The 72,089-nt window shown below is 41.2% G+C and overlaps 1 protein-coding gene, 4 long non-coding RNA genes and 1 pseudogene across 7 annotated transcripts; 5 read left to right on the top strand and 1 right to left on the bottom strand.

The window, feature by feature from the left end:
- Positions 1 to 1,065: 1,065 nt before the first annotated feature.
- On the top strand, positions 1,066 to 3,167 carry LOC113017175 (uncharacterized). Its single transcript, XR_003271405.1, has 3 exons — positions 1,066 to 1,126; positions 2,190 to 2,281; positions 3,007 to 3,167. It is a non-coding gene; the product is annotated as an uncharacterized LOC113017175 (long non-coding RNA).
- A 5,058-nt stretch (positions 3,168 to 8,225) lies between these two features.
- LOC113017173 (uncharacterized) lies at positions 8,226 to 10,140 on the bottom strand. Of its 2 annotated transcripts, XR_003271402.1 has the most exons (4): positions 10,075 to 10,140; positions 9,714 to 9,822; positions 9,487 to 9,608; positions 8,226 to 8,427 (listed from the first exon to the last, which is right to left on the bottom strand). It is a non-coding gene; the product is annotated as an uncharacterized LOC113017173 (long non-coding RNA). The 2 variants fall into 2 exon arrangements; XR_003271401.1 differs by lacking the exon at positions 10,075 to 10,140 and having other exon boundaries at positions 9,714 to 9,992.
- A 4,792-nt stretch (positions 10,141 to 14,932) lies between these two features.
- On the top strand, positions 14,933 to 16,797 carry LOC113017164 (reticulon-4 receptor-like 2; annotated as a pseudogene).
- Positions 16,798 to 24,228: 7,431 nt separating this feature from the next.
- Positions 24,229 to 25,095, top strand: LOC113017174 (uncharacterized). 2 transcript variants are annotated; one of them, XR_003271404.1, is made up of 4 exons: positions 24,229 to 24,256; positions 24,666 to 24,737; positions 24,846 to 24,934; positions 25,047 to 25,095. It is a non-coding gene; the product is annotated as an uncharacterized LOC113017174 (long non-coding RNA). The 2 variants fall into 2 exon arrangements; XR_003271403.1 differs by having other exon boundaries at positions 24,666 to 24,934.
- Positions 25,096 to 25,590: 495 nt separating this feature from the next.
- On the top strand, positions 25,591 to 30,749 carry LOC113017177 (uncharacterized). Its single transcript, XR_003271406.1, has 3 exons — positions 25,591 to 25,629; positions 25,738 to 25,816; positions 30,616 to 30,749. It is a non-coding gene; the product is annotated as an uncharacterized LOC113017177 (long non-coding RNA).
- A 19,766-nt stretch (positions 30,750 to 50,515) lies between these two features.
- LOC113017288 (uncharacterized) lies at positions 50,516 to 51,981 on the top strand. The gene is made up of 2 exons (XM_026160459.1): positions 50,516 to 51,550; positions 51,653 to 51,981. The coding sequence occupies exons 1-2, from the start codon at positions 50,516 to 50,518 to the stop codon at positions 51,836 to 51,838; spliced, it is 1,221 nt and encodes a 406-aa protein (XP_026016244.1). The 3' UTR covers positions 51,839 to 51,981.
- Positions 51,982 to 72,089: the final 20,108 nt, after the last annotated feature.

Below are 72,089 nucleotides of genomic sequence, written 5' to 3' on the forward strand. Positions count from 1 at the left end.
ATCAGTTTTTGGCAGCGACTTTTATATAACCTTTATTTATGCAGTAAAAAAAATCTCATTAACATTAAAAATGTATTTTGTAAGAGTAAGTTGGCCAAGAGCACAGCAGAAATGGCAGCAAATATTACAATAGTTCTGTAAAAATATTTTAAGTGGGGATAAAGGACCGGATTGGTTATAATGTAAGTACAAGTTGTAAAGATACTTAAAAAACAGATAATTTTTTAATTCTTTATGTAACCCCTTTGTATCCCCTGTTCACCGAAGTCTATTTACGAACATACGTAAAGATATTACACATAAAAAATACACAGAAACACTGGAAATCAGTTTTTGGCAGACAATCACTTTTTGGCACAACACCGGTCTAGGCCCGGATAAGGTTTGGAATTGTGACATTAGAAAGGAATTTAAGTTGTAGTTCTAAACTACATTTAGGACGTCTTTTACTCTATGTACTTCCACGATGTTATTTCTCTCTCCAACAACGTAGTTTACAATTACATTAGCATGATCAATTATGAAAATTAGGCCGTGATGTTTTTTTTAGCGACTTTTCGGACAGCCAAAAGCGATTTTTCTTACTGAGGAGTTGGCAACACTGCAACCTGTAGATGATCACTAGCTGGAACCCTCATCCTCTCACCCGGGCCACTAACCCCTCCTGTGCCAATAAGTACAGTTATAGTTCATGATTCATTCACAACCGTTCTTCACAGAAACATCTTATGAACTTTGTCTCCTCTCATTGCAGGTTATTCAGAAACTTCTGGTTTCGTTCCCTGGCCTGAAAACTCCCTTTTCCCTCACCTCACAGAATCCCTGTGTCCATAGTTATTCTAGTGCCTTATGTTTTTGTATGGTTTATTGCATTTACGGAGGGAGTGATGTATGCTGGGTAATGGCACAGCTAGCTACTGGGTGACTTTATTCACCCGCTTCGGCTGTTATCAGTCCATACAATGGGCGTTATTAGCACAAATCAGTCTCATAGATATGGGCCATCTCCTGCTAGATTGTTCAGAAGGTTGTTCTCATCCATCCAGATGGAGGATCACTAACAGGAGCGTGGAAGACTCCAGAATCCACTCTGGCTGCAATCCGGTGGATACAGCAGTGTTTACAGGTAAGACCATTTAAACGGACAACATTTATAGAATGACTATTAAAAGTCAGCGAGTGTCAGTAATGTTAATGTGGTTTTCTTAGTAATACACTAATATAACAGCTTTAAGATGCATTTGTAGATATTATTACGTGTTTTACCGTCTTTATGGTGCTAGCTTAAAGTTACGGTGTAAACGTTAGCTTATATTGGAGTAAAGCTGTTACTGTTTAAACGATGTTAGCACAGAAATATTAGCTTCTGTCATGACTGATGAAGTAACTAGTTAATAAAGTTTTCAGTAAAGTGTTTAATCGCAGCCACAGATTGACAGCAAATATCTCGATTAGCTTCAGTGCATCTATAATAAATATGTGCAAGTTTCAGTGCTTCGTTTAAACTGTATGATACTTATACTGACCCAGGGTCAGTGCAAAATACAATCCCAGCTGTGTGAACAAAGCCTGGCTCCTTTAATCCTGCATGACAAACCTCAGAATGCAGGTTATTATTACTCTTTCCTGCTGGCACACCTGTCACACCTGAGAGTCAGCTAGAAACTTACAGTGACGTGGACATCATGCAAAGACTGCCAGACTCTGTAATACTGCAAATGATCAGTGACTCATGTTAACACTAAACTTTAAACGGTACCTCTGTGTCTCTGTGTGCTGAACATCTAGGATTGAGTCAGGCTGCATTGACTGTGGGACTTTAATGTGTTAAAAGCAGGTTGAAGACGGCTCAGAAACATTTGAAGATTAAAATTTAGCATTATGGCTGCTGGTGGTTTGTAAAGCCTCTACTCAGCTGTATTTCTGTTACTAATTTATGTTTGTTGTTGTTTAACACAGATTTCAGAAGAGCAAATATGCTTAATAGTTTAACTAGATTTCATTTGTCAGTGTGGGACTGCTGAGTCACCTGAAGAACTCATTTCATTCTCCACATGATGTTCATTTACAGAAATGTTTCACAGGAACTGATTTCTCCCAAAGGGTGAACTAGTGTGTTTCCATAGATTACCTCTGTATGAATGTACTTCTTAATTGAAGGCAAGTGTTTGTCCTTTTTTGTTCCTCAGGTACAGTACGTGATATCAAGGGCAGGCGGTCAACACTGGGGGAAGACAAGAAGCAGACGTACTTCCAAGAGGGAGCTGCAGTGAGGTCAGAGGTCAGAATCTGAAACAGCTCAGGTTTATATTTTAGAGGTTATAAAAAATCAAAATGTATTTATAAAGAAACCTTTAAATAATAGTCATAATTATGATTATTATAAGAAATATCAAACATTTAAGTGGATTTTCTGTTACACATATTGTGTTAGCCCTGCAATAAACTGGCAGCCTGTCTCTGTCCTGTATCAGCTGGGATAGGCTTCATCCTCCTGCAACCCTGAATTGGATACATTGTATTCCAATTATGTAATCTGATCATTTACAAAGTCAAGGTATCTAATCAAAATGTAAGTAATAATTATAAAATGGGAAAGCAGAAATAAGTGTGACATAAATGTAAATGTGTGAGCTGACATAGAGGACAGCTACATGTAGTCTGAAAAACCTTTGTTGTCAAGTTTGCAGGTATATCAGCACGAGACATTCTTACATAGAAGAGACGTTAAAGTCTCTAACTCAGTGAAGCATTATTGGTCCCGTCTGTTTGGATAAATATAGTAAGTTGATGTTTGTCCATTTATTGACACATTTTCTTAAGTGCTTATCCAGCTCAGGATCACAGTGGAGCTGCAGCTGGACATGTTCACTAAATAAACCTTACAAAAGTTAACAATAAACCTGCGTCCATGTACGTTGTTGTCCACAGGATGAGAAAATCAAACTGGAAGACTGTGGAACATGTTAATAAATGTTTGTGTGTTTATGCCTGCGTCTTTCACAGGAGGCGCTGGAAGGTTTCCCTAATAGTTCCTGGTGAATCAAAGCAGAACCATAAAGGTTGCTGGACTGCATGATGGCCTTACCCCTGAGCAGTCATCCTGTTAAAGGAGGAACCAGTTAGAAGCTGTTTTCAAAGTAGCTGATTAGATTTCATCTCAAGTAAGCGATTAACTGTTTGTTCATCTGTTCTGCCACTTAAAGAGCATTTAAGGACGTCTTTTGAGTGTCCAGTTGAATTAATTGTACTGGCTCTCATGGTCATTTGTTATTATAGACATATTTTTCATGTTCATCCAGCTATTTAGCAAATTCTATCTATTTAGTAATATCCGTCAGCTATAAAATGTAATATAAATATAAAAATATCTAAATATCTCCTGTCCTTTATGTTTTAATGATGTAAGTCTGTTATCGTGTTACATTAGCATTCCTCACATATCAATGAGATGCTGTACAGTACAATCCTACTGACACAGCAGAGGGATAACAACGGCTATTCAACATCGTTACACGACACATTCGAGCTGCATGATGCAGACAAAGTGACTAAATCATCTTTTTTGTGGTTTATTGTCTTCAAACCAGCAGACAAAGCCGATTGCAGAAGATGTCAGAGAAGAACTTCAGGCCGTGGACTGAAAAGGTATTTTTTTCTTGTTATCAAAAGACATTTGGAGTGGCAGCTTCTACAACTGGTTGTGCTAAAGTAAAGCTTACAGTCTAAGAAATCTCAGTGTTGATATTCAGCACAAAGAGAAAAGCTCACTTGTTTGAATTTATTTACAATCATAGTTTTATAAATTCTGACTGTAAACATCTTTTACAGCTTTGATATTGTTTGACACTCGATATCAGGTGAAAGGGTTTAATTTAAAGGTTTCTGTGTCCCAATGAGCCATTTACACTGATCAGTGTCAGTTTAACTGTAACACATTCATTATTTAGATTCAACAAAGAAATAACTGAATGTAAAAAATGGCAGCCCTCAGGCAGGTTTATAGAGATACATGCATGCATTATGAAATTTATTTATCCCAGATAATTGTTATTCATCTAGTTATGGCAGACCTACCTCTTCCTCCCAAGTTAACTGCAACCCAAAAGAACTAGTGGGGCTATTTACACACTCACAACCAGTGTGGGGTAAAAAGAGCCACCAAAAAGCTGTCAGCCACAGATGTGCTATAAGAGTTAGAAACTCTACTTATGGAGAAGCTTTCTAAGTCTAACAGGGGACAGGTACTCCTGCCCAAATAACATGATATAACCCCACATACAGCCCAGCCATAAAATGAACCAAGTCATTTAATTAAAGACAGCATGGGACCAAATGCATGTAACCAGCCTGCACCAACCTGGCATTTCTTCCTCCTGAATTAAATGAATGAATGGATGAAAGTTAAATGACTACAAACCTAAAGCCACTAGTTCCCACACTGGAGCTCCCTGACACTGTGTGTTAACCATATTTAGCGTGTATCAACAGTTGTAACAGGCTAAGCCACCTGAGACACTGCATTGAATTTGTTCCTGTCTTAATGATTTCAGCTGACTGGTTTCAGCTCAGATGTTCTGCTTTTTCCTTTCAGTAGATCAAAGCAGCTCGTGCTCCTTCTGCTTCCAATTTAGAAGAAGAAGAAGAAGGCGAAGGCTTCAGCAAAGTGGCGTTCATGGTCTCAGTGAACAGTCATGGTCACACACTGCATGTGGTTTTAAAAGCAACATGTCTGTTCACCACAGCAATGGAGATGTGTAATATTAGTGCAGCTACAGTTTGTTTTTGAACATCAGTTCTGTTTTCTACTTTGATCACTTAGACCAAAAAAGTGTTGTTTTCAGATTCTTTCTTTTAAATCTATAAAGCACCTGTTCATTTTTTTATTACAATTAGTTTCACATAAATGTTAGTGTTTCCTGTATGATCTTTTAATGCTTACACTACACTGTACATGTCTACATTAGAGACATTTCTGTTACCTGTTTCTGTTGACTCAGAGTTGTGAAATGTTCTTTTATTTGATACACAATATGAAGTTCATAATTTTCTTACAAATAAAACTCTAATGACAAACATGAACAGCTGTGCTTATTTCTGAGACATGAGTTTTTGAATGTGTTTATATTTTAGACAGTGTGCATCTGTATGCTGAAACTGTAATGGTGAACCTGAGGTGATGGTCAACAGAAGGCAAATATATATCAATATAAAACAATATTGAAGTAATGTCTTTACCCTCTGCAGCGTGTGCATGCAATCACCTTATTCACTGTAGTAAACGTGCACCGCTAGCTCACGTGACTGACTGTCTCCATGGTTACATCGTATATTATTAGCTATGTAAACAGCTTCCATAGATACCGTCATAGCTCTCTGCAGCTGTAACACTTAAACACTTTGCAAATCATTTCACGTTTTTGATAGTTATGAAGACAGAATATGTTTTTAAGGTCATGCTAGGCGGTTGCTATGGTGGTTGCTGTGGACTTGGGTGGACCGCGTCCGATTCCTGTTATTAGCTGTCCGCCGTAGGAAGGCTGCGTTCCATTTACAAGTAGTGACAGTCTGCCGCAACTTGAACTCAAACCCCGCTTTGTTCTTTAATTATAGGCCCTTTTATAGCCGTTCATGACACGCACACACATAAAGCACTTTGCCTCACCATGAGAATGCAAGTTTACCTAACCTAACCTTAACGTATCTGATATAGGATAGAAAAATGAAGCAACCAGAGATTTAATGATGAAGACTCTGGGTTCTGTAGTTCACGTTTTACAGTCCTGAACGACTCTTTGCATATGATTTATTGAAGAGGAGTTTAGAATGCACTTTACATTTAGACTGTTGCTGTTTCATTTTTTACATTGTTGCTGTGTTATGTCATGAATAAGGTTCACCTGCTGGGGGTTTGATCGATCAGCTGGACAATACAGTCAAAGTCAGACTTCATTCATCATATGCAAGAATCCTAGTTGGATTTTTGTTGTCACTCATGTTTTTGAACCAAATATTGAAAACAATTCTGACAGACTGGATACCTGGTCAGGGTCTACATTACCTTGTACTCAAGCATCCCAGGACAGAGCCCTGCCCCACCATGAGCCTGGGTGGATACGTGGTTATTAATATAAAAGGACCGATACTGAATATGAATATTTCATGAAAATTGAATTATAATACAAATTAGTAATAAGGGTTTCTCTGCGCCCTTATCTACCCCATACTCAAAGAGCTGCGGGCAGAGAGGATGGCAGGAGAGGATGGCAATGAAGAGAAGATGCTCGGTTTCTGGAGTCTCCTGGTCCTGTCAGTATTAGTAGGATGCATCTGCTGTGTCTTCTCGTGGATGCTCACCTACCTTGACTCGTTCCAGCCTGGTATTGGCTTCCTGTTAAATCCAGAATTGAATTCAAAATCCTGCTCCTCACATACAAGGTCTTAAATAATCAGGCCCCATCTTATCTTAATGACCTTGTAGTACCATATCACCCTATTAGAGCACTTCGTTCTCGCTCTGCAGGCCTACTTGTTGTTCCTAGAGTATTTAAAAGTAGAATGGGAGGCAGAGCCTTCAGTTTTCAGGCCCCTCTTCTGTGGAACCAGCTTCCAGTTTGGATTCGGGAGACAGACACTATCTCTACTTTCAAGATTAGGCTTAAAACTTTCCTTTTTGCTAAAGCATATAGTTAGGGCTGGACCAGGTGACCAGGTGACCCTGAATCCTCCCTTAGTTATGCTGCAATAGACGTAGGCTGCCGGGGGATTCCCATGATGCATTGAGTTTTTCCTTTCCAGTCAACTTTCTCACTCACTATGTGTTAACAGACCTCTCTGCATTGAATCATATCTGTTATTAACCTCTGTCTCTCTTCCACAGCATGTCTTTATCCTGTCTTCCTTCTCTCACCCCAACCGGTCGCAGCAGATGGCCGCCCCTCCCTGAGCCTGGTTCTGCCGGAGGTTTCTTCCTGTTAAAAGGGAGTTTTTCCTTCCCACTGTTGCCAAAGTGCTTGCTCATAGGGGGCCATATGATTGTTGGGTTTTTCTCTGTATCTATGAAGCGCCTTGAGGCGACTTATGTTGTGATTTGGCGCTATATAAATAAAATTGAATTGAATTGAATATGGATTTCCCAACACTGCGGACAGTGGCCCACGTCAGAGACGTTTAATATTGATTACATATGTCTGAATTGCTAACCCTAACCCTAGCTCAACAGACCACAATGCCCTGGACTGTCAGTATTATTACATGCTGTGAACATAAGTACCTTTGATCACAGTTTATGTTGTAAAAGAGAAGGAATATTGGAAAGAAAGATCAACATTGTGATATTATTTCTTCCAAACTGACCAGAAACATGCTTGTCAGACTCTCACAGCAAAGGATCAGACTCACTGTGCATGACGGCTCAGGCCAATGATGTCTGTTAGATTGTCAGTTGTTTAGTGCTTCTGTACAGTTAGGGTCACCGTCTCTATTTCAGAATAATTAATATGCGGAAAACACTAAAAGTTGATTGTCTTCCAATATTCTAGCATAATTAAAAAACGTTGACTTTGTAAGTACATATTATTAGTCCTAATGCCAGTATGATTCTTCATAACTCCTGCTTTGAAATACTGAACTTTAAAATTGACCTGATGAAAGATCATTTACAGTGGCACTCTGTCAGGATCATTCTGACTGTAAGATCACTGTATTAATCTGAATCCTTCTGAAATGTGCTGTGAATGAATGCTGATGCAACTCACTGTGGGAAAGCTGTTAATAAAATGAATCTGTGACACATGCAACACATTCACAGAGGAAGAGGACACAAAGGGAGGACACGCAGAGGCTGTGTTGAAGTCAGAAATCCAAATCTTTATTAAAAAACAGGCAGCGGTTACAAACAGGAAGACAAGCAGTCCATCAAACAGTCTACAGGGTCAAACATACAGAGAATTCAAACAGCAGTAAAAAATAACCGGACACTGAAAAACTTAAAGCAATGTGTGACGCAATAAAAGGAAGCAGCGCAGTATATTCACTGAATTATCATCAATTACAAAAGAGAAAAACGACGATTTCTAAGGATTCTTTTCTTAAATGTAGTTAGAGTGTGGCTGGTAAAGATGGAAACATACAGAATGTAAACTGTGTGAGTTTGTGAACTTTGTTAGTAACAAATGAAGTAAAAAAAAACAACCCCAAAACAGACAAAACACAGAAAGAGGCTCTCAGTATTCATTCATAATTAGAAAGAAAAATTCTGGTCGTGGATTTTTACAGTCTTAGTTCCGCTCGCTGTCATCATTATAATCATCATGATCAATGGCGAGGTCCTGAGGTGGGCGGGGCTGTCTCTGGTGATGTCACCATGAAGGAACAGCATCTCAGTACACTGGTGTAGTTTCCTCTCCAGCTGTTTGACATTTGACACTTGAACATTAACCCTTTAAGACCTACCATAGAACCAAGTCCGCCAGAGCTTATATTATATTTTTACATGCTGTGGAGCCATTTTTGGGAGCATTTCAAGTTGCTATACATCAATACAACCATTATAGCCCAAATTTTAATAATATGTATGCATTAAGTGCATAGTACTTTACATAAATTGCAAAAAAGTGCAATAAACTACAAAAAAAATTGAAAATCGTTTTTTTTTTTTTTAACATATATTTCTAGTTAGAGAAATTTAAGAGGCTTATCCCTCAAAACTGTAAATACAAAAAAGTTGCACAAACTAGTTTCCCACCACAGGAAACTTATTTTGAGTGTCTTCATAGTTTTATATTTGAAATACACCAATTTTCACATACTGCAGGAAAAACGAAAATAAATATTACAATGCAAATTTGCAAAATAACAGCATATGCATCAAAATAAACTATTTCCAGCAGTGCAATATTAGCCCTAAGCATCCCAGAAACGACACAGAAAGTCATAAAGTCAAACATAACTTTTAAAAACACCAGTATAAGCTCATGAGGCCTTGATGGTAAAAAACTACATTTCCGCAAAATGACGTCACTTCCGGTTTCGGCCAGGTCATGGCGGACATGCGGCAGTTCACGCTGATGGACGTAGGAAGTGTTACGAACAGCTGATCGGATCGGCAAAGCGTGTTTCTGGAATATTATGTTTTTGTCCCTGCAAGCGCTTTTTATACAATTTTTGCAAAGCTATATCTGGAAGGAAACCGTGACCTAGGACAAGCTGATGAGATAAGATGTAAGTACAACTCCTCCGGTTTCATATGCAAAAAAAAATTATTGCGCTAGCTTACGTGGTTGCAGAACTACCGGGATTTTAAAATAGTTACGCAAAACAGAGCGTGTCCGCTCCGACCGGCTTTAAAGGGTTAAGGGGAAGAAGAAGAAACAGTGTTAGGTCAGGTGACCACATGGTTTCTAAAGTAACTGACAGGAAGTAACCAGGCCATTAGAAATGGATGGCATGTGTTTAGAGTTACTGGAGTTGGGTAACTCTACTTACCAAAAGCAGAAGCACACAGATGAAGGATCAGATGCTGAATGTTGCAGGAACATGCTCATGTGCGGTGGTCATTCAGTGCTGCTCCGGCAGGTTAGACAGTCCAAGACTGATATACTGCCCATCTGAGAGTTTGAAAACACACATGCAAAGATTTATTTTGTATTACAGTCAAAGTTGGATGTTCATTTTTGTCCTTTAAAAATGTTTGTGTATTTGAAAGCACTAACATTTAAGGATGACTTGGATCGTCTCCTTTAAAGGGGAGACAAGTGTATCCACTGATCCACGTCACTTTACCTGGATGATGACTCCTCTCCCCCTCACTCAGAAACACTCCTAATATAACCAAGCAAATAAATAATATTGAAGATTTACTTACATCATTACAAAAACGTCAAAAACATCTCCCTTTGATTCTATTTCTCCATTCCTGCTGAACATCAGGCAACAAATATCTCAATAAATCACAGTAAAATGTAAAGCACATGCTTTCTCTGCTTTGTCTAACCTCTGCAGAGCCTCTGTCAAGAAAAACATATCTGTAAGCATAAAACAAATATACATTTCATAACACGTCACTGGACAAACCTCGGTCAGGTGATTTCCTCTGTGCAGTGCAGACGAACATCAGTCAGCGAGTGACTCTGCTGGTTCTTCTGAGGAAACATCACCGTCTCTCCACACCGTCACCATCTGTGAGCACAAACTGCTGCTCTGCTCTGCCAGCATGTAGGAATCACATATCACACACACAGGGGTGAAGAAACATCAGAGCTCAACTTTGGATACTTTAGATCCAAACAGATCAAAGCAGCTCTTAGTTTCAGCAATCAGACAAACAATGATACCAAACTGATTCTGTATGAATACAATATGGTATTTTCAATACAGGTGTCAAATTAATTTATTAAAACTAATACAGATATATGTATATATATATATTTTTTTATAAATTAGTTGGCTAAATTATAAGAATATATATATATATATTTCATTTAACAATTGCAACTGAAAGAAATTAAATATTGAACAAAAATATATTGTCACATTCTGAGCATGCTCAGCACGCTGACTTGAAGTTGCTACAGATTTTAAGAAGTGATAATTATAGGGAAGAAACTTCTCTTTTTCATCCATTTAATCAAACATTTGATGCCTCAGCTGTCTCAGTCCTGTAGTGTTCTGCAACTACAACTAACCTGAAGCTTGGATTTGGCTGCAGGTGCCCCTGTACATCCTTCTCAGCAGCACACATGTGGGTACCATTTAATCCCACTTCTTCCTGATCTTTGCTTCATCACAAGACCAAAGGTGGCATTCCGTGTCACGGTCTTATCATCATCCAGAAGAAACATTTGAAGAAACATCATGGAGAAGAAACATTTATGCGCCTCCTGGTTTTGTTTTCTGATCCTGCAAAAAGACTGAGGACAACAAAGCCCAGAGAACACGAGATACACAACATCCAACATTCAGACTCAACAGCCTCCATAAATGAAGAGCACCAGGTTGGTTCAGTTATAGTAGATATGAGCATACTTCACATTACTGGGTATGAATAATAATGAGGAGGCAAACTTTGAAGATGCAGAGCATGATGTCCCATCATCAGACTGTAAACAAACATCCACCAGGCTTCTTTGTTGCCAAAATTGATGATTCTCCTATCAGGGATCAGTAGCGTGTATTAACCTGTGGTATAAGCAGCAGTCAATGAAATATTACTCTTTCAGATAAGAAATCTAGGACATAAAAGCCAAGGTGGGAGGGATCTCTGCAAACTGACTTACCTCTGCAAGTGTGAAGTTCAACAAAAATCTGACTCTCCAGTCACAGACAAACAAAAACTCCAGCTGGGAGATAGAAAACACTGTCTGGGTCTAGCTGGATGTTGCTGGTCAGAGTCCCACATTAGCAGAGTGCTTCTTGGTCCCACTGACCCATGTGGACAGCGACTGTGGAGAACTGTTCTGGAAAACAGAGAAGAGAATTAAAATAACAAAAAGCCGAACAGGATTTCCACAAAGACTCTCTTGGAATCAGCAATCAAAAAATCACTGGTTCATATTTCAATTAAATATGAACAGGTTCCTCAAATGTATGCAGTTCAGATCTGATTTAATTTAATTTCCTTCACACAGCACATTCGTCCAGGCTGACAGGTAAACATAGAATTAATCTCAGGTAACATGACTCATAGTAGAGATTCAGTAAGAAATATTGCTAGCTCTAATATTATTACCACACAATCCAAGGACACACCAACAGCTCAGATTTGTAGAACTATTTAAACAAATGTCTTCTGAATATTCAATTCAGGTTCACAGTGGGAGGGTGGGGGGTGTCGTGGAATTTTTTAAATAAAGTCTGCAACACAGAAAGAGCTGTGATCATGCTTTTTATTACTGCGCCAGCACACATCAAACATCACAGTTCACAGTCATGTCAGCGCTGCCACAGAAGTGGTGCTCCTATGCATTCCAAGGAAGAGGGAGGAAGTTACAAACTGATCCTACCACACTTCAACGGATCAATGGTTAAGCTGTTTTGTGCCCTTGGCCTTATCAGCACCTGTAAAGGGAGTTGTTTTCTCAAACTGCTGACGCTGGAGTAAGTTCATCTAGTTTTAGAAACTTTCACTGAACAGTAACAGTGTCACAACTAAGCATATGCATAAGCACTTAAATACTTTAAATGAGAATAACAGAACATTTCTATTAAAAAGGCTAGAGCCTGTCCCAGTAGTCATAGGTAGAGCACACCTGGACAGGTCTATTTAAAATTAATGTAAGTTTGCTGCAGCTGTATGTATGAACATGTGTTTCTGTGCTCACAGTCCACCTCTCAGGAACCTGCAGTTCACTTTAAGTCTACTTTAAACAGACCTCACAAAAGGCTGATGTGGCTGGATCAGTAGTCTGATTTAAGTACGATACCTTTGGCCAGGGATTAATCTGGTGCATCGCTTCACTGCAGTCTTACGTATTTTCCCAACACCTGAATAAAAAATACTGATATATACAAATAACAGCTTCAGCTGATGCAGCCTGACTCAATCCTAAATGTTCAGCACACAGAGACACAGAGGTGCCGTTTAAAGTTTAGTGATAACCTGAGTCACTGATCATTTGCAGTATTACAGAGTCTGGCAGTCTTTGCATGATGTCCACGTCACTGTACGTTTCTAGCTGACTCTCAGGTGTGACAGGTGTGCCAGCAGGAAAGAGTAATAATAACCAGTGTTGGGACTAACGCGTTATTAAGTAACGCGTTACAGTAACTACGTTATTATTGTGGTAACGAGCACGGTAACTAGTTATTATGCCAAAATCAGGAACGCGTTAGTCGTTACTGGGATTTAGATAGGGTCGTTACTCGTTACTTCGTGTGGTGGCTATCGCGTCACTGTAAGTTTCTAGCTGACTCTCAGGTGTGACAGGTGTGCCAGCAGGAAAGAGTAATAATAACCTGCATCCTGAGGTTTGTCATGCAGGATTAAAGGAGCCAGGCTTTGTTCACACAGCTGGGATTGTATTTTGCACTGACCCTGGGTCAGTATAAGTATCATACAGTTTAAACGAAGCACTGAAACTTGCACATATTTATTACAGATGCACTGAAGCTAATCTGTTCTGGGACGATCTGATTTCCTCGTGTCAGCGTTGTTCCCACATCATCATAATTAATGTTGTTCCAGGTTCAACATTGCAAGTGACCAATCACCTTCTTGTGACGTCATTCCTTTGCGACTTCGAAATACCCGCCTTCGAGTATTTCGAAATACAAGTGAAGAAGCGAGAAACCGCCGCCTGTCCGCCGAATTTGAAGTCAATTCGCCTGTCCGCCGAATTTGAAGTCAATTTAGGATACTGTCCTTTAATAAACGGTAAGCATTATACATATGTTCCTCACTTGGCTTGCTGTTTGTTTGCTAGCGATAGGCTACTTGACGACAGCATTAGCTAACCAGTGTTCTCTAGACCAGCGTTCCCCAACTTTTTGGGTGTTTCGTGGCCCGGGGGTTGGGTCAGGCAAAATTGCAGTAGCTTCCCCGATCATTTTACAAACATAAGTGAAGAGAATCTGGACTAAAAGGCCTAGACTTATGGTTGTGTGCTGAATCTATGAATCAAACTATCACCTGGAAACATAATTAACTGGTCCATAGCTGTGAAACTGGACATGAGTTCTTGATTCTATGGAGATTAACAGTAATCCAGAAATTTACAAATTTGTCCTGGTACATCGCGTAAATGTTGTCCCTGGGGCATCGCGTAAGTGTTGTCCCTGGGACATCGTGTAAGTGTTGTCCCTGGGACATCGCGTAAGTGTTGTCCCTGGGACACCGCGTAGAAGTTGTCCCTGGGACATCGCGTAGAAGTTGTCCCTGGGACATCATGTTAAAGTTGCCAGAGACATACCATATGAAAGTTTAGCTTCTTTTAGCCCCTGTTTGTTTTGTTTTATATATATATATATATATATATATATATATATATATATATATATATATATATATATATATATATATATATATATATATACTTGTATTTCGAAATACTCGAAGGCGGGTATTTCGAAGTCGCAAAGGAATGACGTCACAAGAAGATGACTGGTCACTTGCAATGTTGAACCTGGAACAACATTAATTATGATGATGTGGGAACAACGCTGACACGAGGAAATCAGATCGTCCGGATAGTAATACATGGGTATGATCAAGGGTATGCAAAATTACTACGTTTAGTTGTGTTGTAGAATTGATTTAAAGCTTGCACAGGCTGCACACCCACACGCACGTTGATGCTTTCATATTGCACGTGTTGAAGCATCACTTATAAATAGGTCCACTGAGTTGCACACACCACAGGCATTTATATGCAAACAAAAATAAGTTGTAAAAATAAAAAGATGCAGAAATGTATATCTATAAAGAAACTGCCATTGGGCAGTTAAAAAACACTGAAACTATCGTATAAGGATAGATTTACAATATGACAATAGATTTATTTAATTACTATAAACTCAATGCAGATAATGATCAATGTAAGCTAAGTGGGTAGTTGACAGATCTTCTAATAATATAAATTGTAAAAGAAAAAGTAAAAAACAAAACACATGTCCACACATTTACTTTCAGCAAGTGTATCTACAAGTCAGAGGAAGTAAAGTCAATCCAAACTTAAAATACACATATAGATGGCAAGGATGGTGATACAATCACCACTTGTAGAAGGCAGGAAAATTACTACAACACTTCATATTCATCCTTAAGTTAATTTTATTTAAAATAAGTGAAAAAGAAAACCTAAAGTCATCTTTTTAAATCACTTCAAAACCAGTACAGTAGATCCAAATAGTTTTTTTTTTAAGTAGAGATATAATATAACAGGCAGTGATTTGATTTTAATGCATTGAAAATTAGCTTGCAGAGATGCTGTTCCTGAATTTAAACTCTCTTCCAATCAGACAATAACTGCCTGCCAAGAAGCCTTCTGAGGGAATTAAAGAGAACACATCCCACATTCAGTGTGACTCAGACAATGCAGGTCACTTCTCAGTGTTATAAAGCTACTTTCAAACAGATCACTTCTCACGTGTGCATAAATTATAACTGCAATCAGAGGGAGGTGAGATATTCTTTTATTTATTTATTTTTACTGCTCATATTGATCGCTGACTCAAAGAGAAATGTTGGATGTTCAGTAATTCGTTAAAGGCGGCTTTTGTGTCACACATTGTGTGAGCTTCCAATCATTTCTAGATTTCAGGATTCAAAATCAGCTTTGACCTTTTGTTGTAGGACTTGAATCTGTTGTATGCAGTCTTTAACAAAAACCACCATACCCAGCTTCTTTAGTCTTTCTCATAGACTGTATATTAAAGATAGATGTAAACATTGTGATGTTAATCATTAGTTTCAAGTTTTTTAAGACAGCAACTTGCAATCACGAAGTAGCCGGTTTTTTTTTATATACAATCCATCATCATTTATTTTAGTCTTAGTGGGATTATAATTTGTAATGTGAACATCATGGTTTGCATGGTAAGACATTAAACTAGTGACTGAAACCACAAACTCATAACAAAAGTGTCTAATGAGCTGAGAATTGAACCAGCAGAGTCACCCCCTTCTGACAACTAAACAGATTGCAAGCTTAAGTCACTTCTGCATTGGAGACTATGTGTATCTTTTATATGCAGTCTATAGTTTTACTTTTCACTTTTTTCCCAGCACTAAATGTTGCATTTTGACTTTGCTGCAGGAAAATCAACTCCATTTTCTGCATGATGACCTTTTCTCTGATCTGGTCAACCTCACCCATCTGTTCCTGCATGGGAATCGTATCCGTACCCTCACTGAAAATGTGTTCAGGGGTCTGGTCAACCTGGACCGTCTCCTTCTGCATGACAATCGCATCAGGCAGGTCAACCGCAAGGCCTTTCGTGACCTTGGCCGTCTTACCATCCTCTACCTGTTCAACAACTCCCTGGCTGAGCTACCAGGACAGACCATGAAAGATGTCCAAGACATCCAGTTCCTCCGCCTCAATGGTAACCCCTGGTCCTGTGGCTGTGAGGCACGTCCCCTTTGGGAGTGGTTCCGCAAGGCCCGCATCTCCTCATCTGACCTTGTGTGCACTTCCCCATCTACACGTCGTGGTCAGGACCTCCGATTCCTCTGAGAAATGGATTTCGCTCTCTGCCCTCTTCCTGACCCCGGCTCTCTGGCTGGATCCACCACAACCACCTTCAGTACCAAGACCCGCTGGTGGTTCTCCAAGAACAAACCCGAATCCAAATCAAAGTCCTTGTACCAGAAGAGCTCAGAAACAGTGAAGTCATTCCCTTTCCCTGCGGTCAAGCCTCAGTTCCCCTCCAAGTATGAACTGTCAGCTGATGAGGCAGCCCTCCCCAAACTCGACCAAGAAGAATACTGGACCAACTATGGCAATGAAGATTCCTCTGTCCGCTGTGTTGAGCTGGACTGTGCTCCAAGCTATGACGACCAAGCCTTCCCCTCATTCTCCTCCCTAGCCATCACTCCACGCCCACGCCCACTCCACCTCCTCACCCTCACCATACTCGTATTCTCCTTCCATTTCCTTTTCAGCTGAACTCCTTTCTCCTTTCTACCTGTTTCTTTCTCTGATTTCTCCCTCTCCTCTTTCTAATACTAACAAAAACCTGGATCTTGAGTCCTTTCAGTTGCCTCCTCAACATGCAAGGGGTGCTACACTGAAGCAGGAGACAGGCAAGGCAGCAGGGAGCTGCTTAAAAGTGCCAGGTCAGTTGAGCTGATGTAGAGCCAGACACAGTTGATCGTGAAATACCTGATCTTTCGTAGTACAGGCTTAGGATGACATCGGAGCTGAATGACAGTGACAACACAAAGGCAGAAAACTACGAAGTTAGCTGGTGGGGTCTCCAGATGTCTTTTTTTTTTCTATCACAGCTGTAAACAGCGCAGGCGTTGTAAAACTATCCAGCTGTTTTCTATATTAACTAGTACTCACCATCCAATTATCACTAACATTATTAAAGGAAGATTATTTGGCATTACCAGAAGTAGGATAAAGATGTGGATTAACAAGAGAGATCTAGGAGGAGAGAAGTAAAGCAGTTTGAGGTGTTCACTTCAATGCAACCAGGAGTGACTAACCTCCCTCCTTCAGATTCAAAACCTTGTGTGATCCCAGAGATGCCAGAAAACCATCTGTACATACCACACACCATCACTGTACATTTTCATCCAGCACACTGTATCTTAGACTAGGTGGATTTGTACTTTGATCGTAGTAAACAGCTGTTTGTGAAGATAGAAGAGATGCTTAGACTGTAAAAGGATGGCAAGCAAATTAAATATGCGCCTCTTGATTTCCACTATTATCACTTTGCCCTTTATAAATCTAAAAGTTTTCGATATCCCAGACATGAAGTTATAACTGATTTGTGTGTGGGTTTCAATTTTCTGTTGTGGTTGTGTGAGTGAAACTTAAGTGATGTAGATATGAGAGTCTAGAAAAGTCTGGAAGAGACGGATCTTCATCTATCTTAGAAAAGTGAGTGCCTGTATGCATGTTGTGTGGAAGTCCAGAAGTCCTATTTTATTACACTTCTACCTGATATTGTTTTTTATTATTTTACATGTCTGTATGTGCTTTTTTTCTAACCTGAAATCTGAAAAAAAATCCTTCATACACACAAAAAATGACCAAGAACTGTATTTTAAAACTGCATGCAGCATTTACACTCTGAACCATCTCTTCTCTTTATAAGCTGAACCTTTCTAACCCCAGTATGTGTTTATGGAAAAGTGTATGTGTGTTGTTTACGACCAATGAAGCCTAACTGTGACATACAGTCCACGTCGGCCCCACATGTTAAATCTGAAACCAAACCTCGATGATGACTGTGAGTTTCAGAACAGAACATGAGACATACTGTGACATTCGTTAGAGTCTGTTTTTTTGATGAAAAATTAAAAAACTGTTATGGAAGTGCTTTGCTTTATTAAAAAAATAAAGAAATAATTACACAGAAGTGAGTGGGAGTTTTCTTTGTTCTTGTCTTTGCTCAAATCTCACTCTAAGTGCTCTCTAAGGATGATGCAAAAGAACAAAAAAATCAATAATGAATTTACACGAACACTTAATCAGATGAAAGCAGAGAGCAGAAACCTGAGTAGCAAATCATAAGACATACAGTTATATAATGCAACAAGTCTTTCAGCAAGTCTGAAATTGATAACCTATTGAATAAGGGCTTTGCATGGAATATTCCATCCAGTAAAATGAGGGACTCGTGCAAAAGTGAGGATATTTGTTTATAGAAGGGAGGGGATATTTATTATCTGTATAATTGTGTGTAGTAGACGCAGTGTGTGTTCAAGGTATCCAGCCTTGGCTATGTTAAGCCAGTCACTTTTCTCAACATGTGCAGAAGGCAGCTATATCAGGTCGCATTACATATACAGTGAGATGGATGAATAAGCTCTCGAGATGTGCGTGTGTGTGTGCGGGGGTTTGGAGGGAGGGGCTGAGGTATGATTCAGGGCAGAACGGGGAGCACACCAGGGATGAATATGTGATGTGTCCCGGAATCAGCACACCCCCTCAACAGATACTCTCACCATGCTAATGATAATGATGATGATGATGCACACACTCACGCATCTGTTTGCTAGTGCAATGACACGTGCACGTACATAAACAGCAACATGTGCACACAAAAAGAAGTTTAGCTGAGTTGCCTCCAACTTCACACTTCGTGGTTGGCCTCCATGTAAATAATTATTCACAACTTTCACAGATCGCCTTGTTTTTATTTCAATATTAAAATATGTGATTGTTGCTTCTGGTTGTAGTTCAGATTCACTGAAAAGTGACAAAAATCAGTTTTTTAAAAATTGCATTTTACACAACAAATACTGTCTTTTTTTATAACAAAAAAAAGGTACCACAGAAAAAATGCTGAATATCTGAAAAATCTGCACAAGTCAAGTTAGTCCTGTGATCCTCACACATAAAAATGTAAGCCAATAACTGACGTTTGATAACAAATAAATGAGTCATATGTTACAAATATGGTACAAATAATATAATATTAACATAAAACTATGCATCTTTCTAGAATGTGTTTATTGAGCCTAAAACAAACAAACTATGCTAGTTCCATCTTTCTGCTGGGAACACTGGATGTTTTCCACTTGTGAAGAATCTCTCTCATTGTTTCAAAATTGTTTAAAAGTAGCCTTAATACGTCTTTACTTTGTGATATTGACACCTGCTGACTCTAAAGGAAAACCATTTTATTATAATTGACTTTACCCACCAGGGACATAACCTATTCCCCGCGGTTCCCAGTGATCTGCGGGAATAGCTTCTCTGAACCTTAAAAGTACTGAGAAGTTTGTTTGAATCTTTTTCTCCACTAAATAAACAATTACTGACCGCTTTACATGACACCTGGTGTTACCTGTCCTCCTTTCTCAGCAGGTGTGCCAATGCTGGCTCAGTTCCCAGTGAGAACTTGCGCAAAAGCATGTACAAAAAAAGGAAGAATCTCCCCTTACTGGAATAAAAATTCTAAATATCAGCTGTGAAAAAGTTTGTTCTTGATCTGAAGGGAAGTTAGATGGGAACATTGACACTACTCCCAGATAGCTCTGTGAAATAGCTTAGCTCAAAGACTGAAAAGAGGGGAAAAGGTGTGTAATAATTTAAGAAGTTTGAGGAATAAAACCTGCACTTTTTAAGATCACTAGTAAGTACATCACATCTGGTATGTTTGTGTCAGCCGGTGATCGGCTGTGATCAGCTGATCACGGGGCCGGGGTTAAAAGAGAGACGCCACCCACCTGTTCGCCGCTCAGACATCAGTATCTTCGTGTCAGGAGCTCCGAAACTCTGCCGACGTCAGTCTCCGCCTGATTCAGCAACTGTGAGTTACAATCCCTTTCAATCCTTTTTCTCTTCCCGGCTCCGCTCGCTCTCTGTCTGTAACGACCGTTCCGAAGCCACGCTTCGTGCTCTGGTCATTACTAGAATAACTGCGTGTCTGCTCCAAACCCACCGCTAGCCTTCGCCGCGCTTGGGTCTAGCCAGCACGCCACACGGGCACGCCGAATTACTGTGTGTGATCCGCCCGGCCGTGACAGGTTGATTCTTAGAAACACTGTATACATGTGTGTTTACTGCTTTACAGAGCGATATATGTCAGAGTATTTTTTTGACTAGGCCCAGGCACTTCCTGGAGTCTACTTGTTGCCTGGCAACTGCTCAGAGGCGAAAACTCAGTGAAAACTCAATAAAAAATATCAACGAGCAATTTTCACATGCTTTTACATTTATTTAAAACAAATAATAGTATTAAATTATAGAGCTTCAGAGATGCTGGTAGGTGGATTTTGTTACTGGGTCATTCGTGGAAAAATCCTCAGAGTCAGCAAATTTGTTTCTTTACTAAAACTTTATAGATCAATGCAAAATTTTACTTCATACCATGAATATTTTCAAATACATTTAGAGGCCTCCAAAGTGTTAATAGGTGAGTCAGACCTTTGGTTACTTTTCAATTAACATTTTTGTTTTCCCCAGACTTTTTAGCTAACAGAATCAAAACTTGTAGAAATTGCAAATGAACCTGTACTTTTAAGCACTTTTACTACACCCATCATTACAAACACTTTTTTCTATGTATTAGTCCCTTGTCTAACATTCAGACACTCACTCACAGATATACATCAAGAAACTTCAACATGTAGATTTGAGGAGCCAGGGATTGTTGTTCTGATATATAGATGTCCCTGTCTTCCTACACCTCCACAGCCATAAACCTTGAAAAATATTGGACTTACTTCTATGTAGCTTAAGAGCCTGTAACTAGGAACATTTTATACTGTTTAGGTAAGATTCTACGTGGCTTCATAAATTAAAGTTGTTGTAAAATATTGTAAATAAAAAATAAATCATTTGAGATTTATTACAAGGTTGTTGTTTTTAATTCAATAACCTACTAATAGGCAGAGGTGGGGTTGGGTATCGTCACTGATTTCTAGAATCAATTCGATTCCGATTCACAAGGTCCCGAATTTATTCGATTCGATTCGAATCGGGGAAATTTTGCCTCAGACAGTCAGAAATATTATAATTCTGATCACTTATCAGTACATTTCTATATTTTTATATCTATAAAAAGAAAGCTGACACTTGTGAGACTTTATCAAAGGTGTAACCATCACAGCTGATTCCTTTGTGTCAAAGTAACTGAGGATAAAACACTGAAAAACACGAAGGCGGTTTTCCTGGTCTGGGTTTTTATAGCAGATGACCTTAAATACATTGTGCAGTCAAAAACGAAGTGAAGCAAAGCAAAGTTACAGAGGTTTGATTAGAGACACAGCTAAGCATTTTTGCAATTTTGCATAATTTTAAAAAGTTTAAATTTGTTCAGTATTGAACAGCAGAAATTAAGCTTTCTTGTCGGAAGTAAGTTTATAAAAAAAACACAAACAAACAAACAAACAAACAAAAAAAAAACAGCGGCCGACACCATAGACTGGTGGGTAATAAGTAGGAGTGGGTTAGTTTGGATCATCTTTGGCTGCTGGTTCAGTCAATATTGTTTGGAGAGAGATAAAACCTGCAGCTTCAGAATCTAGTGCAAAAAGGAGGTAAACAAAAAGCGCCCGCTGACGCTTCAAAATCAGTGAGCTGTCGGCTTTCAGCGCCCACGGCGTGTCTGCGTACAGGCCGTCGGGTGAGAAAGGCGACATCTCACTGATTTGGATGCCTTGGGTCCGCGTTTTGTGTTTATGTCTTTGTGCAGAATCCGTGTACCTGGGCCCTATTTCAGGAAGCCGGTTTAGTGCAAACTCTGAGTAAGTAGGACGATCTGATTTCCTCGTGTCAGCGTTGTTCCCACATCATCATAATTAATGTTGTTCCAGGTTCAACATTGCAAGTGACCAATCACCTTCTTGTGACGTCATTCCTTTGCGACTTCGAAATACCCGCCTTCGAGTATTTCGAAATACAAGTGAAGAAGCGAGAAACCGCCGCCTGTCCGCCGAATTTGAAGTCAATTCGCCTGTCCGCCGAATTTGAAGTCAATTTAGGATACTGTCCTTTAATAAACGGTAAGCATTATACATATGTTCCTCACTTGGCTTGCTGTTTGTTTGCTAGCGATAGGCTACTTGACGACAGCATTAGCTAACCAGTGTTCTCTAGACCAGCGTTCCCCAACTTTTTGGGTGTTTCGTGGCCCGGGGGTTGGGTCAGGCAAAATTGCAGTAGCTTCCCTGATCATTTTACAAACATAAGTGAAGAGAATCTGGACTAAAAGGCCTAGACTTATGGTTGTGTGCTGAATCTATGAATCAAACTATCACCTGGAAACATAATTAACTGGTCCATAGCTGTGAAACTGGACATGAGTTCTTGATTCTATGGAGATTAACAGTAATCCAGAAATTTACAAATTTCTCTTAAATTCCTCTTCACCTCACTGTGCAATACCTTTGTGCAATACTTTTGTAAATAGTCAATGGTGCAAATAGACCTCAATACTTGAAATGTGCAATTCATTTGCATTTTTTTTTATTCCTATTATTCTATTTATCCCCTTCGTATATTTTATTTTTATTTATATTTGTCTCTGTATTTATATGTGTGTGTGTGTGTGTGTGTGTGTGTGTGTGTGTGTGTGTGTATATATATGTATGTGTGTATATATATATATATATATATATATATATATATATATATATATATATATATATATATATATATATATATATATATATATATATAATCATAATCATTCTGTAACTGTAACTTCTGTCGGTGCTGTGCTTTTGGAAACCGAATTTCCCAGAGGAACCCACCCGAGGGATTAATAAAGTTCTATCTTATCTTATCCCTGGGACATCGCGTAAATGTTGTCCCTGGGACATCATGTAGAAGTTGCCCTGGGTCATCGTGTAGATGTTGTCCCAGGGACATCGTGTAAATGTTGTCCCAGGGACAAAGTGTAAATGTTGTCCCAGGGACATCATGTAAATGTTGTCCCAGGGACAAAGTGTAAATGTTGTTCCAGGAACATCGTGTAAATGTTGTCCCAGGAACATCGTGTGATAGCTTGTTAATAATGGTATGAAAATTATTGATTGTTATTAACTTGTGAAAAAGAAGTGTAACAAATCCACATGTTATGTTCTTACACCCTTACAGAAACTGTGACTCCTTCACAATGTCAGGTAAATGTCAACTCATGTTGAATAATCAACCAATCAAGCCTTTTATTATCACATGCAATGTTACACGTACAACTGCAATGAAAATTTCACCCCCTTCTGACCATACATCACATTGGGAAGACAGGTCGGAAACAGTTAGGAAGGTCAGAAAACAATTTAATTAATAGATGAAGGGAGAGAAGGAGAAAAAAGAACTACAACCAGACAAAGCTCCTAGAAGACTGAAATGGATGATGGTTGCAGCATGCAAAAAGAAAATGATATCTGTTGACTACAGCGTATGCTTTCTCACAGATTACCTTGTGGGAGTAGCTGGACCAAACTCTATTGGTATTTCAAGTTTGAAATCCCTGTTTGACCAGACAAACATTTCAGATGAGGTACTTCTTGACATAAAAATCCTTTTATGTTGTCATAAAACTAATGTTAAATTCTGCTTTAAATACACTTTATTGGGACCCACGCCCAGTTTCACACCTTGGCTCAGGCGATTAGAGGATCATCAGGGGGTCCTTTTGTCCCTCTGTGGGGGGTTACTCCCACTAGGTTTATATCTGGGACTCTCCACCATTTGACCTTAGAACTGAAGAAGCTTCTCGGATGAGAGGTGAAACGTCTTCAAGCAACTTAAAGAAGTCCAGACGCTTTTCTTTGCAAGCTCCTTTGACTACGATGACCTGGATGACTGAGAACCTTCACAGACACTTTATTGTACAATTTACTTAATGAATCGTATTCCTTAGTTCTGTTTTTATTTATATGTATTTATTTATTTGTTTTATAAGGTAATAGATGGCCTAATCTATTTGCATGCAGTGTGAGGTATGTTGAAAAGCTTGTTTGATCATAATGACATAGTATGTTTACGTTTTTTGTAATGTATTTGAAAACATAGGTGTATTTATGTTATTTTTATAGAATTTCCCTCACATTTATCCAATACCAAGCCAAATCACTGGAAAAATTTTGGATGGGTCCAAAAGAGCACAAAGTGCATACTTTTTGAAGGTATGACTTGGACTGTGGTAACTATGTTCTTATCACAAAGGGTTTATAAGTTGCCACTATAAACAAACAGCATTTTCCAAAATTGAAGCCTTGTCAGAAGAACCTGAAAAATACCTTTCTGAAACCTTTTCTGTGTAAAGACTTGCTCAAAAGCAATGCACACAGATTAAAACATTTCTGTCTTGGCCAACTGATAAAGAACACCAAAAATTGAGTGGTGCGTGTTGAGTCTGTGGTCTTGATTTGTTTTGTACACACTATAGAAATTAATTAATGTAAACAAAAAATGACACTTTCTATATGTTTGTGTATCTGCAGAATTAATTACAAGTCTCACCTGACAAGCTTTCGCAGTTTTGCAGTGTCATTCTTGACAGAAAAACATACTTGTCACATTCTTTATTTCCAGAAAAACATCTTTCAGATGTATGAGAAATTGATTGGAGCCTGTCTGGAAAACGGCAGCCACTGGACCTTGTTTGTAAGTTGCACAGATTTTGCACTCTCTCTAGTGCATGATACTTTTCAGTGTCCCTCATTAGGAAAGCTCAAGGCCCAAGCCTACCATATCCATCTTTTTACAAAACAGTTTTGTGACATACCCAAGAGGACCATAGTCTATATGAATTCATTTGGCGAGTCGGAGGTCAGAAAAAGTGCGGTGTCGAAAAACTGGAGGTAATTAATTAACATATTTAACATAACATATTTAATTTAATTGAAATCATTACCGAACGTGGTTATTGATTTCTCTATATGCTTTTTATTTGTAATAACTGCGATCTCTCAGCTCATTTGCTTCAGCAAGAGGCTGCACTGGAGAGTGGACCTTGTCACATGCGAGCCACCCACAACAACAGGATGGGAACTCATGTGGAGTGCATGTCATAATGGTACTGAAAACTATAGCTTTAACCTATATAAGTAATGTTTACATTTTTGCCTATTCAGTTTTTAAAGCCTTAGAGGCAGGATGGTAAAATCTCAATTTTTTTTGTAGATTGAACCATTTCAGCAGTAATGCTTTGCTTTGGTTGCTCTGGGTTTTTTTTTCTCGGGGGGGTTAAAAAAAAAAACATTTCTTTGTTAATCTAATTCTTTTTGTTCTTTTTTTTTTTTCTTCTTCGTCAATTATTAGTTTGCCCAATCTCTCATTGATGGTAAAACACAAGTGCAGGAGTACAACACTGAAATCACAAAGCTCAGGTCCCGACTTTGCCACTACTTATTTTCCTCAATAGGTAAAGATAAAATTAGCTGCCTTCTTTTTCTCTAACATTGGAAAATGTAACTTGTACTTAAACAAATTATATTCTGCAGATCGAACTAGGAAATGCAGTCAGTGCTGGTGTGTGATTGCAGCCAAAGACCGGGTACACTATGACATGTCCTTAGCCATATAGATTGTTTATATAATGGACTTTGTTCATTTGTTTTTTGTTTGTTTATTTCTTCTTCTTTCTTTTTTTTTAAATTCACAGGTGCAGTGCCAGAAATGTGGTGCATACAAGCACATGCATTGTTCAAAGTCTGTTTGTGGCATCTGTATCTTCTGTGAGAGTAAGCCACAATATAACTAAACAATGTCCAAAAATGTTTAAAGTGAAATTTTTTTTTCGTAATTTTGCCTTTGCACACCAGGACTGTGTAATTAAAGTGGACGTTTCAAGATCCAGTTTTTACACAAAACTATTTTAGACATAACTGTGTCGTATTGTGGGGATTTCTCCATCCAGCCATCCATCTTCATCCGCTTTGTCCGGGGCCGGGTCGCGGGGGCAGCAGCCTAAGCAAAGAGGCCCAGACCTCCCTCTCCCCAGCCACCTCCTCCAGCTTATCTGGGGGAATACCAAGGCGTTCCCAGGCCAGCCGAGAGATATAATCTCTCCAGCGTGTCCTGGGTCTGCCCCGGGGCCTCCTCCCGGTGGGACATGCCTGGAACACCTCACCCAGGAGGCGCCCAGGGGGCATCCTTGTCAGATGCCCGAACCACCTCAGCTGGCTCCTTTCGATGTGGAGCAGCAGCTGCTCTACTCTGAGCCCCTCCCGGATGGCCGAACTTCTCACCCTATCTCTAAGGGAGAGGCCAGCCACCCTTCGGAGGAAGCTCATTTCTGCCGCTTGTATCCGCGATCTCGTTCTTTCGGTCACTACCCACAGCTCGTGGCCATAGGTAAGGGTAGGGACGTAGATCGACCGGTAAATTGAGAGCTTCGCTTTTACACTCAGCTCCCTCTTCACCACGACGGACCGGTGCAGCGTCTGCATTACTGCAGCTGCAGCCCCAATCCGTCTGTCGATCTCCGGCTCCCTTCTCCCATCACTCGCGAACAAGACCCCGAGATACTTGAACTCCTCCACTTGGGGCAGGAACTCATCCCCGACCCGGAGTGGGCACTCCACCCTTTTATGGACAGGATTTCTAGGCGCAGCCAAGTGGCGGAGGGCTTTCGCTTTGGTGGCCTCAGAATCTCATCTCTGATTTTTGCAGATGATGTGGTTCTGTTGGCTTCATCGGGTGAGGGCCTCCAGCTCGCACTGGAACGGTTCGCAGCCGAGTGTGAAGCAGCGGGAATGAGGATCAGCACCTCCAAATCTGAGGCCATGGTTCTCAGCCGGAAAAGGGTGGAGGGTGGGGATTTCTCTTCACAATTAAATTGATATAGTGCTGTTTATATCATTCTTCTTTATGTAACAGCACAGTGCAGCACAGCAGAGGGAAAGGAGTTGTGCAGCATAGTAGGTGGCTATACAGGAGGAGCAATAGAAGTAGCCAGTGAAGAATGTCATCAGGGAAAGCATCAGGCAGGGAATGACAAAGGAAAAGTTCCTAAGGGAGAGAACATCTGCAGCAAATCGACAAGTAACAGTGAGATAGGAAGACTGACAGTCAGAGATGAAGGTACACAGACTGAAGACAACGAAAAAGAAGCAGAAGTATACGGCACAAGTCTGAGTACAGGGCCCTGTTTCAGGAAGCCGGTTTAGTGCAAACTCTGAGTAAGTATACCCTGAGTTAACGAAAACTCTGGGTTTTCGGTTTCACAAAGCGAGTTCAGATGAAGCCTCAGTGAGTCACTATGACGACACACTCCGTGAAGCTAACCTGCCCCCTAGCAGGTTTACTACAACTAACCCTGACTGTCCCCGCCCCTTTGTCGGAAACCTGACAGTAGGAAGTGTCGGACATGGCGTGCCCCTTCCTTGAAGAGCCAGTAGATCGTGAAGCCCAAATTCTCCGCAGAGCTCTCCGCCGGGAGAGAGTGATTAGAGCGCGTTTGGACATTTTATCATTTCCTGATGATTTTCTGTGCGAACGTTACCGTTTCTCAGCACAATCTATAATTTATTTGGATAACATCCTCAGGCCATATATTACGCATGTGACACATCGCGGACATGCTCTCAGTTCTGTACATATTATTTGTATTGCACTTCGGTTTTTTGCAAACGGGAGCTTTCTGTATAATATTGGTGACGCTGAGCACGTTTCCAAGGCTACCGTCTGTCGGGCAGTCAGGGATGTTACAGTTGCACTGAAACGTCTCCTGTACTCGTCTGTGGTGTTCCCCGGTCATAGACCCACAAGATTTATCAAAGAGGGATGCCACAAAATTGCAGGTATCAGGATGAACAAAACTTAATTCATGATGTGGTGATATTTGAACTACTACTTAAATTTTACATTTATTCCCACGGTTCCCAGGCGTGATTGGCTGTATAGATGGCACTCACATTCCAATCATTGCTCCTTCAGTAAATGAAGGAGACTATGTGAACAGGAAGTCTTTCCACAGCATTAATGTACAGGTACATAGTTCCCTGTAGCATTTCAAACTAACAAATTATTTCATTATAGTAATGGATGCTAATTTGTGTTCTCTGCACTGTGAAGATCATATGTGATGCTGCCAACATCATCACAAATGTGGAAGCCAAGTGGCCAGGCTCTGTCCATGACTCACAAATATTCCGTGAATGTACACTGAGCACAAAATTTGGACATGGTGAGTTGAGAATACTTTAAAATATATAAAGACCAATTGCTTCAGGGACATTTGAACTGAAGTGTATCCTTCTGTCTTAGGAGAGTTCACTGGCTACTTGCTTGGTGATAGGGGGTATCCATGTTTACCCTATTTGCTTACCCCTTACCCTGACCCTGAACCGGGCCCACAGCAGCGATATAATCTGGCTAAGGACAAGAGCCAGAATTGAAATGACTATCGGAATGCTTAAGGCCCGGTTCCAGTGCCTGCAAGGACTCAGGGTCACCCCAGAAAGGGCATGTGACATTATTGTGGCATGTGTGATTCTTCACAACATTGCCACAATTAGAGGAGAACACTGTCCTTCTGAACCAGACATCAGCAGTGATCCAAACCATGAACATCCTGACCCTCCCACGGACATACAAGATGGAAGAGCAGTCAGAGACACCATATGTCACAATCATTTCCTTTGACCCATCACCTCAACATGTTGAAAGAAGAATAAACAGATTTTTTGTTCAACTGGCTTTATTGGTCGCCTGTGTTTCCTGTACACAAAGTATTAAAAGATGTAAACCTCATAAAGTGTCTCTGTTGCTTCCTCCTCTGTAACAGCTGTCAATGTTTCTTCATTATTTTCCTGCAGTAAAGAAATAAACAACATTGCTGTTCTACTGTAAACTCATATAATCTGTGGAGTATTACTCACAACTGCATGTTGGTCTGGCTCAACAGGAGGCTGCACCAGATGCAGTACACCATCACCATCAACTGATAGAATATGAGGTTTATACAGGTCACTTATAACTTACAAGGGACCAAATGGCAATTAACAAACATACCAATCACCTTACACTTCATTGTCATTATGCTCTCAAAGACAACCAAGACTGAGGGAAGGCAAAATCAGTAGGAAAATAACTTCACTACAAAAAAATTCATTATGGTAAAGAGTTTATCAAATGAATGAGTAGCACTGCAAAGGTGACTGTGAAGAAAGGATGTATGCACATCATGTATTATTTTGAATTTACCCCCTATGTAGGCACTTGTGTCTTGCGGGGTTATTGACTCAGAGGATGTCCCCGCAGAGATGCCTTCAGCCACAGGGTGCCCACTGTTTTGGCTGAGGGCCAACTGCTCAGCCTCTGTGAGTGGTGGTGGCGGAGGACCCCCACCTGTTTTTCAGGCCTCCGCTTTTTTTCTGTTGGCTATTACGGGGTCACATTTGAGCATACAGAGTAAGCAAATATGTACTTGTAATGTGCTCAGATAATTTCAATAAGTGCTTACAGAAAGAAAATTAATGTAGCCTCTAACTGCAATTGATTTACATAGGACAAACAGACCAAGCACTATGGCTCATAATACAATTACACCTTACCTGTTTGGACTATATTTTTATATTTCATTTTTACTTGCTGCCAGGAACGTTTGGGGCTTGTTGGGTTGCACCTGCGCTCACATCACATCACAAAATAAAATGTATAACATATAAAATAAAATAACATATGATAAAATAACGTGTTAAATGGGTGGGAATCCCTAGATCAATGTTTATATTAACACTTACGCATTGACTCTGTCGGCTATGTTTTGCCATGCATGCTCTCTTTTTTTTGCAGCTGAGGCTGTGTTACTTTTTTTCTGCAAAATTTGCATGTTATCAGCATATGCTGCCATCAGAATTTCGGCGTCAAGCGCTGTAAAATACATTGACCGCGCCTTCTTTCCCTCCGTCTCCATGGTGACTCGCTTAATCTGTGCTCCACTAATCATGGCTTTATGTATCCTCGTGCGCGCGCTTAACTTGGGGTTAAAGCAACTCCGCGTTGATTGAACTACTTGTTATCAGCCTTTCTGAAACCGAATATTCCGAGTTGGACAGTTCGGGGTTACTCAACCCTGAGTATCGTTTTTCACTCTGAGTTTTCTAAACCGGCTTCCTGAAATAGGGCCCTGATAATGCTGCTGCTGCTGATGTTGTAGGATCGATGCAGATACAGAATTCCAAACTGATTCAGGAGGAACTAGTACAGTTTACAGAGTGCATGGTCGCTTATCTGTACCAAGCTCAAAAAAGAAAACCTACACAATAACAGAAGACGAGATCAAGCGCAGAATCAACGCAGAGAACATGTCAGTTCATGTTTTCAGAGGTTTGATTGGGGTAGGTATACATTTCGTGATTTTGATGTCACCTGAAATAAATCCGGGTTACTCGTATCAATGAAGTGACAATGTGGCTGGAAATTGTGCATTTGCTGCAACATATACACAATTACACCATGTAAACAAAAGCATTTAACTTTGTGCGCGTGTGTGTCTCTCTCTGCTCTTTTGGTGTTTGCACTTTTTCTTTTTTAGGGCCGTAAAGCCAAACTGCCCGCAATGATTCTTGACAGGCCTAAGAAGGCCAAAACTAAAGTAACAGTGTTTAGTGTTCTGAGTGAAGAGGAGGCTGGGGAGCTAGCCCTCGGGTTTGCCGGAAGATTGGCCTGCGATGTGTTACACCCCGGCCTAGGCAACCGGAGTGCAACACGAAAAAAGTAAAAATAAAGAAAAAAAAACACACAAAACAAACCCCACAAAGGCTCTCCACCAAAATCCCAAAACGAAAGTATCGACAAATCTATTTACAGCTATTTACAACAAAACACCAAACTATTTACAACACGGGGGAGATCGCGACCATGACACACTGAAACACAAGGCTTAAATACATAGAAGGAGCAATCAGGGAATGGACCACAGGAGGGAAACACAGCTGGGGCAAATTAGACCTGACGAGACAGGGAAACGTAAACAGAAAACACTAAGATAACACAGACTTTCAAAGTAAAACAGGAAACACATAACAGTCACGCCAAAAACAACACACTGACAACACCGAAACGTAACAGTTCCCCCTCCCAAAAATCAAACATTTAACACCAAGTGAAAAGTTTGATCCAGACAGACGAAGCCGATGAAGGCTGGAGCGGTCCCACTGACCCTCCAGCAGACGACGAAGGCTGGAGCGGTCCCACGGACCCTCCAGCGAAGGCGGATGAAGGCTGGAGCGGTCCCACGGACCCTCCAGCGACGACAAAGGCTGGGGCGGTCCCACGGACCCTCCCCTCAGCGAAGGCAGACGAAGCTGATGAAGGCTGGAGCGGTCCCACTGACCCTCCAGCAGACGACGAAGGCTGGAGCGGTCCCACGGACCCTCCAGCGAAGGCGGATGAAGGCTGGAGCGGTCCCACTGACCCTCCAGCAGACGACGAAGGCTGGAGCGGTCCCACGGACCCTCCCCTCAGCTGAAAACACTAAGATAACACAGACTTTCAAAGTAAAACAGGAAACACATAATAGTCACGCCAAAAACAACACACTGACAACACCGAAACGTAACAGATGTCACAACAGGCATGGTCTGTAAAGGCATCGACCATTCAAGTGCTGATATGACAAAGTAAGTTAGTAAAACAATATGAAAGTTGTATCTTTTTTGGTATTATTTGTCATTTCCCCGTATTTGGGTTATTGGTGTAACATTGTTAATCTTACTTTCTAATAACAGACTCTTCTCAAAATCCAACACAACCTTAAACATGAGCTGACTGATTCCTCAACCTTCAGTTTGCTGACACACACCTTTGGCCCCGCTGCACTGGATTCTGTCATTTCATTCCTGTGTGAAAAACTTGATCTTGTCTCTTAAATAATGAAACCTTTTGTGACTTTTGTTTGTTCTGTAAATCAGAATCTTGAAAATTGTTCATTGTTGTTCTAAGTTTGTGTTAACTATTTGGCAAAAATGATTGGTTCCTAATCCAAACAGCATAATGACTGTTCTAACACATATCTTAAAAATGCTACAAAGAAAGAAAATTATCACATATGTTTCAATATGAATGTAATTGTGTCACACTCGGTTTGTAGTAGCTTTCCTGTTTTATTTTGAGTTTTGGTATGTTTACACTGTTATTTTTATTTCCCGTGTGTTCGTCTTCCCTTATTAGATTTACTGTATTTAATTAGTTTGATTTAATAACTTGTAATTATTTACTTTCTAGTGTGTATATATGCTCCTTGTTTGGATTATTGCTTGTTTGAGTTCTGCCTGTCTTTTCTATTAAAGATTTGGACTTTTGGACTATTAGTGGACCTCGTAGGTTTTTATTCTGTGCAATTGGTAATTGACTGGGTTTAATTTAGTGGCCTGGAAAACAGGCCGGAGGGGTCTGGTCATTTTAGCCCCCTAATGTCACGATCTGGTACAGGGATTCAAACGCAGAGCGGTAAGGTATCTCCAAGGTGTAGTTTATTTACAGTGCCAGTGCAATATATGTACAGTGAAGGGATCCAAAACTCCGGGGGAATCACAGGGTAACTCGCTCACGTCTTCTTCGCTCACACTCACACACGTTCCCGCAGCAGGGAGGTCGCAGGTCCCGGGGGGGGGGGGGGAGATCTGAGGCAGACGAGAAGGCAGGTCACCAACTAATCACAAATCACGAATATGAAGCACAAGAGCTGTGAGAACACTAACGTTAGGGGTACAATCATCCAGCGACGAGAGGATCTGTGTTCCAGCCTCAAATAGTGCTCCCGGTGATGATGGGTGAGTGTTGTCAGGTGTGTGTGTGGGCCAAGGGCGGAGCCCACAGTGAGCTCCGCCCAGGCAGAGAGGGAGAGAACAGAAACAGCAATTGTAGCCTTGTGGGGCCGACCGGGCAGGCACGGAGACCATGACACCTAAGACCCGAAATCTTCCATGGCATGCATTTTTAATTTCTCTTTGATATTTGGGCCGATTGGAACCCGATGAATGTAAAAAGAAAGAATTACCAGGTTTGGGTTTTTTTTGTTTTTTTTTTACCTAATTTTTGTTTCTGAGAAAAATGAGAGCCACATATGAGGACATTCATTTGAAATTTCGATAGAACAGTTGCAGTATAATGTCCTCGTAACTGTATATCAGGCACTTGTTGATCAAGATTTAGTATTTTGGTCTAAATAACCCAAAATGTGATGTCCACATATGTGGACGCCAGGCTGAAGTAAAGTGTTAGAGCTATTTATACCTATGTAAACTTTTATACACTGGTTTTTACCTGTCTTGTTTCAGAAAGGTTTAAAAGGGTAATGTCCACAGTTTATTTGTTTATTTATTTGTTTGAATTCAACATATTTTATTAAAGTAATTGAACTTGAACACAGAAAAAACTGAATCAAATAATCATAAAATCAAATCACTTGCACTATACTAAAGTCTAATCTACTCTGAGCTAATGCCGGTTTCCAACACTAATGATCGGGTGAAGGAGAGAGATGAGGGTGTGCACGGCCACTGGTGCTCTTATCCCTGTTCTTTGTGATACAATCCAACAGGAAAGCAGTCAAACCCTTGGACATTAGCCAAGTTAACTTTCACAAATATATACACACAGGAACTCTGAGCCCCAATGTCAGCATTAGCACAAACATGCCACTTCATACCAAATCTCAGTGTGAGGTCAGGTGTTAGTCTCATTCCATTATTCTGGCTATATTTTCTTACTCATCATTACTAATAAACTTATACTTAAGACTAACTATTAACAAAATCACACCCCAATAACTCTGTTATTACACTTTGTATTTAATCATAAAAAGGCTGGATGTTGAAACCTTTTACTTCTATTTTGTATGAGCCAGGATTCTCAACAGCTGATACTCTATGTCCAAAAAGTGACAGGTATCGTTTTATGGAGCAAAAAACTTAAGAGCGCATATTTTATAAATAATACCAACAATTACAAATGCAGACCTTTAATAGTAATAAGTAATCCTTTATTTATAATGCATAGCAATATAAAAATAGTAACATATGAAAATATTACAATGGGCACAGATGAATTTGTATCAAAAACAGCAACCAAGCCAAAGTAATGAATAACACACATAAATAACAACTGCTTGAGAGAGCAAACAATTTCTTTTCATCTGTTCCTTGGCAGAAAGTTAAGACAGCTATTCAGCTTTAGGTTTCAATAAACAGAAGTAATGGATGCAGTCCCTTTGAAATGTCACACAAAAGTCTACTTGTGCATATACTTAGCTTTAACTCTTCTCTTTTTTGTTTTGTATTCCAAAAGGTTTTCATTTTCTCCAGAGGATGTCTCTCTTTCAGTGGTTATCGACTGTTCACATTCATTTTCACAGACTGTTGGAATGTCGATGCTGGCCGAACGTTTCTTGCTAGAATACAATGGCCTAATTTTGCGTGCATTATCTGTCGTCTTTATTTCGTACTGGCATATACTTTTATCCTACTTCTTGTTTTGTTTTTAAGACATTTGTATGCAGTTCATCTATCATTGCTGTAATACCCTCTGGAATGAATGCCCACTGTTTAACTGTGTCTAAAACAGCATTTAGTTTTCCAACCGCATCTTCTGTGCATTTTTTGTCTGTGCTTTCAACTACAGGAGTGTCATTCAAAGTTGATAGAGGACTTTTCAGAGAGTTTTTCATTTGTTTAAAATGGCTACAAGCCACCTTCAGGCAAGCACATGTGTTATAGTGAGAGAACGTACAACAAGTGCACTGAAGTGTTTCAGCCGATGCAAAAAAACACAGATTTCCAAACAAACTTGGCATTTTTATCACTTTCAAGTCCTCACAGTGTACAAAGTAATGCCTTTCTTTCACTGCAATTCTTGCCAAGGTAGAAATGTCTGTTTCCATGTTTGGATAGATGTCATTGTCAACCTCTGCTAATTTTGCAAGTAACACTAGATGCTTGCAAAGAAGTCCTCGTAAGCCATATGTACAGTTGCAGTAGGACTCAACAGGGCAGACATCATACACTATGTCTTCTCTTGACTCAGATGGGACTTGATATGCATTAACTCCATGGCTGTTCTTGACTGTAATTTTAAGAGCCCAACCATTTTCCATCAGTCTTGAAACAGAGTCTGAAACTTGAGACAAGGTGTCAGCAAACCTGTTTTTCATGCGGCCCACATCTTGCAGGGTTTTTATGACTGAGAAGTAGTCGTCGGCCTTCCCTAGGAGCACTTCAATCAGATCATCCAGATGCCTATTCTTGTAGCCAGATAAAAACTGGTATTTCAGGCGGTGGAAAAATCAGAAAAACAGTTATTTGAAATGATTAGTAACTGTAATTGAAGGAATTTAAAGTTTTAATCAAGACTGAAATTATTTTTTAAAAAATTGGAATACCTATTGCACACGTCTTTTATAAAGGAATGCTCTGTGCCGGTTTAGCTGATTTAGGCAAATCCACCTACTCTGTTTTTTGTTGTGATAACATAAAAAACGCTGCTAGAATTTAAAGGATTTGCCTAAAACCTGTTCTGGCAATGACATGAAGAACCTACTCAGTTTAGCCTCTTGGATTAAAGCATAATATCTTTTTTTCAGCAATACAATCGAATGAGGTCAAAATAATAAATCATACCTTTCAATCACATTGTTTGTTTCAGAACGAGCGTGACTGAAGCGACGGCCGTAGTCACACCACATGTGGCCAATGCCTTCCCAGTGCTTCTGAAAATACTGGCACACCAAAGGGTATTGCTTAAATGTCTGGCAGAACTCTGCTGATGTGGCTTTAAAGTCGTCCTCCTAAGAGAATTGGATGCAACAGAATATATTTCAATCCATTTAACAGACCTATTGAAATCTTTAATATTATGTATTGAAGCCCTTTTCCTTTTATTGAATAACATTAAGAATTTTAAGTTATTAATAATATGTCGTGTTTTTGTATTAAGAAGCAATTATTTCTTCCCTTACAATGGCTAAGAAGGAACACTAAACCTATAAGCATATTTGGTTTCAGCATCTGTCTGTGAAAGAATCCCACTCACAAGTTCTACTGCACAGTGGGTGACACAATGATGGTCTGCACAGCTTAAGTACTTGTTTTGATAAGCAAGATAAGAAGCCAGTTTTAGAAATTGTTTCAAAAATCTATTTTGTATCTCTCTGTAACTTTTTTTTAGCAACTGAAAGTTATTATGCTCTTAGTGTAATCAAGAAATCAAAATGTGAAATAGACAAATTACACTTACAGATGTGCAAGCTTTCAGCTTACAAAAGAAAGAAATGATTTCATTTCTCTTTTGGGTGTTAGAAAGCCCATGGACCCCGGACTCTGATTTTGAAAGCCATCGATTAACCCTTTACAGCCGATCGGAGCGGGCACGCTCTGTTTTGCGTAACTATTTTTAAATCCCGGTAGCTCTGCAACCACTTAAGCTAGCACAATCATTTTTTTTGCATATGAAACTGGAGGAGTTGTACTTACATCTTATGCCATCAGCTTGTCCTAGGTCACAGTTTCCTTCCACATATAGCTTTGCAAAAACTGCATAAAAATCACTTGCAGCAACAAAAACATGATATTCCAGAAACACGCTTCGCCGATCCATCAGCTGTTTGTAACACTTCCTACGTCCATCAGCGCGAACTATCACATGACCGCATGACCTGCCCGAAACCGGAAGTGACGTCATTTTGCGGAAATGTAGTTTTTTACGATCGGGCCCTTATGAGCTTGTGTTTTACTTGTTATGTGTTTTAAAAAGTTATGTTTGAGTTTATGACTTTCTGTGTCGTTTCTGGGATGCTTAGGACTCATATTTCACTGCTGGAAATAGTTTATTTTGATGCATATGCTGTTATTTTGCAAATTTGCACTATAATATTTATTTTCGTTTTTCCTGCAGTATATAAAAATTGGTGTATTTCAAAAATAAAACTATGAAGACACTCAAAATAAATTTCCTGTGGTGGGAAACTAGTTTGTGTAACTTTTTTGTATTTACAGTTTTGAGGGATAAGCCTCTTAAATTTCTCTAACTAGAAATATATGTTAAAAAAACAAAAACGATTTTCAATTTTTTTGTAGTTTATTGCACTTTTTTGCAATTTATGTAATTACTATGCACCTAATGCAGACATATTATTAAAGTTTGGGCTATAATGGTTGTATTGATGTATAGCAACTTGAAATGCTCCCAAAAATGGCTCCACAGCATGTAAAAATATAATATAAGCTCTGGCGAACTTGGTTCTATGGTAGGTCTTAAAGGGTTAACAGCCTGTGAATGTAAGAGAAAAAAAGTTAATCTGGAGAGAGAGACAGAGGAGCAGCTGTACAAAAAGCATAAAAGAAAGCTGACGTCCAAAAATAACTTTGTCACTCACTGGACAAGAGGACCTGTGCATTACAGAAATCAACCAGGCAAACATATTTTTAAATGTCAAAAAGAGCTTTGGGAAGCAGCCACCAGAAGATGAGTGCACTGTGGTCTTAAATGAATGGACAAAGTCACTCAACATTTTATCCCTTTATATTCATTAACCTGAGTAGGTGAATATCACAATGAGGCAAATCATAACAACAGGACCCTGTTGTAAAAATGTGTTTCAGGTGCATCTTAGACAACATTACCTGCAAGACATGGTACCAGCATAGAAGGATAGCTGACTCTGGAAAAACCTTCTGCAAAGCATTTATTTCCGCAAAGTCTTTGTCAACCATAAATGCTCTACAGAAAAAAAGAAAACACTAAATGAGATTAAACAGTATGAAAATGTTTTTGCTATCTCAAAGCACCACTTCAATGCCAAATTAAACATTTCAACTCACAAGTAGATATATAAAATACTGCATACAGCCTATAGGAATAACTTTAACAACTGGAAAGGAAAGTTTTTTGCAGCCCATGCTACAGCTATAGCATTAGATTCTGGCATGTTATAACTTTTTTGAAAAGGAATTATTTCAAAATTAATAGCTGTCAATGTATTATTTACCTCGGGGAAGTTGGGAAATGCTCACAAACTATTCCAAGAACAGTTTCCAGGGTTTTCTGACTTTCGTTGCTGACAATAGCATAGGCCACAGGGACTCCATGCCCATGATCATCTATTACAACAAGTGTGAATAAGGGAAATGAATACTGGTTAACGCAGTGCGTGGTGTCAACAAATACTAACTGTTTTGCATAGTTCTCCATGTTTGATTTCATTACAGGTGTCTGCAAAACAATCATTAGTTCTTGGTCAGATGTGTATGGTTGATAGAAGAGAACATGTTCTTGATGTTTTCCATTAAGTAAGGTATGTACACTTTGACTGTCTCCACAGTTAAAGTGCTTCTTCCTCATCATGCAGGTTCTAACACTGTCAATGTCACGTGGTGTGACAAAATGCTCTCTGTTGTGAAGATCTCTGTGTCCATGTTCTTTGGCCCATTTATGACATTCGGTTAGTATGATGGCTGGCTTAGTTCCAAGGGAAAGCAGTTCCTCAATCTTCCTCCTCAAATCACTGGAAATATTGTTGAAATGTGTGTCTTTTGGGTCCGAAGGATCATGCCCATCATGCTTATCATATGTACGCTGCACGATGACTGTGTGGTCTTTCCAACATTTGAGTACTTTAAATGAAACATAGGCCTTACAGCCCACTGCTCTGTAGCTGTTTCGACTTTTTTCCCCAGCTCTGATGCAGTTGAATTTGTAATAGTCTCTTTTCCTGTCTTTACCTGAGGCAACATTTAAACATTTATAATGTCCATGAAGGGTTAATGAGTTCAATTTTTCTAACACAACACTGAATGGGTCCTCCTGGCATTGTGACACATGCACACAAAGTTGTGTATCTTTTCCAGTTCTTTTTTTTTTTCGTCATTCAGAACACTTCTTCTAATTATATCGTCCATTTCTGGTGGAAGAATAACGAAGGTTTAATTAGTCAATATTCATTAATTCATTTTAACTTGTTTTGGGGGTTTTTGCAATACAATGTAAATATTAAATATAATATTAAAAAAAAAAAAAAAAATATATATATATATATATATATATATATATATATATATATATATATAAAACAAAACAAACAGGGGCTAAGAGAAGCTAAACTTTCATATGGTATGTCTCTGGCAACTTTAACATGATGTCCCAGGGACAACTTCTACGCGATGTCCCAGGGACAACTTCTACGCGGTGTCCCAGGGACAACACTTACGCGATGTCCCAGGGACAACACTTACGCGATGCCCCAGGGACAACATTTACGCGATGTACCAGGACAAATTTGTAAATTTCTGGATTACTGTTAATCTCCATAGAATCAAGAACTCATGTCCAGTTTCACAGCTATGGACCAGTTAATTATGTTTCCAGGTGATAGTTTGATTCATAGATTCAGCACACAACCATAAATCTAGGCCTTTTAGTCCAGATTCTCTTCACTTATGTTTGTAAAATGATCGGGGAAGCTACTGCAATTTTGCCTGACCCAACCCCCGGGCCACGAAACACCCAAAAAGTTGGGGAACGCTGGTCTAGAGAACACTGGTTAGCTAATGCTGTCGTCAAGTAGCCTATCGCTAGCAAACAAACAGCAAGCCAAGTGAGGAACATATGTATAATGCTTACCGTTTATTAAAGGAAAGTATCCTAAATTGACTTCAAATTCGGCGGACAGGCGAATTGACTTCAAATTCGGCGGACAGGCGGCGGTTTCTCGCTTCTTCACTTGTGTTTCGAAATACTCGAAGGCGGGTATTTCGAAGTCGCAAAGGAATGACGTCACAAGAAGGTGATTGGTCACTTGCAATGTTGAACCTGGAACAACATTAATTATGATGATGTGGGAACAACGCTGACACGAGGAAATCAGATCGTCCTCTGTTCTGTGCCATTACCCAGCATACATCACTCCCTCCATAAATGCAATAAACGATACAAAAGTAACAGCCTATAATTAATTTATCTGCTGTATCTGCTGTTTCTCAGGTAGTTGTTTACATTATATAATTTATTGTGTTCTGTATACGTCACTACAATGTGATTTTGGAAATGTATAAATATACGGACAACAGGCTCTTCCACGGCAATCTCTTCTCGTCAATAAGCAACGTTTAGGGAGCTCTATAGTATTCAATGAGAGGACCCTGCACGTCAATTCCGCGCGTCGATAAGTGAAGCAGAGGGAGCCTGACCATGCACATTTGACGAGTTGGGAGTGAGAACCTGTTGTTTATACTGGCAGACTTCAGCAGAAAGCCAGCATCATCATCAAGGACACCTCACACCCTGGACACTCACTTTTCCCCCTCTTCCCTCTGGTAAACGCTACAGATCGATCAGGTCAAAGACATACAGACTCAATAGAAGCTTCTATCCACAGGCTGTCAAACATGCTCTACTTCTACCCTGACTGAAGGTTAACTGCTGTTAACACTCATGGAAATTTACACCATATTTCTAAACTATATTTATTATACTACAATGCAACCAACATTCCTACCTCTACCTATATAACTGTATCTATTATAGTAGCAACCAACATTCCTTTTTTTTTTTTTTTTTTTTTGCCTGTCCCGTTTGGCTCTTTTGCCATCAGAATTATTGTCTAAAGGCGAAGAAAGATGCCCAACGGATTTACTTTACCAAATTGACCATCCCAGCCTTGCCGTATTGGTCTATTTGATTCACCTTTTATTGTTTATTTTATTTTATTTTCACTTGTTAAATACGGGACAGACTTGACTGGGGAAAAGAAAGAGGTAAAGAAAAACAGCAGGAAAGAGGAACAGTGATAAAGGGCAAAAAACAGTGATAAAGGGCAAAAAACAAACAGACAAAACAATACATATATCAGTCACCTGGATCACCTGTTCAGAAAGAAAAAAGAGAAAACAAGCAAAAAAAAGAGCAACATAATAAACAACATCACGATGATCTATGTGAATATGACAGTAAATACTAAATATTAAACATTATTGTGCAGCACGTAAGATTGACAGCGCACAGTGGGCTTTGAGGTAGGAGCCAAAAAGGGTGTAGTTTGTGGGTGTGATCACCTGTGTGTACACCTGTGAGCATGGACGCGCTTGTTTTTTTAAAAGGTTCCTTCATGTAATGAGCTGCTAGAGGGTGTGGGGGGCTACAGCCCCGTCCTCCAGGGCATGAAGCAGGTATGGAGGAGATCATGACTGCAGACATCCAGAGGCCCCCAGAACACAAGAGACCAAGGAAGACCAACGGAGGTGCAGCCGCGCCACTGTCCCAGAAAGAGCTGAGGAGAGCCCCAGATGAGGGGGGTCACTCAGCAGCCGCGGAGCAGAAGCCAGGGGGGGTTGCAGTGATGTGCCCGTGAGCTCCGCCGGCAGCCAGCTGTGCCAGAGTGACCGAGCCCCAGGCCGAGAGGCTGAGGGCACCCCACCTCCAAAGTGGCCTGAGCGAGCCCCAGGCTCCAGGCCCCGACAAGCAGCCACTAGGAGTGAGCTGGTGTGTACCTGGATGCCCATCCCCGGACACATAGAACCACCAATGCAACCAACATTCCTACCCCGTACTCAATGTGCAGTACCACATATCACATTGCACCTTACAATGCACCAATCACTCACTTGGCCCTTACATTGTGTGCTGTCCTCGCCCTGAGTTTCTTAGTTTCACAAGCTAGACAGTGAGATAACGATGCTCCAATAACCAGACTCATTTTCCTTTTTGCGCTGATTTATTGAAGAATGGCCTCTGACTATTGCCTTCTCTTTGACCATTGGAAAACTGAAAGTACAAAATATCGTATTAGCTAACTAACATGGTAACATCATAAACTACGTTGTTACACTCTTACTACAAGCTAACAAGATAAAACTTTCAAATGTACAAATTATTGTACCATTTTTATACAAAACAAAACATAATAATTATTTTATCGTCACTCATACTTACAGACATATCTTGTCCAAGGAAAAAACATTTTAAGGTACATATCAGCTTAGAGCAATAACATTTCAGTATCACTTTCGGCCATCTTTGATTTTTTTCACATTCTCATTTTTCCTTTACCAAAGTAGTCAAACCCATATTACAGAGCAGCCACTAGAGGGAGCTCTAGGGCAGTTTACAACTGTAATATTCAGTTTATCTTATAAAAGGCAGAACACATTGTATCTGCTCTATATATGGCATATGTATGTATGTGTCTGTATATGAGTTTGTGTAGATACCTATGTTACTGTGTAGATACTTACGCTAATGTGTATTGCACATTGTGTGTAATATTCCCTGTGTAGCTACCTCTTAAATCTTATTTTCCTATCCTAAATCGATCTGAGTGGACATCTACACTTTAAAGAACGCTTTACTTTGTTGCAAATATACCACTGTCGAGGCATCACAGAGCTTAAGTGCAAACTCATGTTTTAAAGTGATATGTTGCTGAGACAATAAAAAGCATGTTTATGGTGAACAAAAAATGCCAGAATGCGTAAAAAATATATATTTTATCACTTGTGTGGACATATAGTGGGATAATTTCACTGAAAATAAATCTACAGAGCTAAGTAGCACCAGCTTTGTCATTAGTGCTTTTACATTTTTTTTTCTACTGACTACAGTACCTGCTGATTCCAAATAATGTTTTGTCTATACCTGCTTTTATTTCATTTCATTTTACATCGTGACCCTACTTGAAATCGTTTAGTACAAATGTTTGTGAACAATGGAACACATTTACATCCATATTAATCTTTTTATTATAATTATTTTTGATTATTTTCTTTATTTTTACTTTTTGATAATAGTGCTGCAGGACAGCTTTCCTGCAGTGTACAGAAACAATAGAGGTAAAATCAGACTGATGGGCAGAGTGAACCAATTTCCAGACAAGAACAGCACACACCTGTCTGCATTATGTAACAGATTTGAATTATTCTGACCAACTGTAACAAGCATTCCTAGAAAAGACACCAAAAGCACTATCATTATTGCTGTGATGGTGTAGAAAGCTTTCTGTTTTGAATGATCAATCTTCTCCCTGTTTGCTACCAGTTCCCCTGGACCTGGACGAATCAGAACACAGAGAACAGAGACGCTACAAAAAGAGATGATAATTAATGCAGCCACCATCACACAGAAATAGAGAACATAGGGGAAATCAGGGTAATATAGAGCTGTTACTCCAAGCCACCCAAAGCACATCAACCACACACACCCAGTGCAGATGTTTCTGATCCTGACCCCACCCGACTGTCTCAGCCCCATATAGGTGACAGGGTGAACAACAGCCAGGTAGCGCTCCACACATGTCACAGTGTTAAAGAATATCTCTGCAGGGTAGGGAAAAGAAAATGAATATGAGCCCATTAGAATCAAAACTGAGTTATTAATGTATCTCCCAACTAAGTAAGTACTGACTGCCAATACATATATCAGTTCAATGGCAGTCAGATTATAGGTGAAAATATCAGAGTGACTGGTTGCTGCCAAGGAGTGCTGCTGCCATCGTTGGTAAGCCACATACAGAATGAGGATGGAGAGAAATAGAACAACAAATATCTTGGTGATGAAAAAAGAAATGATCATTGAAATCCCAATGCTTGAGGTCAAGCAGTCAAAGGCAGACGAAGATGAGTTATTTGACATGCTTCTTAATGTGCCGTTGGGGGCTTGTCTGGAAATAAAAGGGGAAACAAGTTAGTCATGTTTATTTTTGCAGCACCAATTAGAGTTTAAAGTATACTGATGATGCTATGATATTTGATATATGAATAGAAAATACATATGATATTGAAAGACAAAGTGTCTACGTGATTGCTATTATCAACTACTAATTTAATGTCTTCATTGATTATGTTTTAACATGTTAAGCATTGAAATAAGTAAAACAATAAAATGGAAAAAACTTTCATTCAGGTAATGGACTCAAATTTTATCTTTCTTTTTTATCTTTAAATACTGTCTTTACTTTTTCTTTGGTGACCTGCGTGAGGTGTAAACTAAAGTAAAAATGTGCATGAAATGTAGAGGTGTCTCTGACCAGTGAAAGTTAACATACTTCTACTACTACTACTACTACTACTAATAATAATAATAATCATAATAAGTCTCCACCCTACCATTTATGGCTCTCATTTTAATTTACTTATCCTTTTAATCCAAATTCACACGCTGCTCTTCACTGGTATTCAACCTGCACTGTGTAAGTCTATATGTAAGTTTATTACTTACATATAGACATGATGGGCATCAGTCAAACAAATGATGGACTTTGCATGATCCCACACTGAACAGTGAAATGAATTCTACTTGATGCTAGACTGGCAGATTATTTATGATTGTTTATTTTGTGTTCAGGGTACCCAGTTGGTGTGGTTAGATCATCAGTGACTGGAAACACCTGGGCCCACTTTTTCCAGAATAGGGACAACTGATCACAAACTAAGCACAAACTATCCAGTGACTCACTCTTTTTCACCCCAGATTCAGCAAAGCCTAGAGATATTTTTTGGGGAAAATCCCAGAAAATCAGCAGTTTCTGAGAAAACTCAGACCTCACTCTCTGGCACCAACGACCATGCCATGTTCAAAGACCTTTAAATCAGCATTCATCTCCATCCTGCGGCTCAGTTTGACTTTCAACGGGTTATTTTGGCCATGTCTACATGAAAAGGGGCATGATAAGTGGCCGGAAACATGTATCCATTTAAAATTTTCAAAGAAAATGTTTTTTCTTTGGTGGGGGTTTGTAAAGTGTTGTAGTGAAGCTACTGAAAACACAATTAGAAACTTGCTAGCAAGTAATTTTTCAAAATAGATATGAAATATAATAAAATTATAATGATATTATCTACAAAGATGATTCATTAAGCTATTTACCAAAGCAACTGATGTTGCTGACAAAACATAAAAAAATTCAGTCTGTTCTTTGCATAGTGACCTCCGTGAGGTGTAACTGGTGCTAAATGAAGAAAAAAGTGACATAAGAAACCAGAGGTGTTAACAGCCTCTGTTAATGATCAGTTAAAATGAACAGTTACAGTTAATAAAAATCATACAAGTAATAATCCCATTTTATTATTTGGAGTTCTTATTTTAATCCAAACGCACAGTCTACTCTTTACTGGTATCCATCCAATAGTTTGTAAGTCTGTGTGAAAGTGTATTACTGAATGTGGTTATAATGACGGCCATCAGTCAAGCAAATGATGGACTTTGCATGATACCACACTAAACAACATGACGACCTATTTTGGCTGCTGGACTGGCAGGTTGCTTATGCTATCCATATATTGTATTAATGTGCTTCTGTTGTGACTGTGGAGCACGTTTGAGTACGGTGAACTTGTTATCATCTTTAAGAAACCAGTCTGTGATTTTTTGTGGTGTGACATTTTTATCCAGTGTTGTGATCCATCTAGGGCTGGGCAATAACATTAAAGGTGCACCAAAGGGTTATGATCACTGAATACTTGAACAGATACTGAGCCGGATCCAATGTACACCTCAAAATCCTGCAGGGCTAACAACAATGCAAGAGCTTCCTTTTCTATACACTGTAAAAACTGTGATTGGGGTTAATTAGAATCTATCCATCCCCATCCATCCATCCATTCGCTTCCGCTTATCCTTTTCAGGGTCGCGGGGGGTGCTGGAGCCTATCCCAGCTGTCATAGGGTGAGAGGCGGGGTACACCCTGGACAGGTCGCCAGTCTGTTCCAGGGCCAACACACAGGGACAGACAACCATTCGCACTCACATTCACTCGCACATTCACACCTAATGGCAATTTGGATTTTCCAATTAACCTATCCCCACAAGCTGCATGTCTTTGGACGGTGGGAGGAAGCCGGAGTACCCGGAGGGAACCCACGCAAACACGGGGAGAACATGCAAACTCCACACAGAAAGACCCCGTTGCGCCGATGTCTGAGGGAGTCCGCCACTGGCAGGGGAAGTGGTGGTAGGGGGAGATAGGCCTCCAAACCTTGGAGGGCCTGAGATGTCCCCAGAGAGGTGGCGCCTGACACCCAACCTGACATATAGACACAGAAATACAGGCACACACATATACAAACATCCATTCCCACCCTCATGCTCTCATATGCACTTACTCCACACTCAACCAACGTGTAGACAGACATAAAGAGACGCTGTACACACGATCACACTCCCCAAGCGTACTCTACAAACCGGGTCTAGGTACCCTTGCCCGTGGAGGGGGGAACTGCACCCAGACCCAGGTGGTGTTACCCTTTTCCCTGCGGTGGGGGGAGGCAGACCGCCCCGACTCCGCAGCAGCAGGGAGGCCCCACACTCCAGACCGCAGTCGGACGGCCAACTCCTCCTCCTAGCCCCCCAGCTCCAGCAGGTCGCAGAGAACGGGGGTGAGAGAAGACTCCAAACCTCCCTCCACCCGCTCATTGTAGTGTTGATGCATGTGTGTTCTAAGGTGCATTTAAAACCCAGGAGGGCATGGAGCTACCTGCCAGAGAGCAGCAGGTAAGCGCATGGTCCCTCCTGCTAGCCCTCAATGTCTACGTGTATTTAACCTTGAGAGGTGGGCAACGACGCCAGGGGTGGGGTGTACACCCTGATGGTACTTTGGATTCCGTGTATCGTGCCCACCCCCAAGATCCTATATGTATGTGTAATGAGAGTGTGAGTAATGTGAATGTCTAAGTTGTGGGATAAAATTGAGGCAGAGGAAGCCAGAAGGGGACAGAGGGGGGGGGGGGGGTAGCCTCCTCTGCACCCTGGTGACATACCCCTACTCCAAGGTCCTGCATGTGTGGGTGGTTGTGGTGGAGCCGGAAGAGGGAGGCAGCTGGAGATGGGGAGGGAAGGAAGGGAGGGGCAGGTGACCCCTCCCCCGCTGACCCCAGTAGGCACCCCCATACTCCACGACCCACCAGGGAAAGGGGGCCCAGGCCCATCCAGACCGGGGCCCAGTGCAGCAGCGCCCCCCGGCCCCACAGAACCCGGGACAGTCCACCCAACCCCACCACAGAGAAAACTGCACCCACCCCACCATCCACTCATCTTCCAGACTACATAAGACAATAAACACCCAGGCTGAGATCTTCCTCCACCTCTCCTGTATCTCCCCCTCCTGCAGAGAGAGCTCCCGAGGAGAGGAAAGCTCCTGCAAGATGTGACAATCTCCCCCACCAGTTGAAGAGCCCCCCAGGTAGCTCGATGCACCGGCGGCACCCTGCTCCAGGGGTGGGCCCCCATGCACCCACCCGCCCACAACCCCGGCAACACACCAACCAGGACCCAAGCCCCCGAGGCCCGGCCCGGGCCCCAGCCCAGAGACGGAGCGACTCCAGAACCTCACGCCCATCCCGGACCCACCCAGGTGCAGCCAGGCTACCAGGTCAGTAACCCACGTCCGTCAGCACAGACCCTCCCCTAGCCCCGCTGCACGCAGCCGCGAGGAAACAGTCACCTGAGAGCCAACAGAGCCCCTAACCGGACATGACCGTTACCCCGGGTTGAGCCCCCCAAGGAAGATGCCTCCGGGGAACCCCCCGATGCTCTAAGCCTGTCCCTACCCCCACACCAATCACAACAGTGAAGGCGGGACCACTTGTTGAAAGTTTTAACGGGCCATATGTTTGTAGATTCTGCCTTGGGCATTCTTCAGAGTACCAGACATATGAAGTATGGTCTGGGGTCTTCCCACTTCGAAAAAAGGATGACTATGTTTTACACGTACAAGCTGTCAAAGAAAATCCAAATTTAGTGCCTCATTTTGGCTTAAAGCGGCCATGTCCATTAACTGATCAACTTAATAATTTTCACTTTGTGTCTGGATACCCACCAGATGTCCTTCATGACCTTTTTTAGGGAATAGTGCCAAGAGAGTTAGCATTGTGTTTTCAAGTTTTTTTGAAGAAGCACTACTTCAGTTTGACTGAACTGAATAATATAATCACATGTTTTCCATATAAGGGCTCAGACAAATGGAACAGTTCACAAGCAATCCCTTCAAATTTTGCTGGTCGCAAAACCGTAGGAGGAAATGCTCATGAAAACTGGGCCCTAATACGTTTGTTGCCTCTCCTTGTTGGTTTACGTGTACCTGAAGATGATCCTGTTTGGCAACTTCTTCTGACTTTGAAGGACATTGTTGAGTTAGTGGTTGCCCCTGTTCACACAACACAAAGTATTGCCTACCTTGAATTTAAAATATCTGAACATCGTGTCAGATATTTGGAAGTTTTTCCTGATCAAAGGCTCACACCAAAACACCATTTTGTCATGTCTGAGTGTGGGCAGGCAGGAAGAGAGGACCCAAAATGCAGGACTCACTGAGGCGGAAGTAATTCAAAACACACAGCTTTATTGCTGGTAAGAAGCAGAACAGAAAAACACTAACTAAACTGGAAGAACGGAATAAGTAGGCAGGAAGGCTGGCTGGCAAACGGAGCACACAGAGGAAGCGAGGGTGAACAGACGTTAACGATGCGACACAGAGTAGGGGAAGACACAGACACTAAATACAAGAGGTGAACGGAGCAAAGAGGAAACAGCTGGGAGACACGGCTGACGTTGATTACACTGACGAGACAGGGAGAGCACAAAGCTGAACGCACTGACAAAGGACACAGACCTACAAAATAAAACAGGAAGCACACGCCAGACAGAGACAGACTCGTAAACAGGCATAATGACGTCATGGACAAACAGAGGAACATACGGGCAGAGAAGACTAAGCACAGGCAACCTAAACCAAACATAAGGGCAAGATAACAAAACCTAAACCAGAAATAATCATCATCGTCATCAACATCATCATCAGATAACTAAAGAATCAGAATATAATTGTAATCAAAACAGTATCACCAGAGAATAACTAATCCATAATGCAAAAATAAACCAAAACATAAGAAACTCAAAATGCTGGGTCGACCTGACCCAGGACCGTGACACATTTTTTGGAGCACTACCCTGCTTTAATAGAAAAATATGGGCCATTGGTTGGAGTATGGACAATGCGCTTTGAGGCGAAACACAGATTTTTCAAGCAAGTTGTGAGACACACTAACAATTTCAAAAATGTGTTGCTGACCCTTTCTACAAGGCATCAAATGATGATGGCATACCACATGCAATCAAAAGAGGTGAAACCTGCCCTGCTTGTCACAAAAATATCCAGAATGCCTGTAGATGTAGTCACATGATAAGTATCAGTCAGTTCTCAGAACTCAGGAAGTTCCCCTCACTCCACAAGTTCTCCTTATAAGGCCTCCAGATGTTTCCACTCAGCCCAGCACTCAGAGAAAACCAGTGTGTGTGGTGTGTATATCTATTCGTGTCTATTGTGAGTGTGTATGTCAAACAGAGAGCATGTCCTGAGCCGACCCCACAGTTCTCCATAAGTGTGTGCGTGTCCTACATGACTATGTAAGTACGTGTAGTGTGGACTTAAATGTGTGTACTCTGTGTAATTGTGGGTTTAGGCCAAAGAAAGTTGAGTGTCCTTATCTGACTTACTGGGTCCGCCTGGAGCTACAGCTATTGCTGGTAGAGAATTACCTTGTAGCCGATTTACTAAGAATGATATGATGAATGATACAATGATATATTGCTGATAAACTGATGCAGACTAATGAAGTAATAATGAAATAATAACAGTGCATGTAAATGATGTCAGTGAGATTAAAATAACATACTTTATCCTATCAACTCCTTTGAAACAATGTAAGACATTCAACATAATACAGGTCAATCCAACAGATCTAATGATTTTCACACTCTTCTAAGTCAGAGGTCTAATGCAAACTAAAACTACATACCATATTATAATGCAACTACTTTGATCTCATATATAAGGTAACATATGATAACAAAATAATCTCACAATGTGCTGCATCCAGACATACAGGCAGATTTAAGAGCAAGATCACCATCTCTGACTTGTGTGCAGCTTGCCACCACTGTCACCTACAGTGGAACAAGATACACTGCTGGGATGATCCTGTCTAATGGTTCAACATGTGGACTACCAGACTTTGCTGAGATAATACAGATAGTCGTTTTGGACAATTGTGTATATTTCATTGTGATGTTACTTGCTGCATGGTATGTAGAGCATCTGAGATCTTTTCAACTGGAGGACACTGGCAAGATCAGTCTTTTGGAGCAGCAGAAACTTGGTGACATGTGGCCCTTGGCTTCTTACAATGTGGGAAGAAAACGCTTGGTAACCCTGAAACGTTACATCTGCTGTGAATAATAGGTAAAAAAACAAAAAACAAAACGACAGCAACAAAAACTTGATAACATGTACATCTCCCAAGTATTTGTTATTTGAAACATTTGGTGTGTTGAAGTGTGCTTTTTGTTTTATAGTTTTATATCTCAACTATTGTATAAATGAAAAGTAATAACTAATTTTATTTAATTGAAGGGAAATTTAACTCTGCCCATTTACATTTTATTCTAAGTTGAACAAGATGGAGGCAAAGCTTCGTGTAATTATTGATGACCAAATCGAGAAGTTGGTTCTTCCATCAGGGATCCCACCAACATTGGAGGAGCTGCAGAGTGTTGTGAAGGATACTTTTGGGATTTCAAATGACTTCAGTCTTCAGTATTTTGACCCAGAATTCCAGGACTACTTCACTCTTCACAGAGCTGACCAGATAAAAGACAAAGACACTGTGAAGGTTGTTGGCATCACCCCGGTCATGCTAAGCTTGACTCCGGTTGATGACAGTTTTGGCGGCCCCTCTGGCCAACTGTCTGACTATGACTCCTCATATGCTGAGTCAGTTGTATCCAATGCAGACTCTGCTGCAACTACTTCTTCTCAGGACACCATTATTCTCAAAAGGCAGAAGACCACAGAACGTTGTGAGCCCTGGCCGAAACAGTTTCCCATTCCACAGTTTGCATATGAAACTGAGATGTACCTGGAAAGAGCCACTGAGGAGTATAAAAAGAATGGAAATCTTCTGCCCACCTCCAAAGTAAAGACTGATATTCTTGAGAAGTTGGCTGAAACTATATTTACATTTACGGCCTATCCTTCAAGTGCACAGGTTAGTTATGTTGCTGAGGCACTTGTGACAAAATACCCTTGTCTCAAGGAACCTGGCTCTTTCTCAGGTTATTATGGTTGGCAACAAAGCATCAAATACAAGATGGCCAATTATCGTACAAAACTTAGAGGGTTTGGTGTTCCTGAGTTGACATGCAATGCCATGAAACACAAGAGTCCAGGTGACCAGAAGTCTGCAAATAAAGTGAAAAAGCCTCGGAAAGCAGAGGTAAATTACCTTCCGCCATATCCAGCAGGTGAAGATGAGGACAGTCAAGAAGAAGAGAGAATTCAGTTGCTTACTGAAGTCAAGAAAAGAGACAACAACAAAGTGATAAAAGAAAAAATGGCTAAAACATTTGCACATAGACGACATGAAATTGTCAACCTGTCCCCCAGCATTGAAGACATCAAAGCCAGATGGCCAGCTTTGTTTGAGGCATCTCATGTGAGTTCCAAATTCATTTTGGGTAGGCTTTTGTTTTTTTTTAATGTAATCTTTCAAACTTCAAATAATTTGAGGCTGCATCATGTTTTTTTTGTCATTCAGCTGCAGGATGAGTTCTACAGGATCACCCTGGTACACCTTGAACCCAAATTCATGTCCATGCTGGATGAGTACACTCCCAAACTGTTGGCCCTTTTCCATTCCAAGGGGGGAGCCATGGGATTGAAGTTGCAGGCTATCATAGCCAAGGTATTTTCCACAGACATTTCAGCTTGGAATTTTATTTAAAGAATTTTTTTGTCAAATTTCATTTGCATGGTGCACAGCTCCACTAATTTGTTTGCATGTTTTTGTCAGTGCAAGAGGACGCCAGGACGTCACTGATATAATTAACAACACAATTATGGGTTTCATGTTTTAATTGTATTTTAAATACATGTCTGTTCTTAGTAAAAAACAAAACAAAAAAACAACAAAAAAAACCCCCACAAGTACAGGTATTGCTGGGTTTTTGTTTTGTCCCAAGAAGGAAAAACCCTTTCTGACAAACAAACTAAATTAGATAAAAAACTAAATGACTAAATTAATGTAATTTACTAAAACGACACATTTAAAGATTGAAGCTTACAAGCATACAACTTATTGAAGCATTGTCTTTACCTATATAATGTTGACAATACCTTTGTGTTAACTGTCAGCACCCAGGCATGTGCATTAACATCAGCTAATTATCGCACATAATGTTTCATGTGATGATAATTTGATATTTAAGTTTTTTTTAATACTGCCAATTCTCACAGTTTTGTCTTAATAAATGGTCACTTATCTGATGGTAATTTTTGGAATTCTTGCTCATTTTCAGTCACCAAGCAATCCTAGCAATAACATAACCAGAAATCTGGTTATTCAGTGCTTGATGGTGTACCTTGGGGAGTCCATTGATCAACTGATCAAAGAGTACAGTGTAAGTGTTGAAGTAGAAACATTATTCTGTTTTTTGTTATTCATATGTGTTTGTCAAGTTTCAAATAATTTGAGGCATTATCATGTTTTATTTGTCATTCAGCTACAGGATGTGTCCAGGAAATATTTCATGTGTGCAACTACAGTCAGAAAACCCATGTGTTTGTTGTTTCAGGATGCTGATGAGGATGGTGTGTCACAAGATCTTTCTGAACAGAGGATGAAAATCTACAAAATCAAGGCTGTTGGATCTGAGGAGGATGACATTGGCATTGTGCTGGAGGGTGTGAGAGTTATGCCTACTCTGGGTAATTTTCCAAGAGCATGCGCAATGCTGGTTGGATTGACATATGCAGTCGATCTTGCCTATCCCAAAGAGCTAAAATACACCTTGGAAGTATTCCAGAAACTTTTCCTTGAACTGGATTGTGCTAAGCTCTCACCAAAAGTGAACAGCCTCAAGAACAAGTTATTGACTTAAACGAGGACTCTGAAAGAATGAAAGGGAAGTAAGCTCACTGAAAACCTTTGGTTTGTCTTTGTTAGATGCAGCTATCTTTTCAGTTTTCAAGTTAATTTCAACTTATTCATATCTTACCCAAATGACCTGCAATGTGTCAGGCTGTATTTGTGCTCTTTATTTTAATGTTTGTTTTTTATTACCTACAAGTTTCTTAGGAATATTCTGTTTGAAAGGCAACAAATTGGAGGAATCACTAGTGAAGCTTTTCTTTGTTTATAGTGTATGTTACTATAAAACATTAGTTTAAAACAACTTTAAAATTTAACAGAAGTGCAGTCCTGTAGTTGTAGAAATGTTACTTCCTCTTACATGTGTCTTAGATTTTCTCAGGTTAAACATCCAAATTGGGATAAAAGGTTGATTTACATTATTGATATTCCATGTACATGAGTGAAAAACCTTTGTTCTACAGTTATATTGAGTGATTCAATTTAACAAAAGATTGACTAACAAAAGTTTTTGTTAGTCAATCATAAATAAGTAACAGAGATAAAGGAAACGGTAAAGGATATTCAAATTTCAGGTTCATGTTGATATTACAGTCTAATCTAAAGATTAATTTCTTTTTTACAAAACTGGTTTACATTCATGCAGTTCCTTTATGTTGCTGTTGCTCTGTACACAAAGCTGTGTGATAAACTGTTTATGACACTAAAACAAATTTACAGCAGAGGAATGTATTTAGGAGATCAGGAGATTGTTGATAAGAATTCAGTGTATACGAGCAGAAAAATGTTATATTATAAATTACTGTTTTATTTTCCACAATAAAACACATTACTGTTTTGATGTTTGAATCCAATTTGAGTTTTACTAAAAAAACAAGAAGATTTCATTTCTTTGTAATGGATATTTTAGGAAGTTTTTACTAAACCTTTGCCAGATAGTTAGTATATTCAAAGTAATTTTTCTCAGAGACTTATTTCATATCAATTATTTTTTTGGTAAAGTTGGGCAATTTCAACCTTCAGTTTGAGATTTTGACCCTAAATCCAACACACATTTACAGTTTAATTCTATTAATATCTACTTTTGTTTTCTATTTGAATTTAATTAACATTTTCTCTACATTTTACATAAATCTTTTGAAATTAAAATCTACTTAATTATTTCAAGTGTCACTTTGTTGCCATAACTTTTTTAAGTAACCTCTAGTCACAGTTTTTACAGTGTAGTGCTGCAGTTCATCTGATGTTTGTTGAACCTTTTGGAAAAGTTAAATGAACTTGCCAGTAACCTTTTAATAGATCTGGTTATAAAAGTTGTGGATCCCACTCTATCAATGCGACCCTCCATTTTCAGAAAAACTGTCTCACTAGCCAAGTCATTTTCCAGAAGAAATTAAACCCCTTTAATAGGTAACTGGGAACTCAGGGCAACTTTAACATTCTAACAGTCCGACACTGGTCTCTCAATCGCCCGTTGGAGAGTCGTGAGCTTCTCCATGATGCTATCAAACTTGCGCTCCGTGGTCTTGTGGCTCCGGGTCGGCCTCCTGAACTGCACCGCCGGACCAGGCGGCAGCGTGCCAGCCACAGGCGACGGAGCCGGACCAGGCGGCGGCGAAGCAGGAGCTGACGCAGAGGTTGGACCAGGCGACGGCGAAGCAGGAGCTGACGCAGAGGTTGGACCAGGCGACGGCGAAGCAGGCGCTGAGGCTGGGCCAGGTGAAGCAGGAGCAGGAGCCGAGGCTGGGCCAGGCGAAGCAGGAGCCGAAGCCGGACCAGGCAAAGCAGGAGCAGGAGCCGAAGCCGGACCAGGCGAAGCAGAAGCAGAAGCCGAACCAGGCGACGGCGGACCAGACGATGGCGGGGCCGGACCAGGCGATGGCGGGGCCGGACCAGGCGATGGTGGGGCCAGACCAGGCGAGGCAGGACCAGGCGAGGCAGGACCAGGCAAAGCACAGGCAGAAGCTGGACTAGGCGAGGATGAAGACTCTGATGAAGCTGGACCAGGTGGAGCACAGGCAGAAGAAGAGGCCGGACCAGGCGTAGCAGAAGCAGAAGATTGCTGGATGGGCGGCTCGGGCCCCCCAGCAGACGTGGCATAGTGCTGGACGGGCGGCTCGGGCCCCCCAGAAGACGTGGCATGAGGCTGGACGGGCTCCTCGGGCCCTCCAGCTGACGTGGCATGAGGCTGGACGGGTTCCTCGGGCCCTCCAGCTGACGAGGCGTGAGGTCGGACGGGCTCCTCGGGCTCTCCAGCTGACATGGAAGGTTGCTGAACGGGCCCCTCGGACTCTCCAGCGGAGACAGGCGGCCGGACGGGCCTCTCGGACCCTCCAGCGGAGACAGGCGGCCGGACGGGCCCCTCGGACCCTCCAGCGGAGACAGGCGGCCGGACGGGCCCCTCGGACCCTCCAGCTGACGTGGCGTGAGGCCGGATGGGCTCCTCGGGCCCTCCAGCCGACGTGGCGTGAGGCCGGATGGGCTCCTCGGGCCCTCCAGCCGACGTGGCTTGAGGCCGGATGGGCTCCTCGGGCCCTCCAGCCGACGTGGCTTGAGGCCGGATGGGCTCCTCGGGTCCTCCAGCCGAAGTGGCTTGAGGCCGGATGGGCTCCTCGGGCCCTCCAGCCGACGTGGCTTGAGGCCGGACGGGCTCCTCGGGCTCTCCAGCTGACATGGAAGGTTGCTGAACGGGCCCCTCGGACCCTCCAGCGGAGACAGGGGGCCGGACGGGCCCCTCGGACCCTCCAGCGGAGACAGGCGGCCGGATGGGCTCCTCGGGCCCTCCAGCTGACGTGGCTTGAGGCCGGACGGGCTCCTCGGGCCCTCCAGCTGACGAGGCGTCAGGCCGGACGGGCTCCTCGGGCTCTCCAGCTGACATGGAAGGTTGCTGAACGGGCCCCTCGGACCCTCCAGCGGAGACAGGTGGCCGGACGGGCCCCTCGGACCCTCCAGCTGACGTGGCGTGAGGCCAGATGGGCTCCTCGGGCCCTCCAGCTGACGTGGCGTGAGGCCGGATGGGCTCCCCGGGCCCTCCAGCCGACGTGGCGTGAGGCCGGATGGGCTCCCCGGGCCCTCCAGCCGACGTGGCGTGAGGCCGGATGGGCTCCTCGGGCCCTCCAGCTGACCTGGCGTGAGGCTGAACGGGCTCCTCGGGCCCTCCAGCTGGAAGAGACGGCTGAAGCAGAAGGCAGTCTGAGGCGGAGAGAAAGCTCACGCCATTCCTAGCAGGCTGAGAAGCAGCCTGCACAGCTGACGTGGAAGGAAGCTGAACGGGCTCCTCGGGCCCTCCAGCTGACGAGGCATGAGGCTGAACGGGCTCCTCGGGCCCTCCAGCTGGAAGAGACGGCTGAAGCAGAAGGCAGTCTGAGGCAGAGAGAAAGCTCATGCCATTCCTAGCAAGCTGAGAAGCAGCCTGTACAGCTGACGTGGAAGGAAGCTGAACGGGCTCCTCGGGCCCTCCAGCTGACGAGGCATGAGGCTGAACGGGCTCCTCGGGCCCTCGAGCTGGAAGAGACGGCTGAAGCAGAAGGCAGTCTGAGGCGGAGAGAAAGCTCACGCCATTCCTAGCAGGCTGAGAAGCAGCCTGTACAGCTGACGTGGAAGGAAGCTGAACGGGCTCCTTGGGCCCTCCAGCTGACGAGGCATGAGGCTGAACGGGCTCCTCGGGCCCTCCAGCTGGAAGAGACGGCTGAAGCAAAAGGCAGTGTGAGGCGGAGAGAAAGCTCACGCCATTCCTAGCAGGCTGAGAAGCAGCCTGTACAGCCGACGCGTGGTCCCCATTCGCTGTCTCGTGAACCTGGGCTTCATGTGGCGCGTCTGTGAGAGCAACGCTAGAAAAAATCCTGGATCCTACAGAGTCAGGAATATGGTCTATGGTTTCGTTGTGTGCTCCTTCAAAACAGTCACACACAGGTCTTTCAGCTCTGGAGCCCAATTCAGTTATAGTCTCCGGCCTCGGCAAATCAATGCTCATCTCACTCTGCTTCATAGAAGGGACGTGAGGCACGAAAACGTCGTCACTCACCGGAGTCAATGCGGTGCAACGGCGGCGCCGGCGCCGCCCCCTTCTGGTAGCTGGCGCGATGGGCGCTGATGGCACCAATGCAGAGGGTGGCGTAGCGGCGATCTCCCCATCTTCCGACTGCAACTGCTTCCGGCTCGCGAAGCAGCGGGGAAACGGGACAACAGCAGGGCTCTGGCGGCACAGCCCGCACGCTAGGCAGCTGTGGCTGCGGACGGAGTTGGAGAGCGGTGACGAGAAGGTCAGTGATCAGCGGGTGTAGTGCCTCCCATAGCCAGGGAAACACAGACATGCATACTCCCACTTGGCGGGCTAACTCCTCCCGTTCCTCCTCTTCGGAGCACCGCAGCCATTTACCACAGAGCGACTCCACCGTCTGGATGATCTCCCTCTCATGCGTCACTGGGTCCGGCATGGTCGCGTCGTACTGTCACGGTCCGCTGTGACGGACCGAGTGGAGAATGCGTGTAATGGACCCAGGTGCGTACACGAGTGAGCAGACGGGAGTGAGCTTTAACAGAAGGCGAGCCTTTAATATGGCTGAAAACAAGGTGTACAAATACAGCAGGGATAACGTGGCTAAACAGAAACCTAAACTGGGAACAAACGATGGTGAGGCTATGGCTTGGAAGACAACAGACCAGGCATGGAAACACGGAGGGTGGGAACACAGACGACGCGACGCAGACTGTATGAAACACAGAGACTAAATACACATGAGGGATGATCAGGGGAAGTGACCACACATGGGAACGCAGCTGACACACATGAACTTAACGACAGGACAGGAGGAGTAAAACTGAATACACTGACAGTGAATGCAGGCCTTCAAAGTAAAACAGGAAACATGAGACATGAACCGGGGAGACGTAGTACAGGGGGAGGTGACATAACTGACAGCATGAACTTGACAGTACAAGACACACAGACATAAACACACGAAGGGCAAGGGAGACGTAATGCAGGGGTGATATATACAAATGGCTGGACTACCTTAGAGAACCTAAACAAATAATAAACATCAAAATAGGCTAAGCATAACACACTGGGTCACATGACCCAGGACCATGACACCTGTCATTCTTGTGCTCAAAGAACAGATTCTGAGAACTCACGACCGCAGTGAGCTGCTCCAACATGTAATCCAACTTGCACTCAGAGGTGTTATTCTGAGTGAACTTCTCCAAGATATAATCCAATTTGCACTCAGAGGTCTGAGTGTTCACGACAGCCGCAAGCTTCTCCAAGATCTTATCCATGCTGCACTCAATGAGCCCATTCTGAGAACTCTCGCCTCATCCCATCATTTTAGTCCCAGCGGGCAGCCTCGTGGGGGTTTGAACAGCCGGTTCTGCCTTCTTAATTCTTCAATAAGCCAGGGTCAAGCCAGCTCCGATGAGCAAGAACCCTGTTATCATGGTTCCGAATAGGTAGATATCTTCAGCGTCTTCGATTGACAGTCCCGCCAGGCACACGATCCTCCAGTTCTGCCACCCGTCCATCGTGTATCCGGCAGGGAAAGTACCTCCAGGACACTCAGGCTCACCCGAGCCCAGACTTCTTAGTGAGAAAAGGGTGTCAATAGCATTCAGAGACCAGTTGATCAAATCCATAATTCCTCTTTTAGGTTTTAGAGAACAGACTGTGAGAGAGTGTTCCAGGGAAAGGTAATAAAAAAAACACGAGATTAGACAAGGACATAAGAGGCTAAGCAGGGAAGATAAGGGAGAGGAGGAGAGGAGAAAAGTGCAACCGCCTTCGCCAAGAGCAAGAGAAGAGCTCATCAGCCATCACTGCTGCTTTAGCGAGTGATGTCACCTTTTGCTCATTTAGATATATAACTACTTGATCTGGCAAACATTTGTTGAATTCCTCTAACAGGATAAGCTCCTTCAACCCTTCATGATCCTTCACTTTACTGGTTTGCAACCAACGTTAAACCACTCTTTTCATGGGCAAACTCCACAAATGTCTGATTGGCAGTTTTTTCACATTTTCTGAGGATAGCTCTCGTCAAGAGCCAAAATATCTCTTGGCTCTTGACAAAGGTGGTCGCACTTTCTCCCTCTCCCTTCCCTTATCGTTCATGCTTGGATTTCTCATGTCTCTGTCTAGTGTTGTCTACTTTTCTCCCTTTACCCTGGAAGAGTCTCATAGTCTGTTCTCTAAAACCTAAAAGAGGAATTATGGATTTGATCAACTGGTCCCTGAATGCAATTGACACCCTCTTCTTAACAAGAAGCCTGGGTCCGGGAGAGCCCATTGAAGACATCTATTTTTTTGGAACCATGATAACAGGGTTCTTGCTGATCGGCGCTGGTTAGCTCTGGCTTATCGAAGAATAAAGAAAGCGGAAATGGCTGTTCAAATCCCCACAAGGCTGCCCGCTATGTTGATTAGAACGATGGAGCAAGCCGTAGCTTCTCAGAATGGGCTCATTAGACGCAGCACGGATGACATCTTGGAGAAGGTTGCAGCTGCTGTGAGTACTGACACTCTAACTACATCTGACAAAATCTTGGTGAGGCTCACAGCTGTCGTGAACACTCATGCTCTATGAGCAAACTAGATAACATCTCGGTGTAGCTTGATAACATTGTGGAGAGGCTCACAGCTCTCCAACGGGAATGGTGAGAGACCAGTGATGGACATTAGACCGACTGTAAAAATTGACATGCAGTGGAACACACTAAAGCAAGAACACCACCATTATTTGATGCGGCTACCATATCGGCACCAGCTGTGGTCTTAAGGCTGGAGCTGAACATAACAAACAATTTCTCCCCTGATAACAAACTGTGTTCAGACTCTTTGTTCCAAATGCCCTAATATGCTTATTTCCAAGGCCGAGTCGGACGGCGGGTCTGGGCCCAGTGCTGGATGAATAGCTGCAGGGCAGGATGTCTGTGTCTGGATCGGCTTACTTCTCACCCCTTACCCACTCATGTTGCTTCTCACATGCTTCATAGTGTTGTGATGTGAACATTTATGTGCTCTTTGTGCAGTGAACTTTTTTGTTTTCTGTTCTCATGCTGTCCCCCCATAGGAGCCCAGCATGAGTAGAGCTCTCTTTTTTCCCCTCCTCGTCTTGCCCATTGTATTTTACATTTCTGTGTTTTTCCATAATACTACCGGTCTCCGGCCTGTCTCCCTTTGTGATGTCTGTGTTGTGTTTGTCTGGGACAAGCTCATATGGCTGCAACACAGTCTTCTTCACAATGTCATAGTCAAGGCTATAGAAGTATACAGAAAAATATAAGTACATTTAGTCTATACTTGTTGTATGGTAGTGCGTGTTGTATACTATGTAGTATGTAGTTTATTTGAAGTATACCTGAATACTAAGAAGCTCAAAAAAATACCCAGCATGCATTGCAGTCTTTAACTGTGAAATTAAAACAACTAAGAAACAAATAATTGCTGTTTTAAAACAAAATTTTTGTCACAAATTCTTTTGTAATGTCTTTTACCATTTGAACAGAGTAAGTGGGGTAAATCATTATTTAAAAAAATACAATTGTTCAAACCGTGAGTGAAAAGGGTTAATAGTTAATAAACCTCAACTCTCAAATCACTTTCTTACCTGTTTACAACATAATTCTGGTACTTGAGGTATGAGTGTAATTCTCTGCAAAGGAAGCCGTCTGATAGTTGGTACTGTTATCCGACTGTCTGGAGAATGAAGGGATTTATTACATGTGCAAAATAAGTTTCAACTGCATTTTAATTATTATGTTTCAATCAGAAGTAAGTCAAATATAAAATAAAAAGTAAATTAATAGTATACTTGTAAGGTTAGTATTTTGTTAGAGTATATTTTAAGTATACTCTTATAGACTGGAAAGGACATTATGCTGGTACATTTAGTGAACAAAATGTACATCTAACAGTTGATTTCAAGTACACTTTTATATACTAAAACGGGGGCCAGTATAGACCTCAAAAAGCATTAGTAGTATACTTACTAGGTAACATATACTTGGGAAATATACTTGAAATATACTTCATGGTATGAAGTTAAAGTATACTTATTTTTTGTAAGGCCAGCAACAAAGACTGATTTTCTTTCTATATGTTACATTTAGAGTAATGTTTAAAAATGACTTCATTTAGCAGGGTGTTGCTTTTTTCTCTTCTTATTCTTTCTTATACTGGGACTTCATTTTTTTGTATAAAGTGGTACTTTTTATTTGATGTATTTTATTTATTTGATGTAATTTAACCATATATTGTACATATAATCAAATGGATTTGATGTCCATGCCACCCTAACAAAATTTCTCTTAGACACACCTCTGACACTTGTGTTCCACAATGATATGATTAATTAATTACAAGAGCAATATGCACTTATGAAAACTGTCAAAAATAAATGCGTCTCTTTACCTAAACATAGAGTTGGATATTTACATTGGAATGAATAAATAAATGAATGGGGAACAAGTCGTAATTTAATGGCACTCAACTCTTCCTTTGTTTTATTTTGACCTTTTCCCCTACTTCAAATTATTTAACTGCTCTGACTATTTTTTAATATACTAACAAACAAAAGACTTAGTTTGGTTCCCCCGAAGCCTTTTAATGATTATTCTTTTAAACAACAATAAGAGCACTGGGGCAGCTCCTGACAGACATCACCAAAAGTGTTACAGTGTTTTCTATTTTACATTAAGTTGTATATGTCTTACATTGTTCCTAAACAAACACTGATGTATTTGAATGAAAAAGTGTTGAACATAAATGCAGTTAACATGACAGTGACACAGTAATTTCACACTTTCAATAGGATGGATGCCACATTTAAATGGAAGACATAATATTATCATTACGAACACAGTATTCATTTCTCACATTTATGATACATATATCAAATTTTTTGGACCTTAAGACGCATTAAGCGAAACAAAACAGTCAGATAAGTCAAACTTCACTTAACTCATTCTTTTTACTTCCTCCACTTACGTACCATTAATTCATTAATGTTGAATTCTCTCGCAGCTGCTCTGTTCCCATGTTGTTGCAGTATATTAATGGCTGACCTCGTATTGTGGATGGATTATCTCAGTTTTTCTCCTGACTGAAGTTTGGTCCGTTTACAACATCCTGTCATGCGCTTGCATTTATCCCTAACCATCGGGAACCCTCACATTAACTTTTATCGAGTGGAAAAAAGTTTATCCTCGAGCTTCACTGTGTTTATATTATGCTAACATAGCTGTGTCGCTAGCAATCATGTAGCGCATCATTATATACCAGCTAGTCCAACTTCAGTAAACCTACAAAAGTCACTGCTGTTTAGTTTTCTAGCAGACGGAATGTGGACCCGGATTACTCCGCGAGGCTCCTGACTACGGTAATGTAATGCTTCGACAATCCATCAAGCGGTGCGGCTTCGTAGCTTACCAAAGTCGTACTAAAACATTTTTGACAGATTTTTGAGCGCCGTCTACCACATAAAATCTATTCGAGGTCAGTAAGCACAACCAGAATTCATATGTCAATTTTTTAAGAAATTTAAAGGATTTTAAATGCGCCTTATATTGCAGAAAATACAGTACACAGATTCAGTCTGTATACAGTAAATGGATTAAAGATCCACATATGTGTGCTTTACAGAAAAAGGTCAATGCAAACACAGATATTATAAAACACAACGTTGTGCACAAACAGGAGATTTAAAATAATTAAAAATACAACTGAAAGGTTTAACAGAATATTTTTCACAGACAGTTTTACATCCAAACAAACAAAGAATAAAGATTGAAGTGAAAATCAAAAAAGAGATTAATTAAATAATGATATATTCATCTGTTGAGGCAAGCTATGAGATTATTGATAACTGAACTTTTATGATTTTAGCTGATTGTTGCATCTTGTGTAAGTAAGGTAAATCCATTAAATCCAGTTCTAATTTAGAATAAATATAGTTTTATCTTGAAATCTGAAAGCTAAAAACTTAATAAACCATATATGCTTATACACCATCAGCTGGATGTTTTTTCTGAAAAAACATTTTTATAATCAGGCACAAGCTGTGTTTACAATAAACTTAAAAATTTTTTTTTTTTTTTGCAAATTTCACAAATTGATATTTAAATAAATACCCATTAACCCTTTAAGACCTACCATAGAACCAAGTCCGCCAGCGCTTATATTATATTTTTACATGCTGTAGTGCCATTTTTGGGAGCATTTCAAGTTGCTATACATCAATACAACCATTATAGCCCAGATTCTAATAATATGTATGCATTAAGTGCATAGTAATTACATAAATTGCAAAAAAGTGTAATAAACTACAAAAAAATTGAAAATCGTTTTTGCTTTTTTAACATATATTTCTAGTTAGAGAAATTTAAGAGGCTTATCCCTCAAAACTGTAAATACAAAAAAGTTGCACAAAATAGTTTCCCACCACAAGAAATTTATTTTGAGTGTCTTCATAGTTTTATCTTTGAAATACACCAATTTTTATATACTGCAGGAAAAACGAAAATAAATATTATAATGCAAATTTGCAAAAAATCAGCATATGCATCAAAATAAACTGTTTCCAGCAGTGCAATATGAGTCCTAAGCATCCCAGAAACGACACAGAAAGTCATAAAGTCAAATATGACTTTTAAAAACACCAGTATAGGCTCATGAGGCCCTGATGGTAAAAAAAAAAAAAACAACTACATTTCCGTGAAAATGACGTCACTTCCGGTTTCGGGCAGGTAATGGCGGACATGCAAAAGTTCGCACTGACGTCTATTACAGCGTAGGAAGTGTTACGAACAGCTAATCGGATCGGCAAAGCTGTTTCTGGAATATTATGTTTTTGTTGCTGCAAGTGCTTTTTATGCAGTTTTTGCAAAGCTATATGTGGAAGGAAACTGTGACTTAGGACAAGCTGATGGCATAAGATGTAAGTACAACTCCTCCGGTTTCATATGCAAAAAAAATTATTGCGCTAGCTTACGTGGTTGCAGAGCTACCGGGATTTAAAAATAGTTACGCAAAACAGAGCTTGCCCGCTCCGACCGGCTTTAAAGGGTTAAGAAAAGAAATTCGGGCAGTGTTTCATCCTTACACAGTTAAAGCGCTGACTCAGTGTATCGGAGTGACATGTCTCTGACATTGGATGTATTTTGTATTTCATAGTGAAGGAAAGAAATTAAATATATATTTTTTTATGTGTGGACATGAAATCAAAGAAAAAACAACAGCTCTTTTACAACTGCTGTTGTTATTTTTTACATCACAGTTTTCCATGGACTTCAATATCTACTATTTCCAAATATGAAGAAAAAGAAGAATACTTTTCACAAATATGACAGAATTCTTATTTTTTTCTCTCTCATTTTTTACTTTTTGTTGAAACAGCTCAATGACAGTTTTCCTGCTCTGTGTAGAAACAGTAGCGGTAAAACCAGACTAGTGGGAAGAGTAAACCAGCTTCCAGACAAGAAAATGACACACCTGTCTGTGTTACGTAGCAGATACAAGTAACTTAGCTCAACTGTAACAAGCATTCCTAGAAAAGACACCAACAGGACTATCATTATTGCTGTGATGGTGTAGAAAGCTTTCTGTTTCGAACGATCAACCTTCTCCCTTTTTGCTCCCATTTCTCCTGGACCTGGACGAATCAGAACACAGAGAACAGAGAGGCTACAAAAAGAGATGATAATTAAGGAGACCACCATCAAACAGAAATATAGTATGAAGGGAAAATCAGGATGATACAGAACTGCTACAATAATCCATCCAATGCACATCAACCACACACGCCCAATGCAAATGTTTCTGATCCTGACCCCACCCGGCTGTCTCAGCCCCATATAGGTGATGGGGTGAACAACAGCCAGGTAGCGCTCCACACATGTCACAATGTTAAAGAATACCTCTCCAGGGTAGACAAAATAAAATAAATATATTCCCATAATAATCAATCCTAGGGTATTAGTGTATGTGCCACATAAGTAAGCAAGGACCCCCAGTATATATATCAGTTCAATGAGAGTCACATGATAGGTGAAAATGTCAGAGTGACTTGTTGTTGCCAAGAAGGACTGTCGCTGCCATCGTTGGTAACCAATCAAGAGGATGTGGATAGAAAGAAAAAGGATGGCAAACATCTTGGTGGTGAGAAGAGAACTCATTATTGAAATCCCAGTGATGCTTGAGGTAACGCAGTCAAAGGCAGAGGAAGCAGAGTTATTCGACATGTTGTTTGTTGTGAGCTTGTTTGGAGAAAAAGAGGGGGAAAAGTTAGGAAACTATATTTTTTTTCAGTTTAGAGTATCCTGCCCACACTATGATGTTATAATATATATAAAAAGTAAAAAAATAAATAAATAAAATAAAGCTTAAACAAAAAAAAGTAGTATTACACTGTGATTCCTGTTATCAGATAAAAAGCTAATTTTTTTTAATGCCTCTTGTGATTATTTTTAGACAGGAAATTTTACAAGTAGCAATAATAATAATAATAATAATAATCATAATAATAATAACAATAACAACAAAATACGCTACTGGTATCCAATTTTACTTAAGTGGACTTCTATAAAGTCTTGTGGCACTATGATAATCATATTTGCAAATAATATTTGCAATATGTATTTGAAATATTAAATTTAAAAAAAATCAACATTACCAAATACTTTACAATCTGCTATGACTTATTAAAATATACAATGAAGCAACCGATGTCTCTTAAACATGTCAATACTTAAGAGAGTCTATACATCGCATGACCTGCACAAGACAAAAATTGTGTTAATTTAAGGAAAAGGGGTCAGTAATACCTGAGACATTTATTGCCACCAAACTCGGTTAATGAGAAGTGAAAAATTAACAATCAAAAAAATGTTAAGTGATACATACCTAAATAATGTTCACTTTACCTTTCATGTCTCTTGTTTACTTTACTTTTTCATTAGATCTACATTCACACACTGCTCTTCGCCGGTATCCAGCCAGCAGTGTGTAAGTCTATGTGCAATTGTATTTCTGAATGTGATTAAATGATGGGCATCAATCAAACTAATAATGGACTTTGCATGATCCCACACACTAAAATGTGATGACCTCTTTTGGCAGCGGGACTGGCAGGTTGTTTTTGATTGTGGTTTTTGTGTTTCAGGTGCCCAGTAGGTGCACTTAGGTCATTAAGAAAGACCTGAGCCTGGTTTTTTCAGCAAAGGGAAAACTGATGATAAACTCTGGTCATGATTAGTTCTGTGAAGGCCTTGCATAGTTCAATAAGACTAACGTCACTTTTGTGCTGTTCATCTGTGGAATAGTGATGTGTCGGTCGCCAACAAAATGGCTCTTAGAGCCGGATCTTTGATGTGAACGACGCGAGCTGGCTCCTTATCGCGAGCCGTGGGGTTTTTTTTTTTTCTTTCTCTCACCCTCTCTCTCTCTCACACTTTTTTTCTGCTTCACTCCACTCGCGAGCCTTGTGCTTTGCACTGGGAAGAAGGGGGGAGGGGCGGTAGTTGCACATGCTAGGTAACTATGAGAGGGAGAGATAGAGAAAGAGAGCCAAGGACAACAACGTCACATTAGAAAGGTAATCATCCACAACTATTTTCAGTTGCAGATGATAAAGGATTCAGAAAGTTTATTCATGAAGGTCCATATGACAGAGAATATGCATCTTCTTTTTGTTTTGATATTTTAATTTATATTTAATTGTGTTGTGGTTTGCAGCGTTTAATGTTGTTACACTTTAAATATGTTTAAAAGGAAAAAGCTGAAAATTTAAATAGTTAAAAGCTGAACTGTGAATAGTTGGTTTTTGTATTATATGATTTATTTATTACATTTTATGTGGAGTGAATAAATAAAAGTATATTTACGGTGGCCCCTAGAGACAAACAGAGCTGGGCAGTAACGCGTTACTGTAATCCGATTACTTTTTTCAAGTAACGAGTAAAGTAAGGGATTACTGTTGCAAAAACGGTAATTAGATTACCGTTACTTTCCCGTAGGAACGCTGCGTTATTGCGTTACTAAAACCGTGATTTCTTTGCAGAATGTCTCATGACAGTGACGTAAGCAAGTGCAACGTTTGTGTGTGCAGACCAACAGTGGATAATATATCGAGTGCGGGAGAGAGTATGAGCGTGCAGCGTTTAAAGCGTGGAAGTACTGACCTTCCTTTAAGTTTGATTCCATAAAAAGTGACAAAAACATTAGCATCCGTTGTGCGTGGGAAGAAAACTTCTTTTTACAGCGAAAAAAACCCCCCTAAACTTCCAAGCAAGCACCGAGTGCGCAACGACGTAATGGGAAATTCACAGAGAAACTCACAGATTCTTCCACTGACCGCCGCGGCACACCTGCACCAGGGTAAACCTCCGCCTACCCTACTCCTGCTTTACAGGTGAAAATAGAGCAAAAGGACCGCTAGTCTTTGATTTTATTTATTTTCTGTTGTGTTTTACTTGCATCTATTTGAAAGAGTGAGTGTAAACACACAAAAAAAAAATTTATGTGCTGGAATGTGCAGAAAATAGGTTTAAATATTAAACAAATTTCTTCCAGTCAGAGAATGTTGCATATAATTAAATTTTTGCTTAATGCATAAAGTTAAAAGATTAAAACTAATAAAACAAGTTTTAAAAAGGGACCTTTCCATTTGATTACATTTTGTATGATGGATTATGTAGAAAAAGTAGAATTGGGCTGAAAGATCTATCGCTTTATCACCTATTCAGGTTGTAAATCGTGTTTTTAAAAAGTAACTAAGTAATTAATTACTTTTGAAAATAAGTAATCAGTAAAGTAACGGGATTACTTTTTTTGGGAAGTAATCAGTAATTAGTTACTGATTACTTTTTTCAAGTAACTTGACCAACACTGCAGACAAAGCACATACAAACTCCAAAACACGTACAAACTCAGAAGCACATAAAAACTCAAAACACATACAAAAGACAACAGAAGTGCTCCAGGATGCTGGGCGCAGTGTTGAGCTTGGTTACCTAGTGGCTACACAAGCCGGTAAGTACCAACGACCAGATTTGGTGTGTGGTAGTAACAGGTAAATGAACATTTTTTTAAATTATTTGAATATATATGAGTGCTTGTGTATAAATATACAAACAATACACACATGCTTTCTATTGTGTCATTTAAGTGATCTAGGTAGCTCTGTTTTGGAAGTTCAGTTAATGTTAGAAATGTGTTTTGGAGTTTGTACGTGCTTTGTCTCTAGGGGCCAACGCATATATTTATATATGAAAATATCTAAATAAAACAACTTCTTTTTTTACATTAGTAATTCCTTTATATTATTGTTAATAATAAATTTATTAAAGCAACAAAACAACCTGAAGAGCCGGGTGGGAGCCGAAAGAGCTGGCTCTTTTTAGTGAGCCGAGCCGAAAGAGCCGGTTCTCTAAAAAGAGCCGGTTCTCTAAAAAGAGCCGGAAATCCCATCCCTACTGTGGAACCAGCACCTACCAATCCGGTCTTTAAGTGATGACGTGATGAACTCTGCTTCTGAGCGCGAACTACCCTGCGTTTAATAAGGCTGTTGTGTTTTTAACATGTTTTAATGCCTTGTATCTTGTTCTATTTAATCTCATCAAGCCCCCTAAAAGCAATCAGTGATCACTGTCGGCCTCTCTCTGTTTTTATTGCCACTATTCATTTTAAAGCTCAGTTTTTAAAACCTTAATATGTAACTACAGCTCAGCCCATGGGGCACTATATTAATGACTAACCTCGTATTACCGGGATTTCAGATGCTGCGAGCGGACAGGACAAGAGAGAGCGGTAAGAGGAAAGGAGGGGGACTGGCAGTTTTTGTGAACGACAGATGGTGTAACCCTGGGCACATCACTGTGAAAGAACAACTCTGCAGCAGAGACATTGAGCTGTTAGCCGTTAGCATGCGTCCGTACTATCTGCCCCGGGAATTCTCGCATGTTATCGCAATAACAGCGTATGTCCCCCCCTCGGCCAACGCGGATGCAGCCTGTGACACTCTCCACTCAGTGGTCAGCAGACTGCAAACACAATCTCCGAGAGCCCTTCTCATAATATCAGGGGACTTCAATCATGCCTCTTTGGACTCCACACTGCCCACCTTCACCCAGTATGTGACCTGCTCAACCAGAGACAATAAAACACTGGACTTACTGTATGCCAATGCTGAAGAGGCATACAGTTCATCACCTCTCCCTCCACTGGGCAAATCTGACCACAACCTGGTGCACCTTGTCCCTGTGTATGAGCCCTTAGTGCGCAGGGTGCCACCAGCCACCCGCACAGTGCAGAGATGGTCAGAGGAGAGCGAGGAGGCTCTTAAGGACTGTTTTGAGTCGACTGTGTGGGAGGTGATCTGTGACGACCATGGAGAGGACATCGACAGCCTTACTACATGCATTACTGACTATATTAATTTCTGTGTGGATAACACCGTACCTACCAGGACTGTACGGTGTTTCTCCAACAACAAACCTTGGATTACCCCAGAAATTAAAGCTGTCCTCAAGCAGAAGAGGAGGGCCTTCAAATCCAAAGACAAAGAGGAGTTGAAAAGGGTGCAGAGAGAGTTGAGGGGACTGATAAGGAATGGGAAGGACAGCTACAGGCAGAAGATGGAGAACCAGCTTCAGCAAAACAACGTTGGTGAAGTCTGGAGAGGCCTCAGAACCATCTCAGGCCACAAACAGCAGAACTCTCTGCCTGGGAGGGATGTGAGGTGGGCAAATGAACTGAATCATTTCTTCAACAGATTTGATTCAACCATGAGACAGTCTACAACATCGGCTGCAGACTCACCCACCCCCACTGCTGCTGTTCCACCTCTGACACCTCAGACACTTCACACCTCCTCTATTCACCCTGCTCACTCCCCCCCACCCCCAACAACAGCATCCAATACACACTCAACACAAGGCTCCAGCCTGTCTCTCTCAACCACCCAGGTTAGGAGGGAACTGAGGAGGATTAATGGCAAGAAGGCAGCGGGCCCAGATGGCATCAGCTCGAGGGTCGTCAGGTCCTGCGCGGACCAACTGTGTGGGGTGATGGAGCACCTCTTCAACCTGAGCCTGAGGTTGGGAAGAGTCCCACAGCTCTGGAAAACCTCCTGTGTTGTACCAGTGCCAAAGACTTCACGCCCCAAGGACCTCAACAGCTACAGGCCGGTGGCTCTGACATCCCACCTGATGAAGACCCTGGAGCGGTTGGTCCTGGCTCAGCTTCGGCGCCTAACAAGCTCATCACTGGACCCACTTCAGTTTGCCTACCAGCCTGGCATTGGAGCGGATGATGCCGTCATTCACCTCCTACATCGTTCCCTCGCTCACCTGGAGACCGCTGGAAGCACTGTGAGAATCATGTTCTTTGATTTCTCCAGTGCCTTCAACACTATTCTTCCCTCGGTTCTGAAGGACAAGCTGGAGAACTCTGGAGTGGACCATCACCTCACTACCTGGATTTTGGACTACCTCACCGACCGACCACAGTATGTGAGGACTCAGGGCTGTGTGTCGGACAGGGTCGTCTGCAGTACGGGGGCCCCACAGGGAACGGTTCTGGCTCCGTTCCTCTTCACCATCTACACTGCAGACTTCTCCCACAATTCCACCCAGTGCTTCCTGCAGAAGTTCTCTGATGACTCTGCAATAGTCGGCCTCATCACTGATGGGGACGACAAGGAGTACAGAGGACTGACTCAAGACTTTGTGGACTGGTGCCAGCTGAACTACCTCCAGATCAACGCCAGTAAAACCAAGGAGCTGGTGGTAGACTTCCGCAGGCACAAGCATTCTCTACTGCAACCACTGAACATCCAGGGTATGGACATTGAGGCTGTGGACAGCTACAGGTACCTTGGTGTTCATCTGAACAACAGACTGGACTGGACTCATAACTCAGACGCCCTCTACAGGAAAGGGCAGAGCAGGTTGTACCTGCTGCGGAGACTCAGGTCGTTTGGGGTGGAGGGCCCACTCCCGAAGACCTTCTATGACTCTGTGGTGGCTTCTGCTATCTTTTATGGTGTGGTCTGCTGGGGCGGCAGCATCTCTGCTGGGGACAGGAAGAGACTGAACAGGGTGATCCGAAGGGCCAGCTCTGTTCTAGGATGCCCTCTGGACCCAGTGGAGGTGGTGAGTGACAGGAGAATGGCGGCTAAGCTGTCATCCCTGTTGGACAACATCTCCCACCCCATGCAGCAGACTGTGACAGCACTGAGCAGCTCCTTCAGTGGGAGACTGCGGCACCCACGGTGTGGGACGGAGAGATTTCGCAGGTCTTTCCTCCCCACTGCTGTCAGACTCCACAACAAAGACTTTAACTGAACAAACACACACATCCACACATGTGCAATAACACTAAGTGCAATAATCCTTTCTGGCATCGTTGTATTTTTACTCAGTTGTATATAGCATTCGTATTCTATTTTTATCTTATTGTATATTTTTATTCTATTTTATTCTACTGTATATAGTATATTATTTTATTCTATTCTGTACAGCTGTGTACTGTATTTATTCTTATTGTATTCTAATTTTTGCGTCATAACTTTTGCACTGTCCACTTCCTGCTGTGACAAAACAAATTTCCCACATGTGGGACTAATAAAGGTTATCTTATCTTATCTTATTATGGGTCGATTATCTCAGTTGTTCTTGTGACTGAAATTTGGTTCGTTTACAGCATCCTGTTATGCGCTTGCATTTGTCCCTCACCATCAGGAACCCTCACGTTAACTTTTATCGAGTGGGGAAAAAGTTAGGGCTCATCCTCCAGCTTCACATGTATATTATAAACAGTATTATACTGTTTATTTATATTATATTTATATATTGTTGTACCAGTGCTAAAGACTACACTTTACAAATCCTACCATGTGGATTCATGGATTTTTTTTTTCACATTCTGTCTCTCACAGTTGAAGTGTACCTCTGGTGCAAATTACTGACCTCTGTCATCATTTTAGGTGGGGGAACTTGCACAATCGGTGGCTGACTAAATACTTTTTTGCCCCACTGTACCCACCATCCACCCCAACCTCGTCATAGAAGTTGATATCTGCATTTCATTATTTAACAGTTAATAAAAGGTTGC

This window comes from Astatotilapia calliptera, unplaced genomic scaffold (assembly GCF_900246225.1).
Source record: "Astatotilapia calliptera unplaced genomic scaffold, fAstCal1.2 U_scaffold_1, whole genome shotgun sequence".
Taxonomy (NCBI): domain Eukaryota; kingdom Metazoa; phylum Chordata; class Actinopteri; order Cichliformes; family Cichlidae; genus Astatotilapia; species Astatotilapia calliptera.

Coding starts and splice junctions, on each gene's coding strand:
- LOC113017288 (XM_026160459.1), top strand. CDS start 50,516: ATGGAGGCAAAGCTTCGTGTAATTATTGATGACCAAATCGAGAAGTTG. Junction 51,551..51,652: donor CTTTGTTTGAGGCATCTCAT/GTGAGTTCCAAA, acceptor TTTGTCATTCAG/CTGCAGGATGAGTTCTACAG.